The 71132-nt window shown below is 39.1% G+C and overlaps 2 protein-coding genes and 1 pseudogene across 3 annotated transcripts; 2 read left to right on the top strand and 1 right to left on the bottom strand.

Moving 5' to 3' along the window:
* Positions 1–12107: 12107 nt before the first annotated feature.
* On the top strand, positions 12108–26503 carry LOC110684733 (annotated as a pseudogene).
* A 551-nt stretch (positions 26504–27054) lies between these two features.
* Positions 27055–28418, top strand: LOC110684734 (2-hydroxyisoflavanone dehydratase-like). The gene has a single exon (XM_021861174.1). It carries the CDS (start codon positions 27188–27190, stop codon positions 28115–28117), a length of 930 nt encoding a protein of 309 aa, XP_021716866.1. The 5' UTR covers positions 27055–27187; the 3' UTR covers positions 28118–28418.
* Positions 28419–31055: 2637 nt separating this feature from the next.
* Positions 31056–36794, bottom strand: LOC110684732 (clp protease adapter protein ClpF, chloroplastic-like). 2 transcript variants are annotated; one of them, XM_021861172.1, is made up of 9 exons: positions 36523–36793; positions 34972–35371; positions 33788–33847; positions 33333–33427; positions 33085–33257; positions 32452–32564; positions 31984–32029; positions 31553–31593; positions 31056–31458 (listed from the first exon to the last, which is right to left on the bottom strand). In XM_021861172.1, exons 2-9 carry the CDS (start codon positions 35296–35298, stop codon positions 31303–31305), a joined length of 1011 nt encoding a protein of 336 aa, XP_021716864.1. In that variant the 5' UTR covers positions 35299–35371; positions 36523–36793; the 3' UTR covers positions 31056–31302. The 2 variants fall into 2 exon arrangements, with proteins under 2 accessions (XP_021716864.1, XP_021716865.1); XM_021861173.1 differs by lacking the exons at positions 31056–31458; positions 31553–31593 and adding an exon at positions 31614–31694 and having other exon boundaries at positions 36523–36794.
* Between the last annotated feature and the right edge of the window lie 34338 nt (positions 36795–71132).

Below are 71132 nucleotides of genomic sequence, written 5' to 3'. Positions count from 1 at the left end.
CGTAACTGACTTGATCGTTGAAGGCGGAGCTCCAACCAACCGGAGACTTCGTGTTTTTGCAGGTACAGGCGGTGAAGGGCATTCTCGGAATTGTAACTCTCCCGCAGGACGCATCAAAAAACCCTGAAACATTTGGCGCCGTCTGTGGGGAGAGTACTTCTGAGATGACTTCTAATCCTGTACCACCGGATCAGGACAAGTGGCCGTCGGCCAAGCCTGAGGTCCAAACGGACCATGAAAGTGGTGATGACTATGAAGTCAACACCTATGTGGCCCCAGACGGGTCCTTCAGAACAAAGCACACCCGTTCCAAGGATAAAAAGGAACAGGATAACAAAGTTGCTCCAAGCAACCCGCCGGCAACCCGGTTGGAGCTGCCCAGGCGGCAAAAGGCTCTGCTCCGTCACTAGGAACGAACTCATGACCATGAATAGTTTCAAGGGCGAGATCCAGAACCTTATTCGGTCAGCTACTCCCAAGAAGAGTCAGCCGGCCAAGAAGCATTCCTCCGGGAAGAAGACAATCAAACCGGGTCCCTACCCCTCACCCAAAGCCGAAGGAGGGGAAGGGCCTCAGGTTCGATCAAAACAGGCTCCGCTTCCCCAAGCGGAACTCAGAAAAACCATCCGGCACTTACAGCGGATGGTACCAAGAAGACTTTCTCTGATGCCCGGACATTCCTCCAGGGAGAAGTCAAGCGTGTGCGTCGGCTTCAACGTCGACCTTCCCAGACAGTTTCCGTGACACCTCTAACAGGCGTACGGGAACAAGCCTAGGGAGTCAGACGGGCGAACCTTCTGCCGGTCTGGACCCCAAGTGATCCAACCTGGTCTATTTTGTTCGCCAAATGGGCTGGGTGGCCCTTTTACCCAAACGGGTCCCTTTGGCAGGCATGTGCAGCAGCCGTACCAGCTCCTGGATTAGCAGCAACGCCTGCTAAATTTGGGAGAACAGCGTTCTCCCCTGAGATAACCCAGGCGGCACAGCCGGCTAAGGTTAAAAACGTGTTGGTAGGGGCCTATGATGGTACCTCCAACCTAAAGACTATCTAATGGCCTACTCCAACCTCATGTACCTACAGGGGTTGGATGATGCCGTCTGGTGCCGATGCTTCCCGGCTACCCTGAAGGGCATTGCCCAACGGTGGTTTGGTAATCTACCAGCCGACTTGCATCAAACAGCTTCAAAACTTTGGCGTACTTATTTACGTCAAATTTTTCAATGAATATCCCTGCCAAAAAGACTAGCCTCGATCTAGGGGCCAATACAGCAGGGTGACAGAGAAGGGCTCCGGTCCTATGTCAGACGGTTCAATCTGATGAGAATTCAGATTCAAGGACTGTCTGACGAAGTCGCTTACAAAGAATTCTTTAAGGGTCTGAAGGATGGGTCGACCTTTAAGTTCGACCTCGTCCGGAAAAGGGTAGCCACCCTCCAAGAGGCGTTAATGGAAGCTGAAGCCTATATACAGGCGATGGAGCTTTGCGTTGTAAAGCAGCCGTCGGACTCCAAAAAATCCGACAGAAGAGACAGCCGGCAACAGCAGCAGCAGGCTAAAAGGGAAGAAAAGAAGAGAAAAGAGGTTTGGGCGGCAGACCGACCTGGTCAGCCGGCTCAGAAGCTTAGACGGAAATCAGAACCGTACGTTCCCAAGTACGAGTTCACAAAGGACTGCTCCTCCATCCTCATGGAGATCAAGGACAGATGTCTCTCGACAAACCGGTTGTGATGAAAAGTCCCGTAAGCAACCGGGACAAAAGCAAATACTTCCAGTACCATGAGGACATTGGCCACGACACTAATGGTTGCTATAGCCTCAGGCGGCTATTAGACCGTCTGCCTGATGAGGGGCTCTGAAGTCCTATCTGCCCAAAGCCAAGAGTAACACACCTGGCCAAGAAGGGGCAGACGGCAAAAGTTGTGCTCGCCAACTCTGAGACGGATGAAGAGACAATATTCACCATAGCAGGCGGCTTTGCCGAAGGGGGTCCCACCATTAGGGGCACCAAAGATAACATCAGGAAGCTGGTCAACTCAGTTGATGAGAGCCAGGCGTCGAAAGACACCTTTCCTGAGGTCCTTATTTCTGAAAAGGACTGAGGCAAGTCAGGCGGCCTCATGACGACCCCATAGTCATTGAGTGTAAGGTTGTCAATCAGAGAGTTGGCCGGATCCTAATAGATACCGGGAGCTCGTCTGATCTGATCAGTTATCAGTACTTGACCAAGCTCAAGTACAAATCCAGTAACATGCACCAGGCGCCTCACCCACTAGTTGGTTTTTGGGGGAGGAGTAGTGCATCCGGTAGGAAGCATAGATCTTCCCATCCGGCTGGGTGAGAAGGGGGAAGGACGCCACATGGTGGTTAAAATTTTAGTTGTAGAGGAACTTGCCGCCTACAACATGATCTTTGGCCGTCCGACCCTCAACGAATTCAAGGCTGTCATCGTCCCCTCACTCATGCTCGTTAAATTTGAAAAGGATGACGGTGCAGTCGGTTCCCTGAAAGGGGACCAGAGGACGGCTAGGGAGTGCTATCTCTCTGACGTCAAACCAACTATGGGGGCAGCCGGTGACGGGAAGCCCATAGACATTGATAACTGCGATACAGCAGTCCCGGCTCCAAGGGCAGCCGGTAAGAAAAGAAAGACAAAACGCGTCAAACAAGAAAAATAGCAATCACTAGCCGGGGAAAGGTCAGATGACCAACGACCTCAGCCGGCTGGTGACTGCCTTGATGTCGTCTTAGACGACAGCCGTCCTGACAGAACCGTGAAGGTTGGGACGGTTGCTTTTGAACGGTTGGGAGCAGATCTGCTCCAACTTCTGAAGGAATTCAAAGACATCTTTGCCTTTGAAGTGGAAGAGATGCCAGGCGTCAGCCCGAATCTAGCTGTCCACAAGCTCGCCGTGGACCCTAAAAAGAAGCCGGTCAGGCAGAAAAAGAGGGATCACGGTGAAGAAAGATCTCAGGCGGCAGCGGCTGAGGTCAAAAAACTGTTAGATGCTGGGTTCATCCGGCAATGCTACTACCCGGATTGGGTAGCAAACGTTGTCCTCGTGAAAAAGCCGAATGGTACCTATCGGATGTGTGTAGACTACACATATCTAAACAGAGCATGTCCCAAGGACAGTTACCCGCTTCCATAGATCGACAGTCTGGTCGACTCCACAGCCGGTCATGCTCTGATGAGTTTTATGGATGCCTATTCAGGTTTCCATCAAATACCCCTATGGAAAAAAGATCAAGAAAAGACGGCCTTCATCACTGATCAGGGGTTATTTTGTTACAAGGTGATGCCGTTTGGGTTAAAGAATGCACCGGCTACATTCCAGCGCATGATAAACACGGTTTTCATCAATCAGATTGGCAGGAATGTAGAGGCGTACATTGATGACATGATAGTCAAATCCAAGCTACAGACGGATCACCTACTGGACCTCCGAGAAACATTCACCACACTTAGGCGGCACTGGGTCATGCTTAACCCAAAGAAGTGTGTATTTGGTGTTGAGTCTGGGAAGTTCCTCAGATTTTTTATTGACTAAAGGGGCATAGAGGCTAATCCGAAAAAAGTACAGGCGGTCATTGACATGCGGTCTCCCCGCACTGTAAAAGAAGTCCAGAAGCTGACCGGTTGCCTGGCGGCGTTGGGAAGATTTCTTAGCCGGTCAGGCGACAAGTGCCTCTATTTCTTCCAGGCCATCCGGAAGAGGTCCAGATTTGAGTGGGGTGAAGAGGCGGAAATGGCATTCCAGAAGCTAAAGCAACACTTGCACTCCTTGACAAGGCTAGTGAGCCCCCTACCCCAGGAGGTTCTCTATATGTATCTAGCCGTCTCTGATCATGCCCTTAGTGCCGCTCTCCTTGCTGAGAGAGACGGTAACCAGCTCCCGGTGTATTTCATCAGCCACGTTCTTATAAATGCTGAGCTCCGGTACCCTATGATCGAAAAATTTGGGTTGGCCCTGTTCGTAGCAGTCAAACGGTTGAAGCCCTACTTTTTGGCTCACCCGGTGATTGTATATACAGACCAGCCCCTCAAACGCCCAATGACCACCATCGAGTCATCCGGCAGAATGATCAAGTGGGCTGTTGAAATACAAAGCCTTGAGATAACTTTTGAGCCCAGGCGGGCAGTGAAAGGTCAGGCGTTTGCCGACTTCATTGTCGAGATGACTGGACCGGTGCAACCGGAAAATCCTGATCAGGGTTGGAAGTTATTTGTAGACGGTAGTTCTACAGCGAACGGCTGCGATGCAGGCGTTATATGCCATTCTCCAGAAGGGGATAAGTTTGAATATGCACTACGTTTCCAGTTCCAAGCCTCAAATAATGAGGCAGAGTATGAAGCCTTGCTAGCCGGTATACGCATGTGTAAGGCAGCAGGGGCAAGAAAAGTAACCGCCTGCTCAGACTCTCAGTTGATCGTTAGCCAGTACAATGGTGACTACGAGGCCACCCATCCGGCTATGATCAAATATCTGCAGGCGGTCAGAGAGGAGGCCGTGTCACTTGACGAATTTCATCTAAGTCGGGTGCCTCGGTCCGAGAATAATCAGGCGGATGCCCTTTCCAAATTGGCGTCATCCGCCTCCTGTGATGCTCCTATGACAGTTTTTTGGGAAGTCATTGAGAAAAGAAGCATTGATCATGACCCCATTGGAATCCTAGACCGAAGTGCCACCTGGATGGACCCCATCCGGGCTTACTTGGCGGATGGTACTCTTCCGGATGACCCTTCGGAAGCAGTAGCACTTAAGAAGCGTGCCTTGAGCTTTGTTATGCATCATGGGGAGCTTCTCCAGAAGGGGTACTTACAACCGTTTCTGAAATGTGTAACCCCGGAAAGGGGAAGAGAAGTCCTAGAGGACCTGCACGCGGGTTTTTGTGCCTCGCACATAGGCGGCAGGTCCCTGGCTAGAAGAACCAGACGGGAGGGGTACTTTTGGCCTACTCTTGAGGCAGATGCCATGGATTTGGTGAAACGATGTGACAAATGCCAAAAGTTTGCCCGGTTGATACATCGACCGGCAACCGACTTGACAGCCATCCATAGTCCGGTTCGTTCGCAAAGTGAGGCATGGACATTCTGGATCCTTATGCGCCTACATCAAGCGGCCGCCGCTATATTTTGGTGGCAGTGGATTACTTCACCAAATTGGTTGAAGTAGAGGCGGTTAAAGGCATAAAAACAAAGGACGTGATCTCCTTCATTTGGAGAAACGTCATCACCCGGTTTGGGGTTCCAATGTCTATGGTTTTTGACAACGGACCACAATTTGAAACGCCTGTCCTCAAGAGCTGGTTGGGGGACCAAGGAATCTCCCATTGTTTTGCATCCGTTGGCCGTCCTCAGGCAAACGAGCGAGTTGAGGCTTTCAATAAGCTGATCTCAGATGGTATAAAGAAAAAGGTGGAAAGAGCCGGTGGACTATGGGCAGAGGAATTACCTCATGTCCTTTGGGCCATCAGGACCACTGAAAAAGGGGCAACCGGTGAAACCCCATTTCTTATTACATACGGCACTGAGGTAGTACTACCCATTGAACATTATGAGCCAACCCTTCGCATCATGCTATATGATGAGGAGGCCAACTAGGAAGCCATGCGGCTTGCACTGGATGCTCTCCCAGAGCGAAGGGGCAACGTAGCCTTGCGTCATGAGATCTACCGTCTGAGAATGACAAGAGCCTACAACAAGCGGGTTCGCAAACGGCCCTTAAAAGTAGGAGATTTTGTGCTTCGCAAAATGGAAGCAAACGGTAGGGCCAATGAACAAGGCAAATTAACCCCAAATTGGGAGGGACCCAACCGGATCTTTGAAGAAGTACGAGACGGCACATACCGCCTGGAAACCCCAGACGGTAGAAAGCTGCCTAGAACCTGGAATGTAGACAATCTTAAAAAGTACTACTTCTAGAAATTGTATAGCCTTTGTAAACTTCTGCATAATTAATGAGAAATATTTACTACATATTATGCTTACATGCGCCATGTCTTGTGCTTATCACAAGCGGCCCTTACAAAATTTCCATGCGCCATGTCTTGTGCTCAACACAAGCGGCCCTGCGAACTAACGAATCATCCGGTGACACCCATACGGGTGAATTCATCGAAGAGAACATCTCCCATTTGGGTGGAAAAATGTTCTAGTGATCAAACGTCAGGCGGCCCTACCCGCCTAAATGATCCATTGCACCAAAGAAACGCGGGCTATCATTCCCAAACATGCAGCCGACCCACTCTTTGGGTTAAGTACTACCAAGGGTTGGTCTCAAAACAGACAGTCGGTACCCAATGTCGCCGCCTGATCCACTAAGAGAAGGCAGGCCTCAAATATTTGGTTTAGGCCATGACTTATGCAAGGGTGTCCTCGCAAAAGCCCAACCGGCAAATGGACACCCTAAACCTACGAAAAGGCCTTTGCAAAAAAACACCAGCCGGCAAATCAGTAAAAACCGGCTGGCTTCCGTTTTAACGATTAGCACCTAGCTAAATTGTTGACTTTTGTACTATGGCATATGGATAGGCGCCTGGCACCATCTCACTTCTGCCAGCCTCCTATCCAGGGGCAATTACCCTAACCCCAACCAGTCATGCGGAAACACACTTGCAAAAAGTAAGCAGCAAAGAAAATTCAAAATTCATTCAAAGTCAGCTCAGCCGGTGGAGATGTTAAACAGAATAAACCGGCACACCCGGTGAAAATATGAAATGTTTACAGAAGAAACCAGCACAGCCGGCGAAAATGTATATCAATACTCAAAATAAAAAATAACAGCTGAATAAGCCGACCCTTCCGGCGCTATTACAAAATAATGCACGGCACGCAGGCCGGGAGGTCGTTGCTACTCTAGCTGCACTGTCACCCGGTCAGCCTCAGCCTGGTTCCCTTCCGGATGAGCTGGGTCGGTGGTGGGAACGGAGCCGGGAGCAACCTCATCCTCGACTACCTCCTCATTGTCAGCCGCCTCCGCCTGCATTCGCTGGAACTCGGCATCAACCCATTGCTCATAGGGTCCAGGCCCCGGCTTGCCCTCCTCCTCAGCCAGAATGGAAAGATTTGCGTATTTGTAGGCGAGATCCTAGACGTTGTAGTCTGTACCCAGGTGGATAATGGAGAACGCCCTCTTCATCCGGTTTTCGCAGTCCTGCTCATTCTCCTCAATGAGCCGGCTCTGATTAGCTTCAAGAGTGGCCTGGAAGTTGCTCTGTGCAGAAGCCGCCTCTTTGACCAGGCGGTCATTTTCCTTTTGCAGGCGGACATTGTTCTCCTCCGCCTAGTCCAGCCGCTTGAGGGGCTCCTCATGCTTCTTGAGCTCATCCTCAGCATTGTCCAGGGCCGCCTGAAGATTGTCCACTTTGAGCTTGGACTCTTTGAGGGCCTGTTGGAGGGTCTTGACCTGATCCTCCTGTCGCATGATTATATATTTAGTTTCTAAGTCATGCACAATCATTGAATAGTGGGCAACGCTATGTGCATCATCCACAGAACTTTTGGCTCTTCTTACCTCCTCTTGCTTGCGGATGTAGGCCTTCTTGAGCCCCTCCACGCGGAGTAGTGCCTGCAACAATACAGCCGGTATTAGTAGAAAAACCGGATGAGCATACTACAAATAAAATGTCGGATGGGTCCTCATCAACTTACATCGGCCAGGTCGACCATTACACGGTCGACATTGAAGGTATTGATTCCAGGAATCGCCTCCTTCTCGTCCCGGGAGACGGCTTTCAGCATGGCCCGGGCGTACTGAGCAGCATCCGGCCAGCATGGAGAATTATCTGCACCAGAAACAGACGGTGAGTAAGCTGCATATGCTCCGCCTACGGACAGTCGGCTGACCGGAGAATCTCCCGGCTGAGACTGAGAATATGACTTAACCCGCATGGGTAGGTCAAGCAGCGTGAGGTTGAAAGGGTTTGTACCTTGTTGGGAAGCTCTCTGGCCCCCGGCAGAAGATGGACCGGTTGTGGTCCTTATTGGGGTGACCTCTTTCGAGGTCGTTTTAGCATTAGACCCGCCTGGGGTCTTTATTGATTTACCGCCGGTAGTAGTCCGGGCGGTGGAAGCGGTTTTCTGCATCTTATGTGCATGTTCCTCAACAGACGGCCGTTGTCGGATCTGTTTTTGTAGAGAGCGAGGGATATTGCTCCCATCCTGAAACAAAGTCACAAACGGTCAAGTGAAGAAATAGCCAAAATAGCACCAAGACAAACAAATAAAAAAGGTCAGGCGGTCTAACCTTTTTAGCCGCCTGAGCGGCAAGCTTCTTCTCCAGATTCTCCTTTTGGATATCTGAAGCTTTCTTGGCGGGTGTCTTGGCGGTGAGCAACATGTTTTTTTGCTTCTTCTGCAAAACGCAAATACATCCGGTCAAGATCATGATAATAACACGCATTGCAATCAAAAGAAAAGTGTTAGCCGGCATAAAATTAATCGGCTGAGACTCGTAACCTACATCTTTCAAACATGCTGCTAAGCCCACAGGCGGACAAGAAGCACTCGTCCTTAAAGAATTCATGTTTAGGCACCCAGTTTTTGGGCACCCTTATTATCTCTCCGGTTGAGAGAGTGGAAGAGGTTAGTTCAAAAAATCCGGAGTCCAATATGGCCTCCCTGTCATTATCCGGCACTGGGGGCAGCCGGCACTTTTGCCCCAAAAGCTCTGGCTTCTAGTTGTAGGTCCGGAACTCCCTATTCTCCTCTTCAGTAGGGGCTTTGACCAGGTAAAACCGGTTCTTCCAGTCTGACCATTTAGACGGCTTATCCAGCGTCATCATGTATTGGGGATAAGTCGTCAAGGTGTACTAGGCTCTCCATCCGCCTGGGCTCCTACTTAAATAATGCATATGGGCAAACGCCTCCCAGCCGGGGTTGAGATCCTGCATCTCGCAGGCGACGATATACCCGAGAATGTTTACCTAAGAATTAGGGGTGAGTTTCCAGACGCCTAGGCCATATCCCCCAAGTATGGCCTTTATCGTGTTGTGAAGGGGGAAGCGGACCCCGGCTAGGAAAGCCGCTTCATAGCACCCAAACCAGCTGTCTGCGTTGGGTTGGTCGTCCTCCCATACTACCGTTCCATACTCCCCCGGTACGGACAACTTGTAACCCTCTCCAAGCGGCCGCTTGGTGATGAAGTCTGTTAGAGAAGACCGCATGAGGGCCCTATCTTTAAGAGACACGGCAATCATGAAAGGGTCGTTGCTACTTTGCCACGAAGGCCTCTCCGCCTCCTTGCTATCTTCTGACTCGGTCAAGTAGCTAGTGCTACTGCTTTCGATGCGACCAGCATCAAAGCCGGATGGGGAGTTGGGATCCTCGTTGACGGATCCTGGAAGCTCAGCCTCCTGAGAAGGGGAAGACTCCTCGTTGTAGGAGCCTAGGATGCTATCGCTTGGGGTGGCGGGAATGCCACCGGATGGTTCTCTAGCCGCCTCGTCCGGGGCTTGTCTATCAGGCGACAACTCATTTGAGTCCCCGCCTCTGTAATTGGGGTCCATAGTTGTTCCCCTAATTCTGGCCATCGTGTCCTGCACAGACACGGAGTCGGTCGATACAGGCGTTGAAAAGGGGAAATTCCAAAGATCAGAGGCGGCAGATCCAGTTCTAGACTCAGCGGTACTAATTGACCGGCTGAGTTCACAACTATGTTCCGGGTATGGGTATAAAGGGTCCATCTACCTATGGGACTAATAAATAAAAACACAAGCAAAAGACGCAAACGGAAATACATGGAAAAGCGAGAAGGAATAGAGACGGTACCTAGAGGAACGGAGAATTTGCTGAAACCTCAAGAAATTTCTTGGGGATGCTTGCAAAGACACAGACGGTCTGAAAACCGGCTGAGTTCTCTTGGGTACCCTCACGAAAAACCTTTGCTTACTCGCTACCTTACAAGCGGTCTGAAAACCGGCTGCTCACAACTATCAGATTTCCGTCTACTCTCAACTCTCAAATACCGGATGCTCTCAAAATTCAAGAAAATTCGCGAAGTTTGTAAATGAGCTCTCGAGGGTGTCTCCTCCTATTTATAGGGGTTTGCCTCAGGAGGCGAAGGGTCATGACCTTTCCCCTTCTGCTCTTCCCTCCTCTTCCTTCAGTTAGAATCTGAAGAGGTTTCAAAAAAAAATCAAAAAAAAAAAAAAATTTCTTCTCAGGCACCACGTGGCACCTTGCCACGTCAGCACCCGAGAGGGGCAAATGTTTGGGGGTAAAAATACCCCAGCCACGTGGCCCTATGGCTACGCGACACGTGGCACCCAGACATTGGTCAGCAAGGCTCCAATCCCCTGCTGACACGTGTCCAACCACGTGGCCCTATGGCTAAGCGACACGTGGCACCCAACCATTGGTCAGCAGGGCTCCAATCCCCTGCTGACACGTGTCCCATGAACCCTAAATGGGGAACCAAGGCTCCCCACTATAAATAGTGGGGAGATCCTCATTAATGGGCATTCATTCAATTCCATTGAATTCAATACAAGATATTCAATACACCCTTAACTACTTACACCAAACCCGAGCAATATTAATTGCGGAATTCTCCCATTACGTGAGAAGTAACTTCACTATTTACGCACTCTTTTCCTCCTGTACGTAACTGACTTGATCGTCGGAGGCGGAGCTCCAACCAACCGGAGACTTCGTGTTTTTGCAGGTACAGGCGGTGAAGGGCATTCTCGGAATTGTAACTCTCCCGCAGGACGCATCAAAAAACCCCGAAACAATAATAATAATAATAATAATAATAATAATAATAATAATAATAATAATAATAATAATAATAATAATAATAATAATAATAATAAAATCTGCTCTGCCCTGCTCGATCTGCTCTGCTCTGCTCTACCTAGAAGCTCAAAAGAACAGGGCCTTCTTCCCGTAAAATAAGGCTACATTTAGTTCGCCTTATTTAAGCACGTTAATGCTTATTTCAAATTAGATCTGCAAGAAAAAAACATAAGGGTGTGTCCAATTCATCTGATTATTACTTATCTTAACTTATTTTAGTTGTATTTAAACCTGAATAATCGTTATCAGAACTTTTTTATTTTAAGTGAAAATAAGGCGAACAGAACACAACCTAAGTCATTTTTTTACTTTTTACTTTATCGTTTTAGGCTCATTTTTTTATTGCTAATTAAACTAGTGTGTGGTCTGATGCTCCACATCATTACCATAATTATCATATAGCAATATTTAAGTTTCTATATACGTAGTGAAAAATAAATATTATTAAACAATAGAAGAACTAATAGAAAAAAATTACAAAATAAACACCCCAATCAAAGTTAGATATAATTAAAAGCGTTAAATATAAATGTATAACTAAAAGTTGGCTAAGATAGTTAAAGTTTCAACTTAATTATTGTTGGTCATGAGTTCAAACACTATAAAGATGGAAAATCACTACTTGCGTCAAGTTTGAAGCGTTGGAGGTGAGCTATGCAAATTAGTTATGATTTTGATTGTAAAAGTTATGTTATTTCTTTAAATCCGTGGTTTATAAATCTTTATTATTATTGTAGATAATGTATGACTATTCATTAATGATATTTTTTTCTTCCCGTAAAAAAAAAAAAAAAGCCAAATTAGACAATCAAATTAAATGAAAAATGCTACGTACGAGTATAAGTATAGATTAGATGAAAATAAATAAGTTCATATCAGATAATAAAACTCAAAACTAAATTGAACTAAATTTAGCCTAACTCGAAAGTCGAAACAACTAATTACACAACCTTATCACCAATCCCACATTCCCACTTACCTTCCTTTGGCAAAGTTGGCTTGTGCACATTGGTTTGTGCAAATCCACAACAAAGTAGTAGTCTCTATGTTCCTTATTAATTGACATTGTTAAACGTGACTCACATGTCAATGCTTAAGTTTGACCTTCAATTTATATGATTAAATTTTAATAAAAAATATTAAAAAGTTGATAGTATAGAACTTTATACTACGTATTAATATCTATTTAACAATACATTTTATGAAAAATTTGTTTTCATTACGTATTTAAAAATATGGTCAAAGTTCGTATAAAGTCAAACGTGCCAATTAATTAGGAGTGAAGAAAGCATTCAATTTCTAATTTCACACCACAATACATCCTTTGAGACATGGGTGTACACTCGACCGCCAGCCCCGGAAAACAACCGTAACCGGCTTACCAGTAACCGGACTCGGAAATCATCCCCGGCAAACCGGACCCAAACAATTTGCTTTGGTACAACAAGTAACAAAAACAAACATGTCAAGCAATCAGTAGAGAGAGAAAACTTTTAAAATCCCAATTACCCTTCCAAATCTAATATTTCTGCTATCCAAAATCTACTGAGTCTTTTTTCTTTTCTTCTTCGTCCCTTTGGGCTGCAGCAATGGGGTCCAAGGAGTGGCAGGGGAAGGAAAATTCGAGCGACAGAAAAGGGCAAAAACGGAAATTAGACCAACAACAAGAAGAGAGAGAATCCGCCATTGTTACAGGTGAAGCTCTTCGTCGAGAGGTTTCAGCTCAGGTTGAGATTTTAAGCAACACCTATTCGTGGACTGAAGCCGATAGAGCCGCCGCTAAGCGTGCTACTCATCTTCTTGCAGAATTGGCGAAAAATGGTATGATTTTAACCTTGTTTGTTGAATAATTTGGGTTGAATTTGGGATTTTGATTTGTATGATCGATTGATTAGTGAAGTTTGTTGAATTTTTGTGGTTGTTGTAATAGAGGATGTCGCGAGTATAATTGTGGAAGGTGGAGCTGTTCCTTTATTGGTGAAGCATCTTCAGGCGCCGCCGTCGCCGGTTGAAGATGATGGGCTGAAGCCGTATGAGCATGAGGTTGAGAAAGCTAGTGCTTTTGCTCTTGGGCTTCTTGCTGTGAAGGTCAGTTCAGGTTTTTAATTTTAATTTCGATTTCGAATTTAATGAATGTTTGTTGTGAATTGCCAAATTGTAGCAATATTGATTTGTTATGAAGTGTACATGATACAATATTGTAAGTTATTAGGAGGTTTTTATGCATGACTTGAAAGAATTGATTATGTATTTATTTAATGCATGACTTGAAGGTCAGTGATTTTAAATTTTATTTACAATTTCGAATTTGGTGAATGTTTGTTGTGAATTGCCAAATTATAGCAATATTGATTTTCTATTTACTGGGTAGTGTACATAATGAAATATTGTAACTGTTAGAGATTTTATGCATGACTTGAAAGAGTTGTTATGAAATTTTATTTTATGTATCTGTTTTGTGATGATTGAAAGGGGTAGACAAGCTAGTGTTTTGCTGTTGTCAAGGTTTGTCTATAATGGAAGTACTATAATGGATTTGTTCAATACCAAGTTAGTTGCGTTTTTTTTATGTTAAACAATTAGAACGATGCAGATTTACTACCTGTGCTTTTTGGTGAGGTATAGATGTTCAATATGCAAAGAGGTGGTAAGGTATATATAGCTGATAGTTCTTAGCAAGAGATGTTGGTGAACCATTTTAAGGATATTTGTAGGAGGAAACAAGTATTTGCTGTTGATTCTGACATATCATCTAAAGAAGGATTTGATTATCTTATTTTATTCTAGTATTCCACACTTTTGCTATGTGTACATTGGTTAACTTGCATGTGGACTAAAAAGTTCACGCAGGAGTGGCAATATTGATGTGAAATCAGTTGGCGACTCAAGATGTTTGCATCCAATTGAAGATCTAAATTTCATGAGATATTCTGCCTTGGTTTGGCGGATATTGATTCGACATGGTGCTATGTTACATCTGTAGCATCTCTTCTAGCAATATATGTGTGGGCTGGTGTGTAACTTATAGTATATATGTGTGGTTACTATTGTGTGACTTTTATGGCACCTCATATGAAGTACCTCATACTCTTGAATATTAAACTGCCTATCCATCTAGTTTTGCAGTCGATTGGTTGGAAGTGGTATGTTGTTTTGTTTATGCTTACAAAGCCTTGCTTATGTTTGTCACCCTTTGTATGATTCTGCTTGCAGCCAGAGCATCAACAATGCATTGTTGATGCTGGTGTCTTACCTCTCCTCGTAGATCTTTTGAAGAGGCACAAATGTGGCTTGAATTCTCGGGCTATTAATGGTGTCATTCGGAGAGCGGCTGATGCAATTACTAACCTTGCTCATGAGAATAGCAGCATCAAAACCTCTGTCAGGTTGGTTCAGATTAATTTTGCTGTATCTGAACTAGATAGTTGTTCAGTTTTTCTTGCTTGACTTTGGTTCCTGGATTTTATTCAGGACGGAAGGTGGTATTCCACCCCTAGTTGAACTACTTGAATTTAGTGATGCAAAGGTACAGAGGGCAGTGGCTGGGGCACTGCGCACTCTGGCTTTTAAAAATGATGAAAATAAGAAGCAGGTGATAGACCTTTCTGAAGCCAGCTTATCAGTTTATGTGTACTGTCCTTAATAACAATTCTTCAAGTTATTTAAGGGTTAACAGTTTAAATTTATGACCATACAGATTGTTGAATGTAATGCTCTTCCTTCTTTGATTCTGATGCTTAGATCTGAGGATTCTGCTATACATTATGAAGCGGTAATCTTTACTAAAGTTCATTTCAATGTAGTGGATTTTAATGTGATGGGGGTGTCGAAGCCCCTATTTCCCTTAGTTTTAATTGACATAGATGAAGTTTCTTGCACATATGTATATCATGCAGTCTGCTTTTAATATTTTTCAGGTCGGTGTGCTTGGAAATTTGGTTCATTCGTCGCCCAACATAAAAAAAGATCTCCTGCATGCTGGAGCATTACAACCTGTTATCAGGCTACTCAGGTAATTTTGCAGTTATATCTTTGACGTACTTGTATGTATTTATCTCTTCTTTATAATTATGGCATTAAATTTCTGGGCATTTCTATGTGGGTATTAGATATTTGTTTTTATTTGCTCATTTGTCCTTGCAATGTTTAGAAATCCTTTTCCTTACTTCAAAATGACCTTGCAATCTGACATAACAGGAAATGTTTAGAAATCCTTGCAATTGTGGTCATTGCTGGGACTGTAATGAATTTCTTTTCAGATTTAATGGCAGATATTTTAATATATGTTGATACTGATGCATTTTAAACACTTCTTCTTTCTCATTTCTAAATACTGTTTATAACTGAGTAAATATTCTTGGTCAACAGTTCATGCTGCTCCGAGAGCCAGAGGGAAGCTGCTTTATTACTTGGACAATTTGCTGCAACCGATTCAGATTGCAAGGTCTTTCACAGAGCTATGTTCTTTTTTATTTGTTTTAAAATTTAGGAACATTCTTATCAGAAACTTGTCATATCTGCTTCATTTGTTCGTTACGAATTCTTACACCAGTACTAGTTTAGATTTGGAATTAGTTAGTTTCTCACTAGTGACTCAGGATGCAGATATTTTTGTTGGCAATCTGAGATATCTAGTAGAATATGGAATGAAATATTATCATTTATGGTTCTGTTGTTGTACCCCATTTTTCTGAAAGAGAACTAAAAGAGTTATTTAGAACAAAATTATTTAGCTTTGTTTATATACATTACTATGGCGTGAGTTTTGGGCTATTAACACTTAAGTCTCGTTATGTTTTGATGATTAAGGTGACTGGTTGAGGTATTAGAATGCTATGCTATCTGTGATACACTCATTTTTAATGCCTGAGAAAACTTTCTGATTAAAGCATCTTCATTATTGCCCTTACTAGAATGTACACATGCAGGGGTTTATTCCTTGCAATGAAATAATCATAGATATTTGTGCCAAAAAAAAAAAAACTTAGATATTTTGGTTCCTCAAAAAAAAAAAAAAAAAAAAAAAAATAGTTATTGGAAAGTTTAGTGGAATAGGTAGTTGTTGGTATTTCTTATTTATATTATTTTTTTATTGAGTAGAATTAGAGGATTAAGAATTTGGAGAGGGGTTGTGGTTAAAATTTGCAAAATGACTCCTCAGTTATTATATAACATTGGTATGTTAAACCTCTCAATACTTAAGTTTCCCTGTTTATAAGAGCTCCCTGGCCAAATTAAGTACTAGATATTAGGTGTATAAATAGTTATAAATCTACACGCTTTCCCGAGTGTTTGAGACTATGATTCACGGACTTGTCACTTTATCCTGCTGCATCTATGTTGACATGGCACGGCCTGGATGCTGAAATGGAACTTGATTTGGAACCTAGAGGATGAAAATGTTTGTGAGTCACTCTGCCATTGCTTGCAAGTCTGACACAAGCTGTCGAAGGTCTTGTTTTACTCTACCCTCTTCACTTGATCTTCTCCCTCCAATGCTTCGTTCTTCCCCTTCTTTTCAGTTCTTTTTTCCTCATATTCCTTTTCTTCTATTTTTCCTATTTGCTTTCTTTTTTATTCCGTCCTCCTTATTGGAAAAAGAGAGCGGATGTTGGGATTTGCTACTTGAGCTGATGGGAGAGCTGCAGAATATTCATAGCTCTTCAGTGATGAAAACTGGGGAGCTCAAAATGGTCTATATGGTTGATGCGGCTTGGTATTTAATGTAGGAAGGAGTATGATGGAGAGAGGTAGTACTAAATACTATGTAGGATGGATCAGTAGGTGCTAGGGTCTTGTGGTTGACAAGTGGCTTATATTCTGTCTCGTCAATTCTGCTATCTCCTCTTCCCTTATTTTTTCACAGAATGAGAGAGCATGCTTTGATCATCAGACTTGAAATACGGATATGGGTCCTAGAGTCTGCTATAGGAAATTCTTAATTTCAAAAATGGGACACGGTTTTAAACAAATATAGTTATGGTCATGACATTTGGATCAGGACTTACATTTGCTATACATGTATAAATGACTGGATACAATTTTTAAGTTTCTATTTTTTGGCCAATATTGAAGTGTCGAAGTGTCCGCTTTTGTATGAAGTGGCAAGTATTTGACATAAATATTTGAAGTCAAATGAAGAGTAAGCATCATAGGGAGATTGTACTCTGTCGAGGAATGGGTTTTGGGAGCAAGCATTGAGGGCATGGTGCTACATCTTAGTGTGGTTGAGTTAAAGAGTTTTGGGTATAGGCGGGAGAAAATCAGATGGTCTGAGAGTATAGACTGTTGAGTGTTAGAAGGCTAGGATTTGAATGGAGGTCTGGAGATGGCTTCTAGATAGTCATTTGCTTCTCTCCTTTTGGATTTCTTCTCCTTTGTTAGGATGGAATTGGGGTAGGGTTGATGGTGATGAGGAGCCTATAAAATATTCTGATTTTCAAAAGCTTGTTAGAGCAACTCCAATAGTGAGATAGTAGCTTGCCTAATCACATCCTATTTACAAGTTACAGCATTTTGAAGCCAAATGGTAGTCTACAATGCCTTGTAGCTTCCATGTGTTATTTTATTTCCTATTCTTTTTTGGCTTTGTTTAGCTAATACATTGTCCTTTCCTATAGTAAGCTTGTAGCTACACTTTTCACATAAATTGCAAGCAGGACTTTTACTCCATGATTCGAGTTACTCTTAGAAATTAACAGCTTCTTGCACTTGTGCAATAGTTGTGATGCAGTTTGTAATTTGTGGGCCTTCATTGGTATATTCCTGATTTAAATGTAGTTGAGTGTTGATGAGGTTTTATATAAATCTATCAATCTATCTGTTATACCATTCTCTGATGTAAGCATTGAAATAGTTATTTTCTCACTAATTTCCTTCTTCTTGCATCGAATTTATCATAAATAATATTAGCTATGTTTGAACTTGATAAACTTCCTTATTTTTGTTTCTAGATTCACATTGTTCAGAGAGGTGCTGTTCCACCGTTAATTGAAATGCTTCAATCCCCTGATTTACAGCTGAGGGAAATGTCAGCCTTTGCTTTAGGGAGGCTAGCACAGGTTAATATTTACATGGTGTATACTTTGAATGAATCTTTATGTGCGGACGTGTCAGTTAATCATGCTTGAGTTAAATCTCTGCTTTTTTATTTATTTATTATTTTTTTTTTTATTGTTGTACATTTAGAATTATATCTTATAGTATTGCAAGTGATTGATAGATGCTATAGATGCTAGGATTAATTTGTATGGATGGGAAGTGCTTGTTTTCAAGTTAAATATATTTTAAGGATATGTGGAACAAGAATGTAAACGTTGGCATACAAATGATGTCTTATAAGTGCTCATTACCTTTTCTTCCCTTTGTTATTTGGGGATGGGGGTCGAGTATTGCAATAAGAAGAGTTTTACTCAAGTACTTTGTGTCTCTGAGGCCTGTGCCCATAGTGGCCACATGTGAATTGGACTAGTGTAGACTACTGTGATATATGAAGCTGGAAAAGTTGTTTAAAGCATGTAGCTAGTTGCTTGTTTGAGCTAGGTGTATGCTTCCCAACTTAGCTATTATGCTGGTTTGACGTCTTATTAAAAAAGTATCTAGTTTGACCTTGTAAGCTCACCATCGCCGTTATACTATATAAAAAATTGCGTACATACTGCGTATTACCACTTTCATCTATGATAAACTGTTATTGTATTGTGAATGCATTTGAATTTCTTGGCACAAGGTATAAAATAAAATAAAGCACACATGCGCACGTGAATCTTTCATCTGGGGAATGCTTTGGTATATCATAATATGATGGATGTTTCTAATGTAAATTGATGTTTGGTCATGGACTTTCAAGTTACGCAGAATATGTTGCCTTCTTGATTCCATTAGAAATGGAAACAATGAAGGCATTTTGTTATTTTTAGAAGGATTTAGAATTTATTAGTTTACTAGAGAGCCTAATCAACGATTGGATTCTGGAAGAAAACTATTATTGCTATTCTTTGCTTAGCACTTTAGTTACTCTTACTATAACGCATACATATTTATGTTACTAATTTTAATACGATGTTGGTCTTTAGGGGCTGATATTCTTGAATGAATCTCTTTTGGGATAGGATGTCAGGTATATAGGAAGATAGATAATTGATTTTTTTTTTTTTTTTTTTTTTTTTTTTTTTTTTTTTTTTTTTGAGTTAGGATGGGGGGTTTATAGGACTCTCATTTAGCCTTGTATTTCTGCCACTGTGTTTTCTCTCGCTCCCTTTTAGGGTCATATTGGTGTGTGTAACAAGGACATTGAAGAAGCTAATGACATATTTTTGTGGTCTAAGGTAGGTAAAGAGAAGACTTGTTGATTATATGTGTTTGTATATCTAAGGAAGAGGGAGGCCTGGTTTTTGGTAGTATGGCATCTAAAGTCTTCTTCTTGGTCAGAGAATTGTTGTGGCATTTACTGCAATGGTTTCGTGTAGCATAGTGTGATACAGAGGTATGGTTTTCAAAGGATTGGCAGGGATGTGCTAATTCCCTATGCAATCCCTTGGAATTATGTTTCATAGGTTTTGTAATTCTTCTTCCTTTAGGGTCAAGTACAAGGTGGGGTAGGGAGTGCATTGTATTTGGAGGAGCCTTTTAGTATCCATTCTCTTTCTCTCTAAAGATTGTGAGCTGCCTATTATAATACTCCAATTTCATTGTTTTGGGTGAACAAGGTACTAACATGTCTTAGAATTTTCATTGTTTGGAGGGACATTCATGATTGGGAGTTTGGGAAGCTTACTAACCTGTTGAGCTGGCTTGATTCTGTTTCTTTGTCGAAATTCCATGATTGAAGAGTGTGGTTGGCTGATTCCTCAGGGTCCTTTACTTGTCGTATCTTTTGTAGCAACCAAAAAAGCTCCAATTTCACAATTATTTCCTCTTTTCACCTTTCTATTTTGAAGGCCAAATTTTCAAATTAGGTGAAAGCTTTTGTTTGGGTTGCTAGTTTGGAGAAATTGAACACTTGAAATAATTTGCAGAGTTGGAGACCACACTTAGCTATGCCTGCTCACCCTGTGGCCTGTGTACTGTATTCCTTTCTAGGGAGGAGATAGTAAATTATTTATTGATGCATTCTCAGGTGGCAATGATTTCCTGGCAGAAACTATCAGTTAAGTAAGCCTTTGTTATAGCGCTCCATTCACGGTTTTGGGTCATTGCACTTCTAATATATGAAGTTTGGAAGGTGCAAGGGGCAAAAATTTTTGGCTGGCCGTCTTCTTTGCTAATAATTGGGTTCTTTGGTTGGAAAGGAATGACAGTTTTTCTTTTTTTTTGTGGTTGGCAGTTTTCTATGGTGTCTATATGGAACTGAATTTCTGATTCAATGAGAGATTGGATTTTCTATTTTTCCTTTTTTTTTTTTTCGTTGATGTTAATAGATTTTTTTATCCTCTTTGGCTCTTTTTTTTTTCACAATTCTTTTATCAACTTTGATGGATTTTTGTTTAAGAATAAGCCTATCTGTGGTATAACAGTAAGGAACCCATGCATGCTGACACTTCAGTTTATAATACATCATAACCTTGCCAGTTGCTATTATTCCCTCGACCTATCATGTAACGATTCATACAATATCAGAAAAACATCACAGATCACACTACCACCCATTTATGACATCTATTACTCTATACTAAAGCATAATCTTTTTTGGAGGGAATCTTCCCTCCTAAACTCTGCTTTATTTTATTTTATTTTATTTTTTTAGATTCTTACATAATTATTAATTTTCCTAGAAGCATTATTATCTAATTATATATTGTTATGCACATTTTTTACACACTTCAAATTAATTAATTAACAAACTTCATTATTTATTTATTTATGGGTTGACTATTGATTTACTTATATAGAGACTTCTATATTTCAATTACTATTCCGTATTAATTTAAAAAACCGAGCATGGCTCAGGCATTATCTAGTTTAATTAATGGCGAAAACTGTTCTACTCCGAAACCTTTTTGCCGAGTACTCTAGCTCTGCAATCATATAAGATTTATTCTCTCCTTTTTTTTTTTTTTTAGTTCTAATTTTATTTGTAACTCTTTCTCTGGGCCATCTAGTGAGACATTCTTTGAATTTTATTTAGGAGTCAAATAATCAAGCCGGGATTTCTCACAGTGGTGGTTTAGTGCCCCTATTAAAGCTTCTGGATGCAAAAAATGGATCTCTTCAACATAATGCTGCTTTTGCCCTCTATGGTCTTGCAGATAACGAGGTATCTTCATCTATAATTTTGGATGCTCTGAGTTAAATCAATTGGAACTTATTGGTTTCTTGATTTTAACTTTCTTATCGGTTTAATATCACACCCGTGTTACTGAAATTTCCAGGATAATGTTGCTGATTTTGTAAAAGTTGGTGGTCTTCAAAAGTTGCAGGAAGGAGAGTTTATTGTTCAGGTTTGTTTTTTGCTGTAGTATATGACACTGCTTTCTGCTCTGTTGTATTTGCTATAGCTTACGGAAGGACTTAAGCAATAGGGTATTTGTGGGAGCTGTAACTATTCCTGTTTATTCTTGTATTGATGAATCTTTATAAATGTTTTATGCCAAACATGTGCTTTCAGGCAACCAAAGATTGTGTAGCCAAGACACTGAAACGATTAGAGGAGAAAATACATGGCCGGGTTAGTATTATGAAGTTCTATTGTTTATATATTCCTTTAGTCAATCGATTTTGAAAGTGCTTATAGTCCAGTTATGGTTTTAAAGGTATTGACCCACTTATTGTACCTCATGCGTGTGGGAGAAAAATCTGTTCAAAGACAAGTAGCTTTGGCTCTTGCTCATCTGTGTTCTCCGGAAGACCAGAGATCAATCTTTATTGATAACAATGGTATGGCTTTTTCCATAGCTGTATGGTCTTAAATTATTCCTATTCAATTGACATTCATATTTTGCCGTCATTGACATAATGTTATTTTGCTAGGACTGGAACTACTTCTCGGGCTTCTCAAATCCACTAATACTAAGCAACAACATGATGGTGCTGTGGCCCTTTGTAAATTAGCAAGCAAAGCTATGACTCTTTCCCCCATTGATGCAGCTCCTCCTTCTCCCATATCACAGGTGACTTCCCCTTTATTCGATGCTCTATGTTTTGTGCTAAGTGATGATTGTACAATGGTATTTTCTTTGCTTAGATAATTTTCTTAGCTCTTTTAGTCAACTATTGTACGAGGACAGAACCCATTGAAGATTTTGCTGCTAATGCTGTTCTGTCATTGTTTCTTTTTGTTTTAAACTCCATTGAAGATTCAAGCTCATATTCAATGAAAATATCTACAACTAGAACTTTTTTCAAAAAAAAATCTATAAGTAGAATGAAATACATCAAACTTTCTAAGATTAGACTTATTTAGGTTGAATTCATGTTCTTAGTTATTTTGATTTTGTGTTCTATAAATAGTACTCCCCCGTTCCTTTTTAAAGGTTACATTTGGGTTTTCTCATGGGTATTAGGAAAAATGCTTTGGGAGTAGGTAAAATGGGAATATTTGTTTTGGGAGTAGATTAATTATTTTGGTAAATGGGAATATTTGCTTTGGGAGTAGGTAAATATTTTGGTAAATAGGAATTTTTGCTTTAGGAGTAGGTAAATATTTTGGTAAATGGGAATAGTTGCATGGAAGTAGGTTAGTACAATATGAGGGTATGTGTGTAAAAATATTATTGGAATTAGAAAAGTAACCAAAAAAAAGGAAACACCCAAAATAGAAACGTACCATAGAAAAGGAACGGAGGGAGTATTATATTGTTCTAGATAGTTTTATGTTCTACATCTTAAATTTTATTGTTTAGAAAGAAAAAGGAAGATACCCATCTTTGCAATAATGATCAACATTAACAAGAATGATTCATATACTTCTAAAATTAATATTATGAGAAACAAATGCTTCGTATAAAGTTTTTAAAACAGAAAACACACTCAGCTCACCTTAAGACTTGCAATAAACTTTTGATACATTCTAAGTAATTTTGAGTACATGTTCGATAATATAAGTTTGTGGTAAAAATTGCTGCATATGTTCATAAACTTTATTTTAAAGTTATAATGACTAAAAGGTTGATTACATTTATAAATACAACATACAAGAAGTTCATAAAATATTACTCCAGTGTTTTGAAATTAGGGAAAAGGCTAAAATTTAGAACACTCTTATTTCTTAAGGCGTGTTTTAGATTACTCTAGACTTTATTATTAGAATTTTGACTTCAAGTTCTAATTATCAAAGCATGTTGCTCTAAAAAATGTTTCATGTGTTCTAAATACTTGATGGTAGTTTTTTTTTGAAAATTAGGTGATGTCGATGTTAAATGCTGTGTGTCCTATATGAAGTTCTTGAAATTCTTATTACTTTGCAGTTGGGGGTTCTCATAAATAGCATTTGATTTTGCAGGTTTACTTAGGCGAGCAGTATGTAAATAATGCGACACTCTCAGATGTTACTTTTCTAGTTCAAGGTTCAAAGTGCATCTATCTTGCTTGTTTATAATATTTATTATTTGTTTGTTCTGAGATTAATTTTCTGAACACAATTGCACAAGTTCTAAATAGCATTACCTCAAATTTCAGGCAAACGGTTCTTTGCTCATCGAATCTGCCTTCTTGCTTCATCTGATGCATTCCGTGCAATGTTTGATGGTGGTTATCGGGTGAGTTTTACTTGTTTAGTTAGATGAGTTAGGCCTTTTGCCTCCTCTTATTTGCTTAGTTCGCTTATGTATAGTTATGAGCTATATGTTTGTTTAAGAGAAATACCAATTTTTTATTGTTATATCTATAATGGAGGGTGTTTAAGGAAGACCATATAATATGCTGTGTGCAGACCATAATAATCTAATGTGAAAGACAAAATACTATAGTGGGGGATGGATGGAGAGGGTGCAATTTGGGCTTAAAGAAGAAATAATTTCTAGGAACACAAGCTTGCTCAAATTACTAGGAACATGGCACAGGACGGTCTTCTCAACTAGTCCTGAAGATAACTAGCCTCATTCATCATGTGTTCTAGCAAGAAACATTAGCTTCTATGTTTTTTTTCCCCCCTTATTTTTAAAGCTGTGGAACTATGGTATTTTTATATAGAACAGACTGCTGTGCACTCATTTATATGCATGGAAATTTTCTAATAAGACTTATGCTGTTATCACTGTGATACAGGAGAAGGATGCCAGAGATTATACAGATTCCTAACATCAGATTGGAGATTTTTGAGTTGATGATGAGGTTATTTAAATATGCATTCGTGTAGCAATTTCTGCTGAAGATTTGTAAACTTAGCAATAGAATTCATGTGTCTTTCTATTTCTGTCATTTTGTTGCAGATTTATATATACTGGATCACTAGACATAAAACCAGACATTGCAAAAGATCTCCTTAGGGCTGCAGATCAGTATCTTTTAGAGGGGTTAAAACGCCTTTGTGAATATACCATAGCTCAGGTGAGCTGACATGATTTATCATTCATTTCTTTGATATATTTTTCTTCTATTGGATGATGACATATAATGAATTATTGGTTTTTGTAATATATGAAGGATATATCCTTGGAGAATGTGTCAAGCATGTACGAGCTTTCTGAGGCATTTCATGCTGTGTCATTGAGGCAGGCTAGCATCCTTTTCATCTTGGAGCAGTATGATAAATTGATTGATAGACCAGGGTATGTAGTTTCTCTAATATCTTTTGTTATCTTTACTAGCTGACTATTCCCTCTATCCCTAAATCCGAGCCCCATTTCTCCTGGGCACACAATAAAGGAGAGAGGTTGTAGTGGGTTATTGTTGATTTGTTAAATATAGTTGAATATAAAAAGAAGGTAATGTGAACAGTATATTATTTTTAGAGGAGGTAAGAGATCTTATATTTGGGGTAGAAGGGTTTTGTTGATTAAAAGTGAATCATTGATGAACCCTTCCCAAATGAGAATGGTTTTGTTGATTAAAAGTGAATCATTGATGAACCCTTCCCAAATGAGAATTGAGTCTCTACTTGGGGATGAGAATTTTGGGAGAGATGGGGCTTTTATCTATGGGCGGAGGAAGTTTTTTTTTCCTTCTGCGAGGTGAGAATTTAAAACAGGGTGTTTCAGGTATTCGGGTATAAATCTAAAACCTATTTAATTTTGTGCAGTTGAAATTACATGGTGAAGCTTGTTATGTTTATTATTATTTGCAAAATCTGCTTGTTAGGGTGATTATCAAATAGAGTATCATTTTTATGTGCATTTATGATTTACTTCGGGCTTGCACAAAAAAGATTGGAAACTTGATGATTTAATTTAAACATGTGACTTTTATTGAGAATAATAAGAAGTGCAAAGTCTGCATCCTTAGAAAGCTAAATTTTCAACATCATTGTCTAAACTTTGATTGGAAACTGAAGACGCTTGAAGTTTACTACTGAAAGGTTGAATGTCCAAAGCCATTAAGGGAGAATTGCCAAACTGATAAAGTAATAGTAGCCGCGTGCAAGTTAGCAAAATTCTAGATGTCTAACATGAGGTGAATGATATATCTGTTTTGTTTGTCTGGCAAGTACTACCGACATCAGAGACAAGGGGGTTACCGGGTTAGTTGTCATGTGAGTCTTCCAAGTAAAGGAGCTAATACTCCCTCCAACTCTAATAGATTGCCCAGTTCCCCTTTAACATTGTTAAAATTGTAATGAGTGGGTAGATAATTTTGTCCTTTTATATCTAAAATAAAAATGGGGGCAATCTTTTAGGGACAAACCAAAAAGGAAAATGGGGAAGGAGTATGTGCTTATGAAGTTATGATTGCTTCTGCTTCTTAGCAATTTTTTATTCTTTTCTCAAGTATATAATTGGTAACGATGCTTGAGTAAGTAATATGTAGAATACTTGACTGACCTCGCTGTGGAATTGTGCAGGCATTCATCTCTTATGCAGCATATTTTGCCAGAAATTAGAAACTATTTTCTCAGATTACTCACCAAACCCAGTGCTCTGAACTAGTGACTTAAAGCTACCAGTTTTTATTTTTTTATCCTCGATCTTAGAACTGGTCTGGTTGAAGCAGCAAATCACTGACAAGCAGACATGACTCAAAGGTCTCTTATGCCTTACATTTCTAAACTCCCAGCCTCCCACATATCTTTCGCTTGCTGCTTGATGAGTTTTAGCCACCTTGCCTTTTTTTTTTTTAATTAATCTTTAACACTGTATCCTCACGAAGGCAAATCTCTGAAGCAATAATGTATCAAGCATATGTGAAGTCTGATTTGGTTTCCGCAGGAGCAGATTTAGGATATAGTGTGCATGCCAACGCATCAGGCTCAAACCGACCTCACTGGGAAAGCGTTTAAACGTCCTTCAAAGCAACTAAGGTGACTACTGTTGAAACACTTGAAACAAATTATCAAAATTGAAAATGATGCTGTAAGAATTAGTGATGTTGACTAATTATAATTACCTAAAAAATGCGTCTGATTTACAGAGCATCTGGAAAGATTACATATTACTGTAAGCATAGAATCTTAGCCTGTCTATATTTTCTCCTTTCGCTTGTGTAATTGTAAGGGAATGTAATTATGTTGTTCATGACTTCATAAGCTGGTGATTTTAGGTGCTTGTGTAATTAGGATGTTGTAGCTGCTCTTATTTTAACTAGTTTCGTAATGAATGACGTGTCTATAACAAGCATTCATTCCACGTAATATAAAGATTTCGCAAATCGAGCAGGTCAGGTCGAGTCATGAACTCATGATCTTGGTTACAGGTTATTTTGAACCATACAAGTAGGTGTATCTAGTTGCTTCTACTCAGGTTAATCTGTCAATGAATGGTTTAACAGAATTGAGTCATTCGTCAGCTGGAATTTGGTTTTATACTTTTATCAACAATGCTTTATTCTGAACTTTTTTTTTTTTTTTTCTTTTGTTTTTTTTTTTCTCCTCCCGAGGGAAAACGATTGGATACTTAAGTGTGAAGTAAAACTTAATTGCAGGTCGACTATAGAGAACATGTCACTATATAGTTTATACAATTTCATTTCATACAACAGTTTTATTAATGGTACGATTTGGATTTAATTAATATGGGAATTGGGAAAAGTAATTGATGGCTTAGATTTTCTCGTAGTATTTTAGTTTTTTGAATGAAACTTTAAAAGTCAAATTTGTGATCTTTCCACCAATCATTACGTGAAACGTAATATTATTTCAGGTCTGGTTTGAAATGGTCAATTTTGTGACTTTAACCTTCTACCATGTCTTATAAGTCCTGATAGACTGCACCTCTTTATCTTAGAATACTTATTGTTGATGCAAATCTCTCATTTTCTGAAGTTTCATCACTTCTCAAACACTGTACTCTTATTCATTTATGATGAACTCTACATCAGAAGAGGTAAAAGTAGAGCTTCCGGGGTTCGTCCGAGTCTATAAAGATGGCTCAGTTGAGAGGCTTTTTGGTTCACCACTAGGACCTCCCACTCTTGAAGACCCAAAAACCGGTGTCTCTTCAAAAGACGTCACAATCTCCAGTGACAAAAATCTTTCAGCTAGGCTTTATCTGCCCAAACTCGCCTCAAACAACCACCCCATCTTAGTTTACTTTCACGGTGGTGGCTTTTGTGTTGAATCTGCTTTCTCTCTTCCCCACCAGCGTTACATGAACATCCTTGCCTCACAAGGCGGAGTGGTGATTGTTTCAGTTGAGTATAGGCTTGCACCCGAGCACCCTCTTCCCACTGCCTATGAAGACTGTTGGACTTCCCTTAACTGGGTTGCGTCGCTTCAAGACCCGTGGTTGGCAAGCCATGGAAGTCTTGATGCACTCTTTATTGGGGGTGACAGTTCTGGAGCCAACATAGCCCACAACCTAGCCATAAGGGCAGGTACTGAGAGTTTAGACAATGGGGTTAAGATCCTAGGAGCATTTATATCGCATTCACACTTAATGGATGACCCAAGTTCGTCAAATTTGGATGTTCAGATGGGTTATAAAGTATGGAACTTTGTGTATCCTGATGCGCCTGGTGGTTCAAATAGCCATATGATTAATCCAATGGCTGATGGTGCTCCGAGCTTGGCGCAGCTTGGGTGCTCTAGGGTGCTTGTGATAGTTGCTGAAAAGGAAGGGCAGAGGGATACTGAGATTAGATACTATAACGCTGTCAGAAACAGTGGATTTCAAGGGAGTGTGGAGTTGTTTGAGACCAAAGGAGAAGGCCATTGCTTTCATATTTTTAGCCCGGATTCGGAGAATGCAAAGCTGCTGTTCCAACGCCTTACTTCTTTCCTTCATAAGTGATCATTGTAGTTGATGTGGATTTGAGTAGCTTTAGTCAAGACTCGATGTCGATATCATGGTTTGAGTTCAAAGAGTTGTACTATGGGATAGGTGTGTTCACATGCTATATTGATTATGCTATAGTTTTTTTACTTTGATGCTTGTATTGTCAATATCGTGATTTTGATGTGAGGGTTTTATCGCAATGCTTGGCAGGCGAGAAAGCTACTAGAATAAGACATGAATTTTAATGTTTCACTATGAATCTTACATGATTTTTACTTTACGGATTGGATTTTATGAGGAGAGAGGGTTGGATTTAGGTGTTTGTTTTCCTAGGTGATTTAGGGGTGTTTGACAATTGGCTTTTTACCTATCTTTTGGCTTTTGGCTTTTGTCTATTTGATTTGGTCAAACAGTCAAAAAATATGTTTAATAGTTGACTTCTTTGTTGGCTTTTAAACTGACTTTTTCACCAAAAGCCACAAGCTAATAGAAGTAGCTTTTTCTATTGGTTTTTGGGTTGTTGGCCCACTTTATCACTAATAAACAGCTAACAACCATTGATAATTTTACCAAACACTTTTGTAAACAGCCGGCTTAAACAACTAACTTAAAAAGCCAATCCATACAGCTAATACTTCCACCTAGTCAAACAAAACAAGCCAACAACCAACCGCCGATTGTCAAATAACCCCTTAAAAATCTTCATTAGGTTATGGTATGGTTTATTTTTTGTACGTAAAGGGGTTTGAAGTGTTGTTTTATAAAAGTGTGATTGAGATTAATAAAACTTAAGAGTTTGTGATGAATCTTATGGGAGTATGTAAGATGGTTATTTGTCCAAACACACCAACCTAACACATCTAGTTTGTTGATTGTTTGATGTGTTTTATCAAAGAATATTTATAAAGTGTTAACGATCGGTACACATTAAAAAATCCCAAAAAAAAATTTCATATTTTGTGAAACTTGATTGTTCTTACAAATTATATCACAGATTATACTTATATATTACTAAAGAATCTCTTAAACACTAGTATTTATAATTTAGTTATAACTTTCATTTTAATTTCATGAAGGCAATTTTCAACGTACCTAATATTGTACAATAACGATTCTTAATTATTTTTCTTGTTTGACATCGTTTTTTGTTTTCAACTTTCAGTTTTTTTGTAAACAAAAAACCAAAAACAAGAAACAAGAAAAAGGTGTTTCGACTTTTTTGTTGTTAGTTTTCAAAATTATCATGATCTTAATAATTTTGTCTAATTTATTATTCATTATATGAAATATATCATATGATTTTAAAAAACAAAAAACCAAAAATCAGAAAACCACAGCGATTAAGGTGTTGTTTGGGTACACTAATTTCTCATGGACACTGAAAATTCCTAGAAAATACAAAAGTGATAAGTTGGAATTCCATGCAAATTTGAAGCTCCCACGTAACGTAGGAATTAAATTAACTAGGTCCCCCTAATTCATTCAAAATTCCCATAAATTGTGATTTCCCTAAAATTTACCAAACAAATTTGATTAATTTCTAGGAATTGCATGTGTGAAATAACTTCCCATGAATTATAAATTACTCCCTCCGTCCTATAATACTTAACACGGTTATTATTTTCGTCCGTTCCAAAATACTTGACACGTTACTAAATATGGAATGAGACTACTAATAAAAAAATATTTTCCTATACTCTCTTTGGAACCATAAACCCCAAAAACTCAATTAAATCCTACATTTTCTTTCTCCTCACTACCCCCACCTCCCCTACTTTTTGTTTTCTTACAATATAAAAATACAAAAGAGAATCCTTTATATAAGGAAAATTTGTCAATTGTAGCCATTTAAATTTTGTATTTTGTAAATTGCAGCCATTTAAAAATAAATTGCAAATTACAACCCAAAAGTACTAATAAATTGTAAATTGCAACCCAATTCAATTTGTCCTCGATTTGCGTGCCGAAAAATGTTCTGTTAAGGTTTTACGGGTCATTTTAGTTCTTAAATTTTCAAATTGAGCTCAGAATTGGCAAAAAAATAAAATAACGTAAGTGCCTCGTTTTGCGTATAAAAAATGTATCGATTTGTGTTTTACCGTGAAAACGAGGCCCTTAAACTAATTTTTTGCCAATTCTAAACTCAATTTGATCCCTTAAGAACTAAAATGGCCCCTAACATCGTAACGAAATATTTTTCGGCATACAAATCGATGAAAAAATTGAATTGGGTTGCAATTTACAATTTATTAGTACTTTTGGGTTGCAATTTGCAATTTTTTTAAAAAAAATAATGACTGCAATTGGCAAATTAGGTGTCCACCCCACTTATAATTAACAAATGTTTTAAATGGATACTTGTAATTTTCTTAAACTACGTGTCCACTCCAACATCTCAAGTATTATGGGACGGAGGGAGTACCAAGAAAGTTATTTCGCATTGCTAACAAACAAGGCCTTATTTGCTCATTTGGGAGCTTTAAAGATCAGTGAAAATTAGGTGTGTGAAATAATGACGTGTGAGGAAAACCCAAATATATAAGGGATACACAGATTATATCTAGAGGATTAGCATATGGTTGAATGTAAATAAGGTGTTACTATGAGCAAGAACAAAAATAACACGATGTTGAACACAATGTCGCAATAATTTCAGATGAGGGGAGAAAAAGGAAAAAGGAACTTCAGTGTGGTAAATTGGTCATGGATGTGTGTTTTGGACAATTTAAAGTTTCGAAAGTGTACTATGAAGCAAAAAACATTAAGATTTGACGAGGGACGAGATGCTTTTAAATATCTAATGACACAGTATTAATTGACACTATCAAGATTTACAAAGGACAAAGTACAGCATCTAGATACAGAAGCCAGATGAAGATAGTGTGGTGAATTAGTGATGGACTGATGGATGTGTTAGACCGGTCGAGTGTGAAGCAAAAAACATTAAATTTGACTGAGCGACAAAAAGCTTTCAACTATTAATCATACGGTGTATAAAATCAGCACTATCAAGATTTACAAAGGACACAAATACAGCATCTAGTTACAGAAGCCATATACCAAACATGCATCGAGAATTCAGCAAATCAGCTGATTCAAGAGTCAGAATAAAGCTGCGAGGACTTTCAAGATCAGGCTTCCGAATTCACTACAACACTTACCCAAGCAAAAGGGAACATCTGATTCTAATGGAATTTGCATCATGAATCTTCTCCACTTTCTTCATCTTCAGGATCAGAAGGTACTTCATACCTTGGTTGATTGTACTTCTCGCGAAGTTGCTTGATTGGGATGAAATTTCCAGTTGTGTCAGTTCCATAAAATAAAAATGAAACATAAGGGTGATCAAACCTTCCCTACACAAAAAAGGAAATTCTTTTATGTACATTTCTTAGTGTGTATGCTTATTTCTTAGTGTCTTTTCCATTTCCAGGCTAAATAATTACTTACCAGGTCCGGCTTTTCTGGCACTAATAGATTCTCTTCAGGAACTAAGACCGGTAGATTAACATGCATCACAATGAAGCACACAGTTAACAAAACATCTCTCTATGCTTTTACTTCTTCCGTTTTCTTTTACTTGCAACACAGCCTAACATACACATCTAGGAGGTGATTAGAGAATGTAAACGAACGGCTTTATAAAAAAAGTTTACACTGAGAATAGAAAGGGTTAGGTACTATGTGTATAAATTATTTTGGTTAATTTGTCCATCATCATCTAATTTCTTGCTCAAAATGCATGCCATGAGGTTGTATTGCAAATAAAAGAAAATGGGAAAGTATAATACAAGAGAGATCCTCTAGAATGCTGACCCAACAAAGGTTTTAGAGAAGAATTGAATATGAGAAGAAAAGTCCAGCATACTAAGTTATATTACCATATGCCACAAGAAGGTCGGGATCTTCATGAACATCTACCAAGACCTGAAATGCAATAGAGAAGTGATTGAGACACGTAATATTAGGCAATCCTACACCAACAACTACTCTATTCCAAAAGAATAAATCCTTCAGTAAATATTCTGTAGTGGCTGAGGTCATCAGAAATTCAGAAGTATATGATGAAAAAAGTCTACAAGTGAAGTATGGATGCCTAGAGGGCAAAGTTGCTAGAATAACATCAACAAAAATATATGAAACCCTAAATCTAAAGCAAAAGGCACTGGTAGTCTGGTATTAATAAAAAATTCATTAGTTACTACTCAAGCTAGGATGGTAGTTTTCCATCAAAAGAAAAGGAGGTTGGCACTAGAAGAGTAAAGTTGTTGCAGCAAGAGGAAGGTTCTTCCAACTTCCATGGGAGTGGTAAGGACGGTAGAAAAAAGAGATCAAGGAAATATCTTAACCTGATAGAAAGGCTGACTAGAACCATTGGACAAACTTGCAACATTCGCAGCTTCCATCCATCCACTTGATTCACAGCACACTGGATCCATGCCACAAATCACACCCCAGTACCCTGCATTATACCTAAGTATTTCAGTAACTGGGGTAGTTAGAAAATCAATCAAATGTGCAACTTGCCCCTAACTAAGCATTGCCGACTAAAAGATGAGAATAAACTATTGTCTAAGGGTGAAGGATACTTCATAGACAAAAGGCAATTAAAAAGAAGACACACAGCCCATAGTTCAGTAGTGTTTCACTATCCTACTATATAAGTCCAGAGAGAGCCCCTACAAAAGAGTCCAGGAGTAAAGAAGACTAACAGAACATATGAGAAGCATCAAAATTATATAAGCATATTACATGTCTGCATTTGGGGGGGGGGGGTGACCAGGATCCCTTTTAATCCTTGAATGTCCCAATATTCCTCATAATAAGGGACAAGGACGAATACTGAAGCTACTACACAGCAACAAATTTGACAGTATCTTGGACCTAAACACCTAATACAAGATCACAAATTAACCAAAAGTACATGTCATCTGAAAAGATGAAATAACGCCAAAACTATGAGCGGAGTTCAATTCACATACCAAATATCTTATGTCTCACTTTCTGTCCTAAGCGGAATGCATACTGAACACTCTCATAAGCCAAAGCATTTGCTGATGCAGCTAGAGACTCTGCCTCTAATTTGGAAATTTCATCACGTAACTCAGCAGCCATGGCATAATTCTCATTGTCAATTGCGTTCTGTAGTTCAGCACTGTGGGAAGAAAGAAATTGTGAAAATAGAAGCAAAGATAATTGACAACCCAATAGAAGATAAAAAAGGACTGACCGCAATCTCAGTAGACGAATGCCTTGATCCTGAGCGTCAACTTTTGAGGTTGAACCCTTCTTTGTATTCTGCTGCTTGATAACTTCTTCTTCAACCTACCAGAAAATGAGGTACTACATATGAAAATTCTCCACCATGGAAATTCAAAGCCATGTATCCAGAGAAGAAACCCAAGCTCTAGACTTAAGAACTGATGTTTGTAGAAATAAAAAATTTAAGTTCAATCCGTCCTATTAAGGGCCACTATGCTGCGTTTTACCATTATTTGCCATTGGTCATCTGTTCTGTCCCGTTACATCGAATAAAAAACAAACATTTAAATTTTGAAAAAATACAAATGCATCAAAAATCTAATATGGATTTACTTAGACCAATACCAGAAGAGAAGCTTGCAATGCACAAAAATGCCAAAAGAACCATATATACAATATGCAGTAGAATATGAACAATCATACCTCAGTTAGCCTGGTTCTCAACTGTTGAGCTATATCGTACTGCTCCAAGTTCAGAGCATACTAAAAAAAAAATTCATAAACACAGTTAAAAAATGAGCATTCTTTTTACAAAACACATAATGTCAAATTTACTTACAATTTCAAAAGACTAAAGGTCTCACCTGAATGCCAAAAGAACTAGAATAATATGCAAGAGGCAACAAATGAAGGGAAATAAATTTGAACTTAGTACATCCCTCAAACTTATACAATCCAGATTACCGACAGTGAGATTGATATTGAACACGCAAAATCCAGCTACCCAAGACCCCTCCTATGTTGGACTCTATACTAGGTCCCTTGGCTATGGTTTATTATATTTCTCATGTGGATGGATTAGCAGATATGATGTATGACTTTACACATGGAAAATTTCCTACCTATCAAATAACAAAGTGTGGGGAAAAGAGTAACTGAATGAGGCCTACTGAAGATCCAGCTTTCAGATTGCCAGGTATCATTACTCAATACAACAACTATTACTATAAGGTTGCCCATGATGCAGGGTGTGGATGATTCCCATATTCCAAAATTAAAGGTAGTAGATAATAGTATAAAGGATAGATAAAGTAGAACAGTGGATGAAAAAAATATAAAACATCCTCGCTAAATAAAAGGACTGATAAACATAGAGATCAAAATACAAATTTCTTGTTAGTTCATATTCTTCTCTGTTCTTCTGGAGGGAAATATTTAGCTTGGCAGTCAGTTAGCATGTGAAAATTTAACACATAATCCGCAAGCAACTGTGATTCAAGCAGTGTTCAACTCCATGACAGACAATGCAGCAAACCATCAAAAAAATGCAGATAGCACTTCTATGATAAGAAGCACTTCAAGATTACATCTCAATTCTTTTGCAAAGGTGCTTCCAGAGATAACTACTTATGCAAAAAGCTACATATGTAGATGATTCAATACCCATTAGAAAGGCGAAATTAGATTGGTAGCCAGTTATTTAGCATCACACTGTTATATAACTATCATTCATTTGCAGGACAAATGATGTACAAAAATGAAAATGAAATATATGAGCAGAACACAATATCTTGTGAAGCGTGAACAATCAGCCCCTAAAGTCAACATAGTCAAAGTGACTATAAAAAATTTTGGCACACAAATAATTACAAGCAAAGGCTACAAACCTGGACCCGGGTTGCCAAGTCCAGCTGGAAAAAGAAAATCAATATATCTTCATTGGCCTTTTCACTATGTTCAATGCTTGCATCCAATCGTTTATCACCCCCACCGCCTTTGAAAAGCCATCCTGCTTCAACCCTCCTGCCTCTTTGTCCTGTGACATAGGGTTTTCCTTTAATAAATACATTCTGTACACCACAATTCCAGAGGCAATGTCTTTCAGTCCTATTAAGTAACTGAAATTTCTTCACCGTCCTTAAGAGAAGAGTTGATCTATATAGTCCAATGCTTCCAGGATTCGTTAATGTACTCGTTGAAATTCCTTGCACCATTTGTACAAAGAGAAAATCCTTTCACCTTTAAAACAATCTTGCCTCCACTTCTTAATCTGAAATTACAAATTTGCTGCCACAGCCAAAATAATTGCCACTTCAATATTGAGTCCAAGACTACCCAAACATATCATTCAAACATAAATTTAATCCACTGCAGCACAAATTATTTTATTCAAAAGTCAATCTAAATCCAGATAGAGACATCTTGAATTCTTGTTGATTCCCCAATTTCTCATTACACTAAGACAGGGTCAACTACAGGTATTGAGAGACTTAGGTTATAAATTAAAATGAAAAACTAAGGCTGTACTGGTGCATACATACAAGAGCAGTCTCCCATTCTCCTTGCCTTGTGAGAAATATAGCAGCTCTACGCCACCATTTTCGACTAGGAACCCAGCATCAACAACATCAATACATGAACTGATAAAACCCATACCAGTCATTCAAAAGACAGGAAAAAACAAAATCTTTCTTCTCAGTCTTTCTCAAATTCTCTGCTCAACATTTCCAAAAAAAAAAAAAAACAAAAAAAAAAAAAAAAAAAAGAATGAAATTCACCCAAACATCAGATTTCCAACTCCCTTTTTTAAGTTTTCAAGTGCCTCATTTTGACTTTTGTGCTATTCACATTCAGTGTACTATTTGACCAATATTTGTGTTTTATACATTTATAAATAAATGTGTACTTGTTATAATCATCCCAGTTAATAATTTTTCGAATATCAACTTTTGATAATTTATATTTATTGATAATAAAAGATATCTTTTTGTCACAGTTTCGCGTTGGTAAATGTGAGTCGAATTGGGGCCCTTAAAAAACCACATAGCCTAAGCCGGCGGCCGCCCTTGGCCAGGAGAAAAAAGGTCCATTTTTATATGCACCCTAACATCAAAGGATTATAAAAAAGATTCTGCAATACATTAGCAACTCAATGTCCTAAGTTGACTGAATTATCAAATAAGGCTTGAAATATCAGATAGTATTCTCCTCGCTTAAAAATATTAAAGTAGGGTGCAAATAGCAAAATTCTAGCAACAAAATTGCTCATTACAACCTTCCCTAACTCCAGTAATTCTGTAATTGTATAAACAACAATTCGATAATCACCCTATGATGAACCCTAAATTGACCATACTGACGATTAAATTAACGGTAGTGTGAAACTAACTGTAAAATGATAATCGATAATTGAAAAAAGAAAATAAAAAACATTTTACCTCTGAAGCTGATTCAATGGAGGAGAGAAAGGTAAGAAGCTACTTCAATGGAGGACTTAAAGTACGCTTCGATGGAGGAGAGAGAAAGAGGTCCGGCTTTAAAGTGGGAAGCTCCAAAAGGATATAACACGAAAACAATATATAAGGTCCGGCTTCCTCCGGTTTTTTTTTTTTTTTATCCGCTTTGACTTTTATACTTTATCAACCTACCTTTTGTAAATTATAGGTAAGGAAAAACATGTTCACGTGGAATCTTGTTAGAATCGTCTAAATAAGTACTATCACAATTTATAATTTCTTTATGATTTTTACTTATAGAGAATTAAAATTATTGATGGTTAAAGTTATATATCGACAAGCGTGATAAAAGAAACAGGTTAAGTAAAAAAGAACAGAGGAAGTATTAGAATTTCTTGCGCTCTAATAACTTGAGTCATGAAATTTTTTTTTTTTTTAGAAGAGTCATTAATGATTCTTGTATTAAGCTGTGTTTAGATGGTAGTATAATTTAATTGCGTTAAAAAAAAAAAAAAAAAAAATTGTATAATCTTAATACCAACAAAGCTTTTTGCGTTTGTTACCTTGTTGGTAACTTAGGTTAGTTTGGTATGGAGTACTAATGGAGTATTATGGTAATGTTATCTAAGTACAATTTAATACGAAGAAACATTATTAAAGTCGTTCTAACTCAAATTGTTAGAGACAATGTTGTAATTTATTCAACAAATATAATTAAAATAGTATAATATTTTCATAATAATATAAGGTAAAATTGATTTTAATAATTCCAACTTTAACTGATTTTCTTTAAATAATTCCAACTTTTGATTATTATATAATAATCCCAACTTGTATAGGTATCTTCTAATAATAATCCGAACTTTTATTTTTGTTTTAAATAATAGTCCCAAAAGGGATCAACAAAAGCAATAACAATAAAAGTTCGGATTCTTTTAAGAAGATACATATATAAGTTGAGATTATTCAAAAATAATCAAAAGTTGGGATTATTTAAAGAAAATCGGTCAAAGTTGGGATTATTAAAATCAATTTTTCCTAATATAAAAAGTTTTTAATTGAATGTACACAAATTCTTGAATAAGACAAATTTTCATTAGCCTATTGTAAGGCCTTGTTCACTTCACCTTAAAAAATTAATTTCACTTCAGTAAAAATAAGTTCAATTCAGTAAAAATCAGTAACTATAAAGAAGAATTATAATAGAAATTCAGTAACAATAATTTCAGTTCAATAAAAACAATTTCACTTCAGTAAAAACAATTTAAGTTCAGCAAAATTAATTTCATTTCAGCAAAAATAAGGTGAAGTGAACAGACAAGTTATAGTTACCCTAAGAGTATTAAAAGTTATCGTTATATACTATACAAGTTATCATTTCAGTAACATAAATTTTACCCTTACAAAAATACTCATAATATATTAGATTAATCATTTAGCCTTTACAACATGAATCCATTAGAAAATACACATTAAAATATGAAAGTAATGGTGTCCTTCGAACAAGTGTATTATTCTGATAGAGGGTTCATAATCAATTACGGAGTTAATTATTCAGTGAATTCAAGTGATCGAAAAATCGGGTTAGAGGCCATCTCCGATCAGTGAGATTAATTATATTAATCTAACAGTTTTCCTTTAACTGAACCTAACGGGTCACACCCAAACGTGCAACCGAACTAAGGCAACCAATTAAGCCGAAGGTCTTAATATGTCAAATAAGAGAATACGTACTCATACGTCGGATTCCTAGCTTAGAGCGTCGAAGCCGAACGTCAAACGTCGAGTCAATTCTGAGAACTGACGAGACGTGCAAATAAGTCAAACAACATAGCCCTAGCCTCGTATTGGCCTAGCCATGCGAGGGCTCGGCTAGCTTAATGCTGCTGCAAGCCCAGCAAGCCACGCGTGTGGGCTGGCTGGGGCTTGTTAGCCGAATGCGTGGCACGCAAGCCTTGCTAGCAAGGCCTAGCAGCTAGCACAGCTTGCCAGGCCCTGCTAGCAAGTGCTGCGCTAGCAAGCAGCAGCAGCGGTAGTGGCCCGCAAGCGTGCAAGGCCTGCTGTGCTGCGATGGGCCTTGCTGGCCGGCCCAGTCGAGAGCACAAGGTTGCTAGCGAAGGCAGACCTTGCTGATCAAGGCAACCGCCGGCTGGCCAGTTTTAAGTGGGTGGGTTTTTGCCTTGGGGAGCAAGGAGGCCATGTGGTCCTCCTTGTGGTCCTAACCTAACCACTCCCACTTGCTTGCCACTTGTTGTTTGATTATTTGCTTGTCACTTTTAATTTATTTTAGAATTAAATTAATTGCATTATTTTCTCAACTTTGCAAACTCCCACATTGATAGAATATCAAAGGGATGGAGATGTATCTTCTATAAATACCCAAGCTTGTCTTGGGAATAAAAGTTGCAAGAGTTGAACTCGAAAAGGGCATCTCCACATAAAACGTGAGAAAACCCTCGAAGTACCTCTTGTTAGTAGTGTTGCGTATTAACCTACCCGTTAATACCAATTAAGTTTCGGGCGCGTGGGTGAACTCCTTTAGAGGAGCCACACTTGAGGTTCTCGCTCTGTTCGAGGTTCTTGCTCGTGCGATGTGGAATCACGCTTCAAGGGTATGATCGTCTTTCCCTTCTCTCTCTCTCTCTCTCATGTGTTTATTGCTTTATTAATTATATGAATGTTTAGTTTAGTCGTATTAATTTGTGCATGTGGTCCGGGGCGGGTTTTGGTTCCGCACGGTGCTCGGTCACCGTAAAACCCAACAACAATATCACGAGCCTCGTGCATTTAATTTTTGCGACTAAAAATTAATTAAGGTGATTAAAAATATGTGTAAAAATCTGGATTAGCAACCTAGATTAGGATCTCGGTTTTATTAGATAAAATCAATTTATTGCTATATTATGACTACGAACCCAGATTTCGACTCAAAAATAGTTTTTTTGGGTGGAATCGATGTTCTAAATCAAACTTAACCCACTTAGTGTATAAAAATTGGCTTCCAGTGGCCAAAATCTGCCTAGAAATGTGATTTTTCGAGGGTTTTTCATTTAGAACGAAAAATTTTAAATCTTTAAACCTTAATTAATTATTGCATGTAATTATTGGATTATGTGATCGATTATGGCATTAATCTACTGCAATTATATTCCTTATTAAGCATATTTTTGACATGATTTGGTGGCTTAATTTGGATTTCTCTAATGTTCACATAAACTTGAAAATTGTTCATTTTGCAATTAGATTGCTAGGCCAATGCGAGGCTACGGCTTGAACTTGTTGCTTGCTTGATTCCACGTCCCGTCGAATTTTAAATTCGACTCGACTTACGACGCTCGGTCTCGACGGTCTAAGCTCGATATCCGACGTCTTTTTTCGTAATACTCTAACGACTCATTTAATCCTTTAGATTAATTCGCCGTCTCGGATCGATTACTCGATTGGGTGTGACGTGAAGGGTTCAGTCAAGATTAAGCTGTAATATTAATTACACACTAATATTACTGATCGGAAGCGGCCTCCACCTAGGCATTCCGATCACTTGACCTTACTGAAGAATTAGTTTTCTAATAATTTTGAACCCTCTATTGGAATAATACACTTGTTGGAAGGACACCATTCCTTTCACCAACATATGTCCTTCCGGACAAGTGTGCAATTAGTGTATAGCCCATTTCCTATGTCGCTTAATGTCTCTTCATGAACTATAAGGTAAGATTCTTCGTCATCCTTATTACGTCCAGAAGTGTTTCTCGATTTCCGAGTTTGACTGTCAATAAGAAGATGATTTCTAAAATCCATCTGAGCACGACCATGCATTTTCACAGTCTTGCTCTTCGAGAGACCTTGTAAACAACAAAGACATATTCCCTATTGTTAATAGGGGACATTCCCAGTCTTGTACTGTGAGTTTCCCTTACTAAGAGGACCTAGCCGCCCGAGTGTTGCCGTTATAATCCCCATTTACGGAAGGTGTTTGACAACATCAAAATGGACTAGTACTCAAACAAGAGAACTTACAATACTCATGGTCGAGGAAAAAGGTTCTGATAGCTATAATGAGAAATATACTTATGACGATTTTAAATCTCTTGTATAAAAGTGTCAAGTGATGATAAATTCGATTTGTCTTGTGTGTACTTCACCTTCGAATGGTTGGATCTATTCGTGTGATTCAATCCATATGGAAATCACGGAATATGATCATCGTTAAGTGTGTTGTACAAGGTGTCAATTCAATCCGAAGGGACATTGGCATTGATGCATGAGATGTGACTTAATTGATAGAAGTGGAGAAAGTTTTGTGAAACACACTCTAAATGGGGGAGGATTGTTAGAAATTTAGAGTGTGTTGGGAGAGCCCTCTATGGATTCAGGAGAGGCCGCAGCTGGGAAGCCACAGAAAGTCGCGCCCGCGGCTAGGGCGCGGCCAGCCATCTCCAGAATATGAGGGTGAATTTCAATTCACCCTGTCCGCGCCCGCGACATGGGCAGCCGCGCCCGCGGGTCACCCTGTCCGCGCTCGCGGCCCTGGATGCCGCGCCCGCGGGCCTGGCAGTTGTGGTTTCGTTTGTTCTTTTAATTGCGAAATTAAAAAAATAGAGGATTCTAGTTTTTGCTCTCTCTGATTTTTCCTCTCCAAGTTTTTCACTCTTCTTCACCCTTTTCTCTAAGAAACTTGCAATCTCTTATAGAAAACTCTATCAATTAAGTTATTTTTTGAGAATTTGATCATCTTACTACAAATCTTAGTGCAAAGATTGTAGTGTTGTCTATTATATCTCAAAGTGATTTTTCGGTTTCAACCCAAGCACCGTGGTGGGGGAAATAATCACTTTAGGAAAGTGTTTACACGCCTTAGAAAAGTATCCGGTATTGAAGACTCACGTGGTCCATAGTATTCTCGTGTTTACACGCCTTAGACAAGTTAAATTATGACATTACAAATAAAAATAAAAGAATTCCATAATATTGTATAACATAATTACCGTGAAAATATTTTGAGAACTCAACATGCGATTAGAATTTTCAAGTTGAGCTGTGTCAGAAGAGGCAGGATTTCTGCAGCTTGTATTAGATGCAGCAGAATAAAATTTATAAAGGTCATAAAGAGCTTCCTTAGTCATCTTAATCTTTTCGTCAAATGCCTCACCATCATACAACGAGATCAACATATTTCTCACTCGATACAGCTTATATCGAGGATCAAGAGCAATAGCAACTGAAAGAATCAAACTATAATCCTCCCAATAACCCTCAAACTTCTCAAGCATAACTCAGACAAAGCATCAAGTCTATAAGAAATACCCAAAAACCTACTAGTATATAGAATCAAGGCATCCTTAGCTTCTAAGGCTTTTCGGAGCATTGTATAAGTGGCATTCCAATGAGTCACAACATCGAGACATAACTTACCATTAAAAGCACAGTCTAACTCAGACAAAGCATGCTCAAATTGAGTTAATCTAGAATCAGAAGCATCAATATATTTAACAACCTCACGCAATTTTTCAACACTTTCATGAACTTCTTTTAAACCTCTTTGAACAATAAGATTTTAAACATGAGCTGAATATCGAACATGAAAGAATTTACCATTACAAGGAAGAGGAGAGCATTGCATTAATTCTTTTTTCAAATATTCAACCATAACAGTCATAGAACGAGCATTATCAACAGTTATTGAAAAAGCCTTACCTTGAAGATTCCACTCTTTGATCAGTTTAAACACAAACTTTCCAACCTCAACACCAGTATAGGGAGGGCCACAATATCTAAAATTTAAAATTTTAGACCTAAGAGACCAACTGTTATCAACATAATGAGCAGTCAAAGTGAGATAGCCTCGGTTAGTACATGCAGTCCACAAGTCACATGTAAAGCTAACTCTACCGGAAATATTAGCCAAAGACTAGCTCATGCAACAAGGATTTATATTTATCATGCTCAGCAATACAATACTTTAACATAGTTTTTCTATAAACATGCTGCACCTTAGGATTCAAATATGCATGAAGTTCCCTAAGATATTCATGCTCTACAATATTATTTAAAGGATATGCATGGCAGATTATAACTTTAGCAAACTTTTGTAAATAAGTTTTTTGATCAAATGCTGATTCTTCACCTTGCTGGAGACCATGTTTTAGCAAACATGCATTAATATGAGCTCTACAAGTTGAAGTACCTGATTTACCAGGTGCTTTATATTCTTTGCCACACAAATTACAACGAGCATATTCTACCTTTTCATTACCTACCGTCTTTAAAAAAAATGTGTAATGCTTCCATATACCTGAGGTTCTTTGACGTTTATTAACAAGAGTAGTGATAATGCTGGTATTATGAGCATCATCAACCGGGCCAGCGGCAGCGTGAGAGCAACCAGAAAAACTGAAGGTTTGCCAAAAGTATTCAAAATGTCTGCCTGATGCTAGGCTATGCTGAAACTCTAGCAGACTGGCCAAGCCAACAACCATTAACCATGAGCAAAGCTACAGTGGCTATTCAGTTCAAAAGGTATTTGTAAAACATGGATACAATGATACACAATAAGTCCATACCATCAGAATTACAGAAGGATCAAATTGCATATAGATGCCTTAAAGTCAAACTGTCAACTGACTCAACTCTACCCATGAGTGTCGTTTCTTATCTAGGATACGTCCATAGGGCCACGGGTAAAACACACCCACCCAAGCTTACCTGACACTTCATTTATGTATACTTTGGATAAACCCAACACAAACTAGAAGCTAAAAATATTCACACATGCAAGGATGACAAGATCACTATTATTTTAATTGCCTATGAGCACTCAGAAAATAACTAATACCAACAATAAATGCACTATGCTTTACCAAATGCAAAGGAAAGGAGATTGCTAGAAGCATAGCTCATACAGTGGAATACCAAGGTAATTTGTCAATATATCTGATGACCGTGCTATGTAGGCAACAAGGAGAGCGTAATGTATGACCAGCTGCAGTACAGGAAAACACAGTCGTTAGTTAATATAAACAACAATCCTCAATAGATTCATCAAGCAGAATAGCGTTAGGTAACAAAAATTGAAATTATTGTTCCACAATGCTAAAAAAGTAAAAGAAGAGATGTTTGCTGCAAGATTCAGTTAGAATATTTTGAGAATTTTCAAGACAAGCAGAATAAATGAACAAAAGAATTAGAACTTTCAAAAATAAAAATAAAAAAACAGAAATTATAATTTACAAAATAATAAATGAAAAAACAGAACTTAGAAAAAAAAACCGCAACTTAGAAGTTTTCAAAAAAAAAAAAAATCGGAACTTTGAATAAGAAAAATACCTTATATAACCGTGAGTACAGGATAATATGACAGATCTACAAAAAAAAAAGAAAAAAAAAATTAGAACTTCAAAAAAAAAAAAGCAGAAATTAGAATTTTCAAAAGATATCACCGGATTTTCAATGCAATACCGTTTATAATTTCACCCAAGTTTAACAGAAACCAGGATAAAGGACCGTATGAGTGTATGAGAGATTGAGAGGTGGTATGATTGTATGAGTATGAGACTATGAGAGTATGAGACTGTATTACTATTAGAGATTGAGAGGGAGAGAGAGAAGACAGACAAAGGGGCGCCGAATAGAGATGCTCAAATTATGACCTAGGGTTATATTTGCTAGGGTTATATTATATTTGCTCCTTTTTAATGAAATCTAACCGTTGGTTTCAATCTAACCGTTCGGTTTTTTTTGTTTTTTGTTTTTTTTATTTAATATGTGGCTGGCAGGATTCAGTGATTCACACATTTTAGATGTTTTGTTTATTTTTTATTATTTTATATGTGGCTGGCAGTATCTTTTTTATGACCGTTGCTTTTTTTTTCTGTGTTTTTTCTTTTCTTTTCCAAAAGAAAAACTAAGTAACATATATTATAAATATATATGTATATATTTATTCTAAAGAAAAAAAAATTATATATGTATATGTTATTTATTTCCCACAATTCTATTATTAATTTTTTTTATTATTATTGTTATTATTATTATTATTATTATTATTATTATTATTATTATTATTATTATTTTCCAAGGTAAATGCGGTTTATAGTTTATCTTAATTGCAAAATTTAGCTTTAAACGATTCTTATTTCGTTGTACACTAGTACAGTTGTACTATATAAATAAATAAATAATATAAATATATAATGGTTTCGTGGCTTTCGTCCATTTAGCCTTTCAGGCTGTTTGAGTTAATAATCTAAATAAAGTAACAAACTAATCCATTTAACCTTATGAAACTTATAAATTGTAAGAAACGCAAATGTTTGGAAATTGAAATTGATTCAATACAACATTATCGACATAGTTAATGTATATCAGTATACGTATATGAGTATATCTGTATATCAGTATATGTAATAAATAATAACGTATGGTACGATTGGTATCATACTATCATTGGTATGTATAGATAATCGATAACCTTAACTGATTATTAAAAATTAAAACACTTGATGATCGATCTAATTGAATACTTCTACTTCCTCAATTATCGATTTATCGTATTCAAAGTACCAACTCATCAAATCATGGTCATGACTTGATCTTTAAAAGAATCAAAACAAGAAGCTGATAGCTTGATAATATTTGATAATGAAATAATAATACATTAATACCTTATGATTAGGGGATTTTTCCCACCAATCACTATTTGACAAGTGGACCAATCAGGTTTCGCCACGTGTCCTTCACATGGGCCAATAGGAGCCTGCCACGTGTCAGTCAGTGATCCGTCCACCATGGACCAATTGCGACACGACAAGTGTCCACCCCATGACACATGGGTCAACCGGCCAACAAGGCCCAATCCTTAAGGAGGCCCAGTCAGCCCTAGATTTAACCTAAACCTAGAAAGTGGCACGCTTCCCAAGGTTATAAATACCTTCATTAATCCTCATTAAACGGGATTACGCGCATTAAACACTCTCACCTAGAGAGACTCATTTACCTTTTCCGCATTAATTACTCTCAAAACAAGTACCAACTTGACCGTCGGAGGCGGATCTCCAATCACTCGGAGTATCCGTTTGTTTTGCAGGTACAGGCGTCCGGTTCCAGTCTCGGAATTGTAACTCTCCCGCAGGACATAAAAAAACCCCGAAACATTTTGGCGCCATCTGTGGGGAGAGTACTTTTGAGATGGCATCCACGTCTGTACCGACTCCAGAAGAGAGACGTCCCCTCGACGACCCTCAAGTTCAGTCGGATCATGATACCGAAGATGAGGTTGAAGTTGAAGCACATACAGCCTCAGACGGGACCCTAAGGGCCCAACGTACCCGTCACACCGAAAGGAGAGAACGGGAAGATCCTCAAACTGGACTCAGTGATCCAGTCGGCGCACCGCCTGATCAGCAGCAGGCGGCTGAAGGATCTGCTCCCATTACAAGAAACGAACTCATGACCTTCATGAGGGGATTCAAGGGATAGATTCAGGAACTGATCAACAAAAAGACGCCTGCTCTGACCAAGGAGAAGTCGGCTAAGAAACCTTCCTCTTCAGGGAAGAGGAAGCCTGTTCAAGGACGAGAGGCGACCCCTCATCCTAACTCTAGGAAGTGGGAGCCGCCTGTGCTTGATTTCACAAAGTACCGCTTCCCCACTCTAGGAAAGAGGAAGCCCGTTCGTCATATACAGGCGGATGGGTCGAAGAAAACATACACAGACGCTCGGCTATTGCTAGAGTAGAAGAAGAACGACCGACTGTCAGAGTCGGCCTCTACTTCAGATTTTCAAGATAGTCTGCGCAATACCTCTATGAGGTATACTCAGTCAAATCATGAGAGTCAGACAGACGGTACCTCCCGTCGGTCTGGTTTTCATAACGACCAGGCGGTACCAAACTTACCATTTTTTACCGCAACAACAATATTTTCTGCAACCACCTGTGTTTGGAGGACAGGCGGCAAAAAATGTCCAACCTTTGGACTGGCAGCTACGGTTGCTTAGACTTGGAGAAAAGCCGTCGGCTTTCTCCAAGGAAATTACTGAAGCCGCTCAGCCGGCCAAAGTTAAAAATGTGTTAGTAGGCGCCTATGACGGCACTACTAACCCTGAAGACCATTTGATGGCGTTCACCAACCTAATGTACCTCCAAGGGTTGGATGGTCCCACTTGGTGCAAGTGTTTCCCAACGACTCTTAAAGGAATCGCACAACAATGGTTCGACAACCTGCCGACTGGTTGTGTGAACAACTTCAGGACGCTTGCTTACTTATTCACCTCCAATTTTTCCATGAACATACCTGCAAAGAAGACGACCCTTGATTTAGGGACGATTCAGCAGGGCGAGAAGGAGGGGCTTCGTTCTTACATCAGGCGGTTCAACCTGATGAGGATACAGATCCAAGGGCTACCGGATGAGGTGGCCTATACTGACTTTTTCAGAGGTCTCAAGGACGGGTCGACCTTCAAGTTTGACTTGGTTCGAAAGAGGGTTGCGACTCTTCAAGAGGCCTTGATTGAAGCAGAAGCCTATATACAGGCGACTGATCTCTGTAATACTGGAAAAAGCAGTTGGACGGAAGGAGGTCTGACAAGAAAGAAGGCCGACCAAAGCAGTCGGCCAACAAAGATGATAAGAAGAGAAAAGAGGTTTGGACGGCTGATTCCTCTAAACAGCCGGCTCAGAAAAAGAAGAAAGAGTTCAAACCATACTCTCCAAAGTATGCGTTCAACAAGGATAGCCAAGCTATCCTCAAAGAAATTAAGGGACGGATCTCAATTGAGAAGCCGGCCCCCATGAAGGGTTCTGCGAGCAACCGGAACCAAGATAAGTTTTGCCATTATCATGAAGATGTTGGTCATGAAACCAACGAATGTATCAGTCTCATGCGGTACCTAGACCGCCTGGCTGAACAAGGAGATCTTGACTCCTATGTCAAGAAATCTAAGGGGAATACTTCCTCAAAGAATAAGTAGTCGGCCAAAAAGAACCAACAGGCCGACAGTTCTGATACAGATGATGCAGTCGTCTACACAATTACAGGCGGCTTCTCAGGAGGTGGCCCCACTATCAGGGGCAATAAAAACAATATCAGGCGGCTAGAGGTCAATTCTATTCACCAAGAACGACCCTCCAAAAATTCATTTCCTAAAATTGTCATCACAGAAGAAGATTTAGGAGGGGTGAGGGGGCCGCATGACGACCCCATTGTTATTATATGCAAAGTGGCCAACCAAAGAGTTGGCCGCATCCTCATAGATACAGGTAGTTCCTCCGACCTTATCAATGGCAAATGTCTGTCAAAGCTCAAAGACCAGACTGATTTCATACACCCGGTATCCCACCCTCTAGTAGGGTTTGGGGGAGGAATCGTCCACCCTGTAGGACGAGTGGATTTACCCATTCGCCTGGGTGAAAAGGGGGAAGGTCGCCACATGGTGGTCCGGTTCCTGGTAGTTGAGGAACTCTCGGCCTATAACATGATTCTGGGACGACCAACCCTGAATAATTCAAAAGCTGTCATAATCCCGTCTCTTATGTTGCTCAAATTTGAGAGGGATGATGGAACAGTCGGCTCCCTAAGGGGAGATCAGAAGATGGCCCGAGAGTGCTACCTCTCGGATATCAAACCCACTATCATGGCCGCTGGGTCAATTGGTGAAAAAGCAGACCTTGACGTGGTCAAGGTGAATGCGCCTGCTCAGGAAGCAGGCGGCAAGAAAAGAAAGGCTGCCCAGTTGGGGGCCGCAAGAAAAGAGAAAAGATAGCAATCACTGGCAGAGGAGCGGTCAGATGAATTCTGCCCTCAGCCGGCTGGTGAGAATACGGACCTGGTCTTGGACGACTCGCGCCCCGACCGAACAGTCAAGGTTAGGACGACTGCTCTTAAAGTTCTGGGTGAAGACTTCCACCAGCTTTTGAAAGAATACAAAGACAACTTTGCATTCGAAGTCCATGAAAATCCAGGCATCAGTCCTGACCTGGCGGTACATAAACTGGCCGTGGATCCGAAAAAGAAGCCGGTAAGGCAGAAGAAGCAGAACCATGGCGAAGAAAGAAGTCAGGCGGCAGCCGCCGAGGTTAAGAAACTACTTGATGCAGGGTTCATTCGGCAATGTTACTTCCCAGACTGGGTTGCAAATGTTGTGCTTGTTAAAAAGCCGAATGGTACCTAGCGAATGTGTGTGGACTACACGGACCTAAACAAGGCGTGCCGCAAGGACAGTTACCCTCTGCCCAAAATTGATAATTTGGTCGACTCAACAGCCGGCGATGCTTTGATGAGCTTTATGGACGCCTACTCTGGCTTTCATCAAATCCTTTTGTGGAAGAAAGATCAGGAGAAAACGGCCTTCGTCACTGATCAAGGGTTATACTGCTACACGGTCATGCCGTTTGGTCTGAAGAATGCCCCGACCACCTTCCAAAGAATGATAAATACTGTATTCTTTGACCAGATTGGGAGGAACGTCGAGGCATACATTGATGATATGATTGTCAAGTCTAAGCTTCAGATAGATCATCTGTCGGACCTCCGAGAAACTTTCACCACACTCAGGCGGCACCATGTCATGCTCAATCCCAAGAAATGTGTATTTGGGGTTGAGTCTGGGAAATTTCTCGGATTCCTCATCAATCAGAGAGGAATAGAGGCGAACCCAGAGAAAGTACAGGCGGTCATCGACATGCAGTCGCCTCGTACCGTCCGAGAGGTTCAGAAGCTAACAGGTTGTCTGGCGGCTTTGGGAAGATTTCTAAGTCGATCAGGCGACAAGTGCCTATACTTTTTTCAGGCCATAAAGAAGAAGGCAAGGTTTGAATGGGGGCCGGATGCTGAGGCGGCCTTCTAAAAATTGAAAGTTCACTTACATTCCTTGCCGAGGCTGGTCAGTCCTTTGCCCAAAGAAGTGCTTTACATGTACCTGGCCGTCTCTGATCATGCTTTAAGCGTTGTTCTTCTTGCTGAAAGAGACGACTGCCAGCTCCTGGTCTACTTTGTCAGTCATGTACTGAAAAATGCCGAGTTGAGGTATCCCTTAGTGGAAAAGTTCGGCCTCGCTCTTTTCATGGCCGTAAAAAAATTGAAGCCTTATTTCTTGGCACATGCAGTCTTCGTGTATACAGATCAACCGATCAAGCGGCCACTGACATCTATGGAGTCGTCTGGCCGGATGATCAAATGGGCAATAGAAATTCAGAGCCTCGAAGTCACATTCGAGCCTAGAAAAGCAGTGAAGGGGCAAGCCTTTGCTGATTTTATTGTAGAGATGACTCGTCCCCCTGATTCTCAAGTTCTAGACCAAGTCTGGAAGGTATATGTGGACGAGAGCTCCACCTCAAATGGTTGCGGAGCAGGCGTCATATGTCAGTCGCCAAAAGGACAGGTACGAGTATGCTCTACGTTTCAATTTTCAGGCCTCAAACAACGAGGCAGAATACGAAGCTTTACTAGCCGGAATCCGCATGTGCAAGGCGGCTGGGGCAAGAAAGATAGACGCCTGTTCTGATTCACAATTGATAGTGAGTCAGTACAATGGTGAATACGAAGCGACCCATCCGGCAATGATCAAGTATTTACAGGCGGTACGACAAGCAGTCGGATCCCTTGAAGATTTTCATCTGACTCAAGTACCAAGATCTGAAAACAACCAGGCGGATGCTCTCTCAAAGTTAGTATCCTCGGCCTCCTGTGATACTCCACGAACTGTTTTCTGGGAGGTGATGGAGAAAAGAAGCATCGAGGAAGACCCTATTGGAATCTTAGATAGAAGTTCAACCTGGATGGATCCAATCAGGGCATATCTGACATACGACAATTTGCCGGATGACCATCACCAGGCGGTTGCACTGAAAAAACGAGCGGCCAACTTTGAAATGATAAGGGGAGAACTTCACAAAAGAGGGTACCTCCAACCCTTCTTGAAGTGTGTTACTCCAGAAAAGGGGCGAGAGACACTAGAAGATCTCCACTCTGGTTACTGCGCTTCCCATGTAGGCGGCAGGTCGCTTGCTCAATGGGCAAGGCGGCAGGGTTACTTTTGGCCTACTTTAGAAGCAGATGCAATGGAGATGGTGAAAAAATGTGACAAGTGTCAAAAGTTTGGCAAGCTAATTCACCGACCGGCTACTGACCTCACTACCATCCATAGCCCACTACCGTTTGCTAAGTGGGGCATGGATATTCTGGGTCCCTATACGCCTGCTACAAGCGGTAGGAAGTACATACTTGTGGTAGTCGACTACTTCACTAAATGGGTAGAGGCGGAGGCTGTCAAGGGAATCAAGACGAAGGATGTGATTTCATTCATCTAGAAAAATATCATCACTCGGTTCGGGGTTCCCATGTCTATGGTTTTTTATAATGGTCCCCAATTTGAGACGCTTGTTCTCAAAAACTGGTTGGGAGACCAAGGTATCTCACATTACTTTGCATCAGTCGGCCGTCCACAAGCAAACGGCCAAGTAGAAGCTTTTAATAAGATCATCTCAGACGGTCTCAAGAAAAAGATTGAACGAGCAGGCGACCTATGGGCAGATGAACTACCACATGTTCTCTGGGCCATTAGGACGACTGAAAAAGGGTCAACATGAGAGACTCCATTTCTCCTAACCTATGGGGCGGAAGCTGTTCTCCCAATTGAACACTACGAGCCGACTCTTCGAGTAATGTTATATGACGAAGAGGCGAACTGGGAGTCCATGCGCCAGGCCCTGGACTCACTCCCAGAAAGGAGGGGCAATGCAGTCTTGCGCCATGAAATTTATCGCCTGAGAATGACCAGATCATATAACAAGAAGGTACACAGGCGTCCACTCAAAGTGGGGAACTTTGTACTAAGAAAGATGGAAGCAGTCGGTAGGGCTAATGAGTTCGGCAAAAATTGACACCCAACTGGGAAGGACCCTACCGAATCTGTGAAGAAATCCGGGATGGTACCTACCGCCTAGAAATTCCAGACGGCCAATCCGTGCCTCGAACCTGGAATGTAGATAATCTCAAAAATAATTATTTCTGAATGATGTAAATAGCCGAGAGCTACCTAATAAAAGTTTGCTATTTCACTTCATTTATTTTCTATGAAGAGGGGCATGCCGACTAGTAAGCAGTCGGCTACTCTCCATGCTTACTATTTACACGTTTAATTAAGAGGGGCATGCCTCTTGTTCTACACAACCGGCTACTCTCCCATAACATAGTTCACCAAGAACTATCTAAGGCCTATGGCCGTAATAATCAGACCAGGCGCCAGGCCAACTGATTCAACTTTTAAAATTAATTCGCCCTGTCCCAACATCATAGCAGGCGTCCGGCGGCATCCATCCGGATGAAATTCGTCGCAGAGAGCAGCTCCCTTTTAGGTGGAACATTGTTCTATAAAATAATTACACGGCACCCATACGACTGTCTAACTAAGACAACCACGTAGCTGTACTAAGACAAGGATAACTCTCACTGGTCTAACAAGTGTTTGCAGTTACCATCCGTGTCAGATAACCGACTGAACTACTTGGGATAAGTACAGCCGGTACCTTCTGAGTTAATAGCCAACAAACATTGGCGAATAAAGGGGAACAATCGGCTCCCGCCGCTTGATACCTCTACTACTCAAACAATAGTGGCGGCGACCAAGTAACAATCATGTTTACTTATAGTCACTCCTTAAAACTTGGTTTGAAACTAAAAAAGGTGTTCATTTGTCGCCTGTTCTTACTAAGTTATCACAGCAGGGACTAGCCGGCCTACGCCGCTTGGTGCCTCTACTACTTAAAACCATGGCAAGTGGGTAGTCACTTTCCTACTTGGAAAATTCTAAAATATGACGGAACCACCTGCCTAAAGGGGAACCAGTCCTCAAGATATATTAGAGACCGGTTGGATAAATGGCCGACTGATCGCCTAGCCTAGAAACAAACAATCAGTCGTCCAGGGGCATAGGCAGTGTCTCTACATTTCACCTGTCTACAACTATCGGCCATACAAAGCAGAAATAGACGGCACGCAGGCCGAAGAAAAAGAAGACAAAAATCTTAAGATGGGGGCAGATCTTCAACAATAGCAGCCGCCGCCTGATCAGCATTCTTCTTGCTGGACTCAGCCTTAGCTGCATCCTTCTTGGACGCATCTACCCCAATCAGCACCAAGGCAATAATCGGATCCTCCGCCTCCTCTAGTGCCTCATCCTCAGCAGCCGCCAGGACCTCTTGGTTATACCTTTCAGAGCATTGGCAAAATTGTATTTCCCAAGAGGCAAAGTCTGCATTAGGAAAGAGGCGGCTCAGGTCATGCGCTGGATATGGGCCGAGTCCTCCATCATCTCTTGGACCAAATCCTTCTTCTCTTGCTCGGCCTTTGCCGAGAGCTCGGCAGTGAGACTCTTCTCCTGGGTCGCCAGGCGTTCCTTAACGCGCTCCAAGGATTTCTCCAAGGTGTCGTATGAGGACATTTTTTGACGAAGAGGTCTCAGCTTGGCCTTGAGAGTCTGGATGGTTGCCTCCAACTCATTATTTTTCTTCTGGGCCGCCTCCAACTGAGTCCTGATAGCAGAAGTAGCATGCGCCTGATAATAAAGAATATCAGTTGTCAAAATTTCATTTTGGCAATTTGAAACATTGCCTTATCACAGTCAGAGGCGGCCATAGCTTTAGCAGCCTTTACCTCTTTGTTCTTCGCATTAAGGGGCTTGCGAAGGCCATTTACTCGGAGCAGGGACTGAGTAAAAGAAAACAGGCGTTAGATTTCAAATAAAAAACAGGCGTCCTGGAATTAAACAAAAAAAATATGCTAAGTATACCTCAGCAAGGAGCCTTGCAATTCCATCCAGGTCAAGGGTACCGACACCCCTGACCGCCTCTCTCTCAGCCGGAGGGACGACTTTGATCATGGACTTGGCCACTTCGACCAGGTCCGGTTCATGAGGGCCAGCTGCATCAAGAGTAAACAAGAATGTTAGAAAAAGCAAAAGGAAAGTAGGTACAAATCTAGAAGGACAGTTTCATACTTCTAGGCGGCCTGCTAGGAGTTTGAGAAGGAGTGGCCGGCTGTTTCTCAACAGCCGCATGTTTCCTGTCAGTACCAGGAGAACTCGCAACAGTCGTCTTCCGGGCTTTGGAGTCCGGCTGTTGGGAGGAAGAAGTTCTTGGTGTGCTCGTCTATAAAAAAAAAAAAAAAAAAAAAAAAAAAAAAAACAAAACAAAACAAAACAAAAAAAAACAAAACAAAACAAAACACACGGTTAGTATATATATAAACCCAACCTCTTAAATATAAAAAAGGGGAAAAGGTGAAAGCTGGGAACTTACTAAGGGCGCCTCCTTGTTGGGAGAGTCAGCTGATGATTGTTGCTGCATGAGGGATGCACGCAACATAGCAGCCGCAGTCTTGGAGGCGGTAATCTTGCTCATGGCTTCCGCTGCATAAATAAATGCGAAAGTTAGGAAAGTTCATAAAAGTAATTCTTGCAAAAGCATGTATTCGTCAGGCCGGCTACCTCTTGAGCACCGACTGCTGAGGCCACATGCGGCCAGGAAGTACTCGTCATAGAGCCATTTGTAGCTCGGGATGCAGTGCAGGGGTACTTGCTCTCGTACCCCTGTAGTAGAGTCGACCCTGGTCTCTACTTTAAAGAGTCCTCGGTCTAGGATCTCTTTTTTAGCTTTTGGAGGAACAGGCGGCATGCTGCGACCGCCTGTAAGAAGAGGCGGGTCTCGGTTCCACCTGTTAAAGTGTTGGTCCAGCTCCTTGTCTGAACTCTCAATGATGAGGAAGGTGCTTTTTCAATCCTTCCATTTGTTTTCTTTACCTCTTGTCATGAGGTAGCCTCGGTGGCTCGTCAACTGGTACCAGCCGGTACCGCATGCCTTAGGGGCCCGGCTGAGATAGTTCATATGGGCGAAAGCCTCGAAATTTGGCTCCACCCCGTACATTTTGCACCCGGCTACATAGCCGAGAACGTTGAACCAGGAATTTGGGGCTAGCTGCCATAACCCCAACTCATATCCGTCCAGGATCCGCTGAACAGCCGGATGTAAGGGGAAGCGTAGCCCAGCTCTGATGGCCGCCTCATAGCAGCCAAAGCAGGCGCTATCGTAACTGGTACCAGCCGGCCAGACGACTGTATCTTCCGGATCCGGCACAAAAACTAAAAAGCCAGGGCCCATTACATGGTTCGCAATAAAGCTCCCCACTTTCTCTTGCATGGCCTTGATCCGGCCTTTTGGAACAGTGCAGTAGTAAGGGGTGTTTTGCTCTCTATAGGTGGCGGATGGTTCGCAATAGAGTGTTTAATGATTAGGGGATTTTTCCCACCAATCACTATCTGACAAGTGGACCAATCAGGTTTCGCCACGTGTCCTTCACATGGGCCAATAGGAGCCTGCCACGTGTCAGTCAGTGATCCGTCCACCATGGACCAATTGCGACACGACACGTGTCCACCCCATGACACATGGGTCAACCGGCCAACAAGGCCCAATCCTTAAGGAGGCCCAGTCAGCCTTAGGTTTAACCTAAACCTAGAAAGTGGCACACTTCCCAAGGTTATAAATACCTTCATTAATCCTCATTAAACGGGATTACGCACATTAAACACTCTCACCTAGAGAGACTCATTTACCTTTTCCGCATTAATTACTCCCAAAACAAGTACTAACTTGACCGTCGGAGGCGGATCTCCAATCACTCGGAGTATCCGTTTGTTTTGCAGGTACAGGCGTCCGGTTCCAGTCTCGGAATTGTAACTCTCCCACAGGACATCAGAAAACCCCGAAACACCTTATAATTAAATTTGTAATAAACTAATATCTAATAAACAACAACTAGAGTGTAACCAAACTTAAAACATAACATATTTATAGAATAATAAAATAAATGAGGATTTGTGTAATTTTATATGATCCGATGTGTGAATCGATTTATCGTATTGAAAGTAGCAACTCATCAAATCATGGTCATGACGCGATTTTTAAAACAATCAAACAAGAAGTGCATAGCTTGATAATATTTGATAATGAAACAATAATACATTAATGCCTTATAAATTTGTAATAGACTAATACGATAATATCTAATAAACAGCAACAAGAGTATAACCAAACTGAAAATATAACATATTAACATGATATAGAATAATTGAATAAGTGAATAACTAAATAAATGAAGAGTTGTATCATTGTATCTGTATATGTATATGTAACAAATAAAAATATATGGTACGAATGTACGATTGTTATCATACTATCATTGCCTCATTGAATCATTGGTATGTACGTATAATCGATAAACATATCTGATTATTAAAACTTAAAAGTTTAAAACACTTGTTGATCGATCTAATTGAATACCTGTACTTCCTTAATTATCGATTTATCGTATTCTAAGTATCAACTCATTAAATCATTGTCATGACGACGCGATCTTTAAAACAATCATGACCCAAACCGCTTATAAACCGAACCGGCATGATCCGAACCGTTTATAAACCGAACCCACATTGAACTGGGTAAACCCGCCCCTAAACCGGCCCATTTTAAACCGAACCGACATGATCCGTACCGTTTATAAACCGAACCAACATTGACCAGGGTAAACCCGCCCCTAAACCGACCTGTTTCAAACCAAACCGGCATGATCCAAACCGTTTGTAAACCGAACCGACATCGACCCGGGTAAACCCGCCCCCTAAACCGACCCGTTTCAAACTAAACAGACATGATCCGAATCGTTTATAAACCACCCGCTTATGACCCAAACCGAATTTAAACCGTAAAGAAATAAACCAAAACCGAACCGACCCGTGACTAACACAAACCAAACCGAACCGACCCGTCAGCTAAATAAAACCGTTTCAACCCGAACCACTCCAAACCAAAAGCGACTCGCACCGAGGTCAAAACGAACCGCCAGACCGAAGTCCCACCCCTAAATGTGAATGTTCACACCTTATTCTTCTTTGTCATTAATGCTTTAGTCATCCTTTTTGTCACCCCCTAAAATAGTAGCCCACAATATAAAAGTGAACTAGTATTTGGCCCGGGCGATGCCTCGGGTCAACTAATATAAACAACTATATGAAAAAGAGGATGCATCACCCTTTTAATTAGTTAAATATAATCATGAGAATTTATCATAATTTCCTTAAAATATTAACCAATAAGGTTATTGTGAATTGACAGTTTATCTCACATTTCATCTCAAAGGTCATATGTTCAAGACCTCATCTAATCTACTTATTATAGGAAAGCATATATAGTTTTATGTGAACTTTAAAATCACTAATAAGATAGTAAGTGCATATTTATGTGTTAGAGGTTACAGGTTCGAATCTAACCCAAATCATAATTTGTTATGATAAATACTGATAAATAACTGGTTCAACAATCTATTTTATACAGTATAGAGCTAGCTGGCAATTCAATTTTGTTGTAATGAAAACGAAGAGTAAAGGTAGTCTTCTATATTTTTTTTCTTTTTTTAATAATAGGGAATAAAGAGTCAAGCTGTCAAAGTAATTCAATACCCACCTTTTTAAATAGTTTATATAGGGAACGCCTAAGTGTTTATTTTATTTTTTCTATATTTACAGCATGCTTGATAATGGGTTATTTAACTATCTAAGCAAATTATCAACTATGTTATTAATATGTAAATAAAAAAAATAAAAAAATAAAAAATAAAAAAATTAGGAAAAATTCGTAAAAATAATCTCAACTTTTACCCTTTCACTCAAAATAATCTTAACTTAGGATTTCAGGTTAAGAGACACGTGACACTACATGATTGGTTGAAACAAAAAACTTAAAATTAGAAAATCTAAAAAAAACAATTTTTTTTAATAAAACTCTCTCTTCTCCTGCTCGTAAGCCATCTGCCGCCCGCCACAGCCACCCAATGTCGATCCCTCTCACAATCTGCAAGCCTCGGCCATCCTCTATCACCCCTCCCCCTTCCTCCAACCTCCAATAATAAATTAATAATAGTAATTATAATAATACAAGGCGGCGGGTTGAGGTTAGGTCATGATTGTTGGTTTTTGGGCCGCCGACAGTGTCTACAGGTAGTGGTTTCTGGCGTAATTACTTTGCAGCCTCGCCTGGTGTTTCTACAGTGATTTCTCGGGCAGTTTCTGGTGAGTTTGTTGCGTGAGTTAAGGCGGATTGGGATGGGCTAGGGGTGCAAGCGATCAGTGTTGTCGATCCGACGACAACAGGGGTGGAGGGCTTTTGATTGACAATGACAATTTCAGTTTGAAAAGCCTTTTAAATAATATCAATTGTACATCTAAAACAGTAGCAACCCAGGTCAACGCCTAGACTACTCATTATTTTTATATGAAGTAATGTGGGTTGCTTAAGTGACATGGCGTAACTGTAGACACCTGATTGTATCTCCCCAAAAACCAAACCCAATAATGAGTACCTTTCACGTCTTTAATTATCGAGTTAGGTGAAGAGTTGAAGAGTCTCGTGAATTTCCCTTTAGCCTTGACCATTTATAACCTTTTCTTTAATGTTTTAATCCAAAATCATTCATTTCGCGCCTTTAAACCCAAAATCATTCATTACGTGTCTTTGAACACTACACGAAAAAAGGAAATTGGCAACGGTTCAAACCCCCCCAAAGGCAACGGTTTTGAACCGTTGAGTATTTGAGGGTTGCCAAATCCCAAATAAATTGGCAACGGTTCAAAACCGTTGCCAACTCAACTAATTGGCAACGGTTAACCGTTGCCATTAACCATGCCTCCTTTTTTTTTTTTTTTTTTAAAAGTAATTGGAAACGGTTAACCGTTGCCAAAGCCAATGGCACGCTTTTTTTTTTTTTTTTTTAAACATTGGCAACAGTTAACCGTTGCCAATGACCTGTATTGGTTTTTTTTTTTGGCTGCACTAATATTGACCTGTTTTTTGTTTTTTTTTTGCTGCATTAATATTGACCTGTTTTTTTTTTTTTTTTTTTTTTTTGGCTGCAATATTATTATTAATAATAATAATAGATATTATTATTATATTAATAATAATAATAATAATAATTATTATTATTATAATAGTAATAATAATAATAATACTTATTATTATTATATATGATAATAGTAACAATAATTAGTAACATTAATAACAAAACATAAATAATTAATAATAACAATCGCAAGAGATGATATAAATTAGAAAAATGTTTCATGTATAGTTCATAATTAGTAAGCTAAGGCAAGGATTGATGAAGTAGCTAGCTAGTAAACGATATTTACAAATTAAATGTGATGTAGGTCGCCAACATCTCCCGAATTACATGGAGTTCCTCGCTCGTGTAAGGAAGTCCCGTTTGCCCCTTGCAAAACTTAGAATACACAAAACGTGAGTTAGTAGAAGTGAAATAATAATAATTAGGGTTAGTTATAGGTGACTAATGCTTGAGATTACAAGAAAAGAGCAAGTAAGAGGTTTTGGGACGCAATTTCAACCAAAATGGCTCAAGTAAGGCCATTTTGGCTACTAGGATGCCTATTTTCTATATTTCTTGTCTATTGAACTCATAAATAGTTAAAACATGTCATTATCACTTAGTTATAGGTGACTAATGCTTGAGATTACAAGAAAAGAGCAAGTAAGAGGTTTTGGGACGCAATTTCAACCAAAATGGCTCAAGTAAGGCCATTTTGGCTACTAGGATTCCTATTTTCTACAATTCATGTCTATTGAACTCATAACTAGTTAAAACATGTCATTATCACTTATTTAAATGTGACTAATTCTTGAGATTACAAGAAAAGAGCAAGTAAGTGGTTTTGGGACGCAATTTCATGCAAAATGGCTCAAGTAAGGCCATTTTGGCTACTAGGATGCCTATTTTCTATATTTCTTGTCTATTGAACTCATAACTAGTTAAAAAATGTCATTATCACTTAGTTATAGGTGACTAATGCTTGATATTACAAGAAAAGAGTAAGTAAGAGGTTATGGGACGCAATTTCAACCAAAATGGCTCAAGTAAGGCCATTTTGGCTACTAGGATGCCTATTTTCTACAATTAATGTCTATTGAACTCAAAACTAGTTAAAACATGTCATTATCCCTTAGTTAAGTGTGACTAATGCTTGAGATTACAAGAAAAGAGCAAGTAAGAGGTTATGGGGCGCAATTTCAACCAAAATGGCTCAAGTAAGGCCATTTTGGCTACTAGGATGCCTCTGTTCTACAATTCATGTCTATTGAACTCATAACTAGTTTAAACATGTCATTATCACTTAGTTAAATGTGACGAATTCTTGAGATTACAAGAAAAGAGCAAGTAAGAGGTTATGGGACGCAATTTCAACCAAAATGGCTCAAGTAAGGCCATTTTGGCTACTAGGATGCCTATTTTCTACAATTCTTGTCTATTGAACTCATAAATAGTTAAAACATGTCATTATAACTTATTTAAATGTGACTAGTGCTTGAGATTACAAGAAAAGAGCAAGTAAGTGGTTTTGGGACGCAATTTCAACCAAAATGGCTCAAGTAAGGCCATTTTGGCTACTAGGATGCCTTTTTTCCATAATTCTTGTCTATTGAACTCATAACTAGTTAAAACATGTCATTATCACTTAGTTAAATGTGACTAATGCTTGAGATTACAAGAAAAGATCAACTAAGAGGTTATGGGACGCCATTTCAAGCAAAATGGCTCAAGTAAGGCAATTTTGGCTACTAGGATGCCTATTTTCTATATTTCTTGTCTATCGAACTCATAACTAGTTAAAACATGTCATTATCACTTAGTTATAGGTGACTAATTCTTGAGATTACAAGAAAAGAGCAAGTAAGAGGTTATGGGACGCAATTTCAACCAAAATTGCTCAAGTAAGGCCATTTTGGCTACTAGGATGCCTATTTTCTATATTTCTTGTCTATTGAACTCATAACTAGGTAAAACATGTCATTATCACTTAGTTATAGGTGAATAATGCTTGATATTACAAGAAAAGAGCAAGTAAGAGGTTATGGGACGCAATTTCAACCAAAATTGCTCAAGTAAGGCCATTTTGGCTACTAGGATGCCTATTTTCTACAATTCATGTCTATTGAACTCATAACTAGTTTAAAAATGTCATTATCACTTAGCTAAATGTGACTAATTCTTGAGATTACAAGAAAAGAGCAAGTAAGTGGTTTTGGGACGCAATTTCTACCAAAATGGCTCAAGTAAGGCCATTTTGGCTACTAGGATGCCTATTTTCTACAATTCTTGTCTATTGAACTCATAACTAGTTAAAACATGTCATTATCACTTAGTAAAATGTTAATAATGCTTGAGATTACAAGAAAAGAGCAAGTAAGAGGTTATGGGATGCAATTTCAACCAAAATGGCTCAAGTAAGGCCATTTTGGCTACTAGGATGCCTATTTTCTACAATTCATGTCTATTGAACTCATCACTAGTTCAAACATGTCATTATCACTTAGTTAAATGTGACTAATTCTTGAGATTACAAGAAAAGAGCAAGTAAGAGGTTATGGGACGCAATTTCAACCAAAATGGCTCAAGTAAGGCCATTTTGGCTACTAGGATGCCTATTTTCTACAATTCTTGTCTATTGAACTCATAACTAGTTAAAACATGTCATTATCACTTAGTTAAATGTGACTAATGCTTGAGATTACAAGAAAAGAGCAAGTAAGTGGTTTTGGGACGCAATTTCATGCAAAATGGCTCAAGTAAGGCCATTTTGGCTACTAGGATGCCTATTTTCTATATTTCTTGTCTATTGAACTCATAACTAGTTAAAACATGTCATTATCACTTAGTTATAGGTGACTAATGCTTGATATTACAAGAAAAGAGTAAGTAAGAGGTTATTGGACGCAATTTCAACCAAAATGGCTCAAGTAAGGCCATTTTGGCTACTAGGATGCCTATTTTCTACAATTAATGTCTATTGAACTCAAAACTAGTTAAAACATGTCATTATCACTTAGTTAAATGTGACTAATGCTTGAGATTACAAGAAAAGAGCAAGTAAGAGGTTATGGGACGCAATTTCAACCAAAATGGCTCAGGTAAGGCCATTTTGGCTACTAGGATGCCTATTTTCTACAATTCTTTTCTATTGAACTCATAACTAGTTAAAACATGTCATTATAACTTATTTAAATGTGACTTATTCTTGAGATTACAAGAAAAGAGCAAGTAAGTGGTTTTGGGACGCAATTTCAACCAAAATGGCTCAAGTAAGGCCATTTTGGCTACTAGGATGCCTATTTTCTTCAATTCTTGTCTATTGAACTCATAACTGGTTAAAACATGTCATTATCACTTAGTTATAGGTGACTAATGCTTGAGATTACAAGAAAAGAGTAAGTAAGAGGTTATGGGACGCAATTTCAACCAAAATGGCTCAAGTAAGGTCATTTTGGCTACTAGGATGCTTATTTTCTACATTTTGTTGGAACAACAAGTGTGTAGTGTGTGAATTTTGTGAAAAAACTCAAAGTCCCACATTGGTGGGAAATGAGAGTTTTACTCTCTTTATAATATAGAGAGTGGGCTAAAGGGGTGTGGCCCTTGGGCTACCCACATTTTGTGGAGAGGGAGGACCTATATGGTAAACCATATATCACACACACACGCGCCGAACTGAACCGAGCCGAGCCGTGCTGGGCTGGGTCGGGTTTGGGTTTGGGTTATTAAACAAACCTAATTTTTGTTACCGGTTTGATTAATATTCAGTTACAAAACGTTTTACTGTTTTGGTTTAAATTTTTCCGTTACATTGCTTGATTCTCGTTGCTGTTTTACTGCTAAACGTTGCACCGTTACACTGATTTAATGCCTTGATTCTTGCTTAACGAATACACTAATTGCAGTAAACGTTGCTAATCTTTCTCCCATTTTCATGCTTAAGCTGTTACGTATCTTTACCTATAAAAGGACGGTTCCAGCTTTGTTTTTAAATACACGGAAAAAAAAAACAGAAAACCACTTTGCAAAATATATTTTCTCTTCCTCTCAAAACAGTCGAGCAGTTTCTTTCTGATTTTCTGGTGTTCCATTGTCCGGTGGTTCGGTGCAAAACCGCCGGTATTTTATACTTGTGGAAGACTGTTTTATCCTGGGGGCATCCGGTTTGGTACGAGCTGCTTGCACAAGTTTGAGGCAGTGCCGCGAATGTTCTAAAGAGAGCGACATAGTCCGCGACTCAGTCTTATTCTCGGTAACATTGTTCTTACTATTTTATTTGTGCAATTCCGTTTATAACAATTTTAGAACATTCGTTTCTGCCTTCGTGAACACTATGTCTACCGAAGAAATGACTATGTCTGCTGACCTTAACAAGCCCTTTCGTTTTGAGGGCGCTCACTTTAAAAGATGGAAACAGAAAATGCAATTTTTCTTAACTGTCAAAAAGGTTAATTCTGCCTTAACAGCCCCTCAGCCATTTATTCCTGATAATGCTCCTGAAGATGAATTAGCTTACTTGAATAGTGAAATTGAAACCTGGAATGAAACTGATTTCATGTGCAAAAACTATATACTTAATGGTCTGTCTGATAACCTCTATGACTATTATAATATGGAAAATACTGCTAAGGATTTGTGGGATGCCCTACAAATTAAGTATGATACTGAAGAAGCAGGTGCCAAAAAGTATGCTGTCAGTAGGTACCTAAAATTCCAGATGACTGATGATAAGTCCGTGGAAGTGCAGTCTCACGACCTTCAAAAAATTGCCCATGAGATAATTTCCGAAGGTATGGCCCTTGATGAACAATTTCAAATTGCTGTTATTATTGACAAGCTGCCTCCTTCCTGGAAAGATTTCAAAAATAATCTCAGGCATAAGACTAAGGAATTCTCCTTAGAGAGTTTGATCACTCGGCTACGTATAGAAGAAGAATCCAGAAAACAGGATCTAAAGGAAGAGATTTTACAAATCTCTGCTAATAATGCTCCTAGGCGATCTGCTGCAGTACTTAAACCTGCTGGTAAGAATTTCAAACCTCAGAACCGGAAGAATAACTTCAATAAACCGAATGTTCAAAAGAACAATGGAAGACAACAGTCTCAACCCCCTAAGAATGGTACTGGTCAATTTCTGTGCTATCGGTGTGGAAAACCAGGCCATATGGCACGAAAGTGCAGGAACATGCCTAACCCTGTGCCTGCGCAGGCTAGCATGATTGAAGAGCCTTTTGTGGCTATGATTACTGAGATCAACCTTACTGGTGGATCAGATGGGTGGTGGATAGACACTGGTGCCACACGCCATGTCTGTTATGATCGTCGGATGTTTAAAACATACACTGAAAAGACCGATGATAAGAAAGTACTGTTGGGTGATTCCCATTCCACTAACATTGCTGGTGTTGGAAATGTTGAGTTGAAGTTTACTTCTGGCAGGACTCTCATTCTGAAAGATGTGTTACACACTCCGGAAATGAGGAAGAATTTAGTTTCTGGTTTTTTGCTTAATAAGGCTGGTTTTATACAAACCATAGGTTCTAATTTGTTTACTTTAACTAAGAATGGAATATTTGTAGGAAAAGGATATGCTACTGATGGCATGTTTAAACTGAATGTTGAAGTTAATAAAATTTCTAATTCCGCTTATATGTTGTGTTCTACTATTAATGTTTGGCATACTAGACTTTGTCATGTGAACAAAAGACTCATAAAAAATATGAGCAATTTAGGCCTTATTCCAAATATCTCTCTCAATGACTTTGACAAATGTGATTCTTGTAGTCAGGCTAAGATTACAAAAACACCTCATAAATTAGTGATTAGAAACTCAGAACCATTAGACTTAATTCATTCGGATATTTGTGAACTAAATGGAACGTTGACCAGAAATGGACAACGATACTTTATCACCTTTATTGATGATTGTTCTGATTATACTTGTATTTATTTGATGAAAAATAAGAGTGATGCTTTTGAAATGTTTAAGTTGTTTATAACAGAGTTTGAGAATCAGTTTAACAAGAAAATAAAAAGATTACGAAGTGATCGTGGAACTGAGTATGATACTGATGCTTTTGTAGAATTTTATAATTCACATGGTATCATACATGAAAGGACAGCTCCTTATTCCCCAGAAATGAATGGAAAAGCTGAAAGGAAAAATAGGACCTTTACAGAATTAGTAGTTGTTATTTCCTTATATTCTGGTGCTGCTGATCATTGGTGGGGTGAAATTCTACTAACTGTTTGTTATGTCTTAAACCGTATTCCAAAGACTAAGAGTAAGGTTTCTCCCTATGAAATACTTCGTAATAAACGACCTAACATTTCTTATTTCAGAACTTGGGGTTGTCTAGCATATGTTAGGATTCCTGATCCTAAAAGAGTTAAATTAGCTAGTAGAGCTTATGAATGTGTATTCATTGGATATGCTAGTAACAGTAAGGCATATAGATTCTTTGATTTAAATGCTCGTGTAATTATTGAATTTAATGATGTTGATTTTTATGAGGACATGTTTCCTTTTAAATCTAGAAATAGTGGGGGTTCGTCCACCTCTATTATTCCTAAAGTCAGGTCTAACTCACAAGAATTGGATGCTGAACCCGTACTAAGAAAGAGCAAGCGGGCTAGAGTAGCAAAAGACTTCGGCCCAGACTTTGTAGTTCTTAATGTAGAGGAGGATCCTTCTACCCTCCAAAAAGCTCTAACCTCAGTTGATGCAGATTTATGGCAAGAAGCCGTGAACGACGAAATGGACTCACTTGAGTCTAATCGAACTTGGCATCTAACTGAGTTGCCACCAGGCTGCAAGTCAATTGGTTGCAAATGGGTCCTAAAAAGAAAGCTGAAAGTTGATGGGACCGTTGATAAGTTCAAAGCCCGTTTGGTAGCTAAAGGCTACAGACAGAGGGAGAATGTTGATTTCTTTGATACCTATTCACCTGTAACTAGAGTAACATCTATTAGAGTACTAATATCTCTTGCTTCTGTTTTTAATCTTGTAGTACATCAGATGGATGTAAAGACTGCATTCTTGAACGGTGAATTGGAAGAAGAAATCTACATGGATCAACCGGAAGGATTCGTTGTTCAAGGAAAAGAGCATCTGGTATGTAAGCTAGATAAATCTCTTTATGGTCTCAAACAAGCACCTAAACAATGGCATGAAAAATTTGATAACTTAGTCATCTCACATGGTTTTAAGATAAATGGTAGTGACAAATGCATATATGTAAAATTTGAGAATGACATATGCACTATAATTTGTCTATATGTGGATGACTTGTTAATTTTTGGCTCGAACATTCATGCTGTGAATGATGTAAAGCTATTGTTGAATGCTGAGTTTGACATGAAAGACCTAGGAGAGGCTAATGTAATCCTTGGAATTAAGATTACTAGGACAGAAAATGGAGTTTCTTTGGATCAATCTCATTACATTGACAAAATCCTAAAGAAATATGGTTACTTTGACTGTAAACCTGCTAATACACCTTATGACTCCAGTGTTAAATTATTTAAGAACACTGGTGATGCCGTAAGGCAATCTGATTATGCGAGCATCATTGGCAGCCTTCGGTATGCCACTGATTGTACTAGACCCGACATTGCCTATGTCGTGGGATTGTTAGGCAGGTTTACTAGTTGTCCTGGTAATGAGCATTGGCATGCTATTGAAAGGATCATGAGATACCTTAAGAGGACCATGAACCTAGGGTTGCATTATGAAAGGTTTCCAGCTGTACTAGAAGGCTATAGTGATGCTGACTGGAACACCTTATCAGATGACTCTAAGGCTACTAGTGGATATATTTTTTCTATAGCCGGTGGAGCTGTATCTTGGAAGTCTAAGAAACAGACTATTTTGGCTCAGTCCACCATGGAGTCAGAAATGATAGCACTAGCTACGACTAGTGAAGAAGCAGGTTGGTTAAGAGGCCTGCTAGGTGAAATTCCCCTATGGGAAAAGCCATTACCGGCTGTCTTGATCCATTGCGATAGTACCGCGGCTATTGCAAAAGTTCAGAACCGTTATTACAATGGTAAGAGACGACAAATACGTCGTAAGCACAGCACTGTGAGAGAATATCTCTCTATCGGAGCTGTTAGAGTGGATCACGTACGCACTGAGAATAACTTGGCTGATCCTTTGATGAAAGGATTAGCTAGGGAGAAAGTCCATTTTTCCTCTAAGAAAATGGGACTATTGCCATTGAGATGAACCACACATAATGGTAACCCAACCTATGAACTGGAGATCCCAAGAAATAGGTTCAAAGGGTAATAACAAGTTATGGTGTGATATGAGTTGAATATGTTCAAAAGACATAATTTCCTGAAGCGATCAAGGATGAGTTAATAGGAACTCTTAATGAAATCTATTCTCCAATTTGGAGTGGAGTACCAAGCTACACGAGTACTCTTGATAGATTCACCTATGTGAATGTGGAAGTTAGGCCGCTTCCTATGAAATGTGTGGCAGCATTTCTAGAGCATTCACTACACTGGGATAGACGTGCATGGCCGAAATAGCACGGGTCTAGAACAACACCAAGAGTAGGTTGTGTGTGGTACTTTGTCAGAGATAGGGTTCAAAACTTCGAGTCACCCTTGTTGAATCTGAATCGTACTCACTACGTAGAAGTTCAAGTTGAAAAACACTTCTGTTTATGCGCAACCTATATATGTATGGATTCTGCTCGAAAATGTTTTCAAAAAATTCAAGTGGGGGATTGTTGGAACAACAAGTGTGTAGTGTGTGAATTTTGTGAAAAAACTCAAAGTCCCACATTGGTGGGAAATGAGAGTTTTACTCTCTTTATAATATAGAGAGTGGGCTAAAGGGGTGTGGCCCTTGGGCTACCCACATTTTGTGGAGAGGGAGGACCTATATGGTAAACCATATATCACACACACGCGCGCCGAACCGAACCGAGCCGAGCCGGGCTGGGCTGGGTCGGGTTTGGGTTTGGGTTATTAAACAAACTTAATTTTTGTTACCGGTTTGATTAATATTCAGTTACAAAACGTTTTACTGTTTTGGTTTAAATTTTTCCGTTACATTGCTTGATTCTCGTTGCTGTTTTACTTCTAAACGTTGCACCGTTACACTGATTTAATGCCTTGATTCTTGCTTAACGAATACACTAATTGCAGTAAACGTTGCTAATCTTTCTCCCGTTTTCATGCTTAAGCTGTTACGTATCTTTACCTATAAAAGGACGGTTCCAGCTTTGTTTTTAAATACACGGAAAAAAAAACAGAAAACCACTTTGCAAAATATATTTTCTCTTCCTCTCAAAACAGTCGAGCAGTTTCTTTTTGATTTTCTGGTGTTCCATTGTCCGGTGGTTCGGTGCAAAACCGCCGATATTTTATACTTGTGGAAGACTGTTTTATCCTGGGGGCATCCGGTTTGGTACGAGATGCTTGCACAAGTTTGAGGCAGTTCCGCGAATGTTCTAAAGAGAGCGACATAGTCCGCGACTCAGTCTTATTCTCGGTAACATTGTTCTTACTATTTTATTTGTGCAATTCCGTTTATAACACATTTCATGTCTATTGAACTCATAACTAGTTAAAACATGTCATTATCACTTAGTTATAGGTGACTAATGCTTGATATTACAAGAAAAGAGTAAGTAAGAGGTTATGGGACGCAATTTCAACCAAAATGGCTCAAGTAAGGCCATTTTGGCTACTAGGATGCCTATTTTCTACAATTAATGTCTATTGAACTTAAAACTAGTTAAAACATGTCATTATCACTTAGTTAAGTGTGACTAATGCTTGAGATTACAAGAAAAGAGCAAGTAAGAGGTTATGGGACGCAATTTCAACCAAAATGGCTCAAGTAAGGCCATTTTGGCTACTAGGATGCCTATTTTCTACAAATCTTTTCTATTGAACTCATAACTAGTTAAAAGATGTCATTATCACTTAGTTAAATGTGACTAATTCTTGAGATTACAAGAAAAGAGCAAGTAAGTGGTTTTGGGACGCAATTTCATGCAAAATGGCTCAAGTAAGGCCATTTTGGCTACTAGGATGCCTATTTTCTACAATTCATGTCTATTGAACTCATAACTAGTTAAAAGATGTCATTATCACTTAGTTAAATGTGACTAATTCTTGAGATTACAAGAAAAGAGCAAGTAAGTGGTTTTGGGACGCAATTTCATGCAAAATGGCTCAAGTAAGGCCATTTTGGCTACTAGGATGCCTATTTTCTATATTTCTTGTCTATTGAACTCATAACTAGTTAAAACATGTCATTATCACTTAGTTATAGGTGACTAATGCTTGATATTACAAGAAAAGAGTAAGTAAGAGGTTATGGGACGCAATTTCAACCAAAATGGCTCAAGTAAGGCCATTTTGGCTACTAGGATGCCTATTTTCTACAATTAATGTCTATTGAACTAAAAACTAGTTAAAACATGTCATTATCACTTAGTTAAGTGTGACTAATTCTTGAGATTACAAGAAAAGAGCAAGTAAGAGGTTATGGGACGCAATTTCAACCAAAATGGCTCAAGTAAGGCCATTTTGGCTACTAGGATGCCTATTTTCTACAATTCTTTTCTAGTGAACTCATAAATAGTTAAAACATGTCATTATCACTTATTTAAATGTGACTAATTCTCGAGATTACAAGAAAAGAGCAAGTAAGTGGTTTTGGGACGCAATTTCTACCAAAATGGCTCAAGTAAGGCCATTTTGGCTACTAGGATGCCTATTTTCTATATTTCTTGTCTATTGAACTCATAAATAGTTAAAACATGTCATTATCACTTAGTTATAGGTGACTAATGCTTGAGATTACAAGAAAAGAGCAAGTAAGAGGTTATGGGACGCAATTTCAACCAAAATGGCTCAAGTAAGGCCATTTTGGCTACTAGGATGCCTATTTTCTACAATTCATGTCTATTGAACTCATAACTAGTTAAAACATGTCATTATCACTTAGTTAATGTGACGTATTCTTGAGATTACAAGAAAAGAGCAAGAAAGTGGTTTTGGGACGCAATTTCAACCAAAATGGCTCAAGTAAGGCCATTTTGGCTACTAGGATGCCTATTTTCTTCAATTCTTGTCTATTGAACTCATAACTGGTTAAAACATGTCATTATCACTTAGTTATAGGTGACTAATTCTTGAGATTACAAGAAAAGAGCAAGTAAGAGGTTATGGGACGCAATTTCAACCAAAATGGCTCAAGTAAGGCCATTTTGGCTACTAGGATGCCTATTTTCTACAATTCATGTCTATTGAACTCATAACTAGTTAAAAGATGTCATTATCACTTAGTTAAATGTGACTAATTCTTGAGATTACAAGAAAAGAGCAAGTAAGTGGTTTTGGGACGCAATTTCTACCAAAATGGCTCAAGTAAGGCCATTTTGGCTACTAGGATGCCTATTTTCTACAATTCATGTCTATTGAACTCATAACTAGTTAAAACATGTCATTATCACTTAGTTAAATGTGACTAATGCTTGAGATTACAAGAAAAGAGCAAGTAAGAGGTTATGGGACGCAATTTCAACCAAAATGACTCAAGTAAGGCCATTTTGGCTACTAGGATGCCTATTTCTAGAATTCTTGTCTATTGAACTTATAACTAGTTAAAACATGTCATTATCACTTAGTTAAATGTGACTAATGCTTGAGATTACAAGAAAAGAGCAAGTAAGTGGTTTTGGGACGCAATTTCAACCAAAATGGCTCAAGTAAGGCCATTTTGGCTACTAGGATGCCTATTTTCTATATTTCTTGTCTATTGAACTCATAACTAGTTAAAACATGTCATTATCACTTAGTTAAGTGTGACTAATGCTTGAGATTACAAGAAAAGAGCAAGTAAGAGGTTATGGGACGCAATTTCAACCAAAATGGCTCAAGTAAGGCCATTTTGGCTACTAGGATGCCTATTTTCTACAAATCTTTTCTATTGAACTCATAACTAGTTAAAAGATGTCATTATCACTTAGTTAAATGTGACTAATTCTTGAGATTACAAGAAAAGAGCAAGTAAGTGGTTTTGGGACGCAATTTCATGCAAAATGGCTCAAGTAAGGCCATTTTGGCTACTAGGATGCCTATTTTCTACAATTCATGTCTATTGAACTCATAACTAGTTAAAAGATGTCATTATCACTTAGTTAAATGTGACTAATTCTTGAGATTACAAGAAAAGAGCAAGTAAGTGGTTTTGGGACGCAATTTCATGCAAAATGGCTCAAGTAAGGCCATTTTGGCTACTAGGATGCCTATTTTCTATATTTCTTGTCTATTGAACTCATAACTAGTTAAAACATGTCATTATCACTTAGTTATAGGTGACTAATGCTTGATATTACAAGAAAAGAGTAAGTAAGAGGTTATGGGACGCAATTTCAACCAAAATGGCTCAAGTAAGGCCATTTTGGCTACTAGGATGCCTATTTTCTACAATTAATGTCTATTGAACTAAAAACTAGTTAAAACATGTCATTATCACTTAGTTAAGTGTGACTAATTCTTGAGATTACAAGAAAAGAGCAAGTAAGAGGTTATGGGACGCAATTTCAACCAAAATGGCTCAAGTAAGGCCATTTTGGCTACTAGGATGCCTATTTTCTACAATTCTTTTCTAGTGAACTCATAAATAGTTAA

This window comes from Chenopodium quinoa, unplaced genomic scaffold, assembly GCF_001683475.1.
Source record: "Chenopodium quinoa cultivar QQ74 unplaced genomic scaffold, ASM168347v1, whole genome shotgun sequence".
In the NCBI taxonomy this organism is placed as follows: domain Eukaryota; kingdom Viridiplantae; phylum Streptophyta; class Magnoliopsida; order Caryophyllales; family Amaranthaceae; genus Chenopodium; species Chenopodium quinoa.
This window is presented reverse-complemented; position numbering and strand designations above follow the sequence as displayed.

What these genes read in the sequence shown, in the direction of transcription:
- LOC110684734 (XM_021861174.1), top strand. Translation starts at nt 27,188, where the DNA reads ATGATGAACTCTACATCAGAAGAGGTAAAAGTAGAGCTTCCGGGGTTC.
- LOC110684732 (XM_021861172.1), bottom strand. Translation starts at nt 35,298, where the DNA reads ATGGTGCAAGGAATTTCAACGAGTACATTAACGAATCCTGGAAGCATT. An exon ending in ATTCGTCTACTGAGATTGCG is followed by an intron (nt 33,258 to 33,332) that starts GTCAGTCCTTTT and finishes TTCTTCCCACAG; the next exon opens with TGCTGAACTACAGAACGCAA. An exon ending in CTAGTCAGCCTTTCTATCAG is followed by an intron (nt 32,030 to 32,451) that starts GTTAAGATATTT and finishes ATTGCATTTCAG; the next exon opens with GTCTTGGTAGATGTTCATGA.